This window comes from Aythya fuligula, chromosome 2 (assembly GCF_009819795.1).
Source record: "Aythya fuligula isolate bAytFul2 chromosome 2, bAytFul2.pri, whole genome shotgun sequence".
In the NCBI taxonomy this organism is placed as follows: Eukaryota; Metazoa; Chordata; class Aves; order Anseriformes; family Anatidae; genus Aythya; species Aythya fuligula.
In genome coordinates, this window is record NC_045560.1 from 44,779,586 (window position 1) to 44,851,674 (window position 72,089).

General features: G+C 40.2%; 1 protein-coding gene across 2 annotated transcripts; it reads left to right on the top strand.

Annotated features, from left to right (window-relative positions):
* The first annotated feature begins 2,973 nt into the window (after positions 1-2,973).
* COL6A6 (collagen type VI alpha 6 chain) lies at positions 2,974-50,930 on the top strand. 2 transcript variants are annotated; one of them, XM_032181619.1, is made up of 40 exons: positions 2,974-3,012; positions 3,555-3,616; positions 8,252-8,337; positions 9,273-9,860; positions 11,324-11,920; positions 12,401-13,024; positions 14,130-14,681; positions 15,491-16,039; positions 16,576-17,160; positions 18,709-19,284; positions 22,712-23,061; positions 24,286-24,364; positions 25,763-25,908; positions 26,011-26,103; positions 27,539-27,592; positions 28,565-28,636; positions 29,121-29,147; positions 31,812-31,856; positions 32,112-32,165; positions 32,415-32,477; positions 33,480-33,545; positions 34,403-34,456; positions 35,384-35,419; positions 36,041-36,103; positions 36,908-36,970; positions 37,857-37,919; positions 39,260-39,322; positions 39,743-39,793; positions 41,639-41,674; positions 41,788-41,850; positions 42,015-42,077; positions 42,478-42,513; positions 43,393-43,429; positions 43,969-43,980; positions 44,083-44,576; positions 46,203-46,293; positions 46,923-47,594; positions 48,209-48,302; positions 48,552-48,817; positions 50,192-50,930. In XM_032181619.1, the coding sequence occupies exons 3-40, from the start codon at positions 8,265-8,267 to the stop codon at positions 50,362-50,364; spliced, it is 7,623 nt and encodes a 2,540-aa protein (XP_032037510.1). In that variant the 5' UTR covers positions 2,974-3,012; positions 3,555-3,616; positions 8,252-8,264; the 3' UTR covers positions 50,365-50,930. The 2 variants fall into 2 exon arrangements, with proteins under 2 accessions (XP_032037510.1, XP_032037509.1); XM_032181618.1 differs by lacking the exon at positions 2,974-3,012 and having other exon boundaries at positions 3,426-3,616.
* The last annotated feature ends 21,159 nt before the right edge of the window (positions 50,931-72,089 follow it).

Sequence of the window (72,089 nt, forward strand, 5' to 3'; positions counted from 1 at the left end):
GTGTCAGTGGGCATAAGATGAGGCAGTCTTTGGTTAGTAGTTCAGGTGGGTACTGTAAAGTACTTGCAATAAAAGATTTCTCATCGGTCCTTCAATATTGTATTTTATCTTCCAACTAGGAAAATTCCTGTACAGGATTGTGTGTAATAACCTTGGCAAGCTATGCAAAAAGTATAACATGGGCTGGCTAGTGCTTGTATACATTTTAATTTATATATTTTAAGTCTAATCCATGCAGAAGAATCCTTCTGGAATGGAACAAGAACAGCAATATCTAGATGTGTGGCTCAGTGGTAGCAAAACTCTAAAGTGGTCATGCAATTGCCTTTCCAAAGGATTTGACCTTAGAGCAGGCTGTACCTGAATTACAGTGCAGGGAAGACTCTTCAGAGTTCTGGAATGAAGTTCATAACCTGCAGCTAAGGAGAATTATCAGATACACTGTTCAGGTAGTTTAGATACGATAGGTATCAGATACATTGTTTAGGTAGTTTTCCAGGCAAATAAGTGCTGTGTTATATGGAAGTCTAAATATTTGGGTGAAAATGTTTAGTACAGAGTCATTAGATTCTAAACAAAACAGCGGGGAGATGCATGTCAAGTAATCAGGCACTTTTATACTACAACAGATTAGAACAACACATTAATCGCCTTGGCAGGTTATTGGATCAGGTTTCTTATGTAAGGTTCAGAGATTAGAGTAATTTTGAGTTCTTGTATTCAAACTCTATAGTGTTATACTATATTGTTTCTGTATTTACAGTTGGAAACAAATTTTAAAACTCCTGTGGACTTTAAAATGGAGCAGGAAGACTTTCCAAGTAGCCCAAATTGTGGCGCGCTTCTTTGCTTTAAGCCACCCTCTGTGGCTCGTGCTGACTACCAGCAACTTCCTGCCTTTGAGTTACTCTACTTTCCCTAATTGTTTACAAGGCATTTGGAGTCAGATCCTATGCTACGGTCAGCCTGCCAAGTATGTATCAATGGAACAAACTTTAACAGAGCACATCTTTTCTCTTAAAGTCTGTGGCAGGGTCTGCTCTTTCTTCTGGTTTCTAGCTTAATCACCTAGCAGCTACGAGCCAGTGTGAAGTCATGCAGGTAGATGTGGAGTACGCTCTGGGCCAAGGATTTTCACTTTTAGGTAAAAGAGCTGTTCTTCCTCATTCAGATAACTTGGGAGCTTTCTCTGTTTCCCTGACTCACCGTACTGACCTTTCTCTAAAAAAGGGAGACCTAAGATTGTGTTGCTTCGTTATTTTACTCTTGGAGACAATATCAGTTAGACTAGATTGGAAGAAGCATGGCAGGACTATATGCTGTCAGAATGCCATCTTCCATTTAAATAAAAATGCTTCAAGTAATTAGTTTTTTTTTTTTTCTTTTTTCTTTTCCTTTTTTTTTTTTTTAAGAGAATGAGAATGTTGATATGTTTTTTAGAGAACACTGATATATATTTTTATCTCTTTGAAGTAATGTTTTTGTTTGTTTTTAGCTTATTTCAGTGTTTAAAAGCTTGGCTTTGCAGTATAACAAATGTTTAAAAAAAAGAAAAAAAAAAAAAGTGGACACTGCATTTGTAATATCCTTGGGCTAAAATCTCTGTTGCTATCAGAAAGACATTTCATTTGGCAAGACATGATGAGTTTTGAACTAATTACAGATGATGTGGTAGCTTTGGTGGTTTGCACTAAGGAAAAATAGGACTGTTGCTTTCTCAGCTTTCCAGAGTTGTTACAATGAGAAAAACACTGTAAAGTTGCAGAGGAGCTATTAAAATTAACAGCATTCTACTTTGTTTCCTATTTCAGTGTATGCATTTTTTGCATCTTGGTGAAAGTTTTACTTACATTTTATTTACTTTAAAATCAGTGCCTAGAACTGTCGAGAAAGATGAGATACGTTTCACATCTTTAGCTACAAAACAACAGTTTTTCAGTTGTTTTCAGGGCAAATCTTGTGAAGATACAAGTCTTGATTATCTCTAGCTTTGTGTTTTCCTCCTATCAAAAGTGGTAGATTCTGGTAAAAACAACATGATTTCCATAATTAGAAATGAAAGGACTTCTGGCCTTTTTTTTTTTAAAGCCGTGTGATATATACGTAAGTTTTACATCTATGCCTGTTGCAAGGTCACAGTTCTCTTGCTTAAAGCTTTTTAAAAGTAAGAATCTGCATCCTGCTATTGTAGGGTCCTACTTCAAAGGTACGTATGTTAGTAGGTAATGTATTGGTGGCTCAAAGACTTCTGTAGCATTCATTGTGAACTGAGCTAGTGTTCTAGCATTCTGAACTGAAATCAAATGTTGCCTTTTATTTTGAGGTGATTTATGTTATTGCTATTCCAAAGCAAGACTTTTTGTAAAAATAATTTTTTCCAGCTGAGACTGGGTTTGAGTATTTAGTCTCGTGTATAAGATACTTTCCCACTCAGTATTCTTGGGAGCAAGAGTCACATCTGCTAGGTCTCCTAAGCACTTTTGGCTTTGCAGAGCTGCTTTTATGAATGAAAAGTTTGTGTTTAGATCACTTAATATCCTTTACTAAATGAGTTAGTGAAGCATGTGCAGGTAAAGAGTTGATATTTTTAGTCCTTACGCTGTTCACCTTTGTCTACCTTCCAGTCAAAGGAACTTACAAAGATATTACAAATTATTTGTATCATTCCTGGAGTTTAGCTGGCATGTTTTACAAGACCTGACAAATGGTTTTAGTTTCCTGCTTTAATGCTTTTTTATTGGTCAATTTAATGCTTTTTTATTGTGACCTCCTTTACTCTCTCTTAATAAATCCTGGAGTAGGAGACAAATCCACCTTGCTGTGAAATACATGTAAATATATATATAGATGTTATTGATTACAACCATAAATTAGCGCCCTGTGTGTGTGTACATGGGAGGTATTCAATTCTTATAGCCACATATTTTACAGCTATGGCTTCTAAGCCCTGAATGAAAGCACCTTTTGGAACATCTGGAACTTTGTGCTGATCACACTGACCTCCAAAGTCAGGTAAGTCACCCTGGGACTCCGTGCTTGAATCAGTGTCTGGCCATGGGACTGTAGCTGGAATCATTAGAAAACCCAGCTTTCCTGTGAAAAATCTAGAATAGGTGAAGCTGCATCTTTCCTGAGACATTTCAATGCTAACAAAAAGATATAGGAGAAAAAAAAAAAAAAAAAAGAAAAAAAAAAAAAAGATGTGTAGAGAGGAAATAACTGATAAACTGATAAGATTTCTTTGTTTTCCAAATGCCAGCTCACTGTAAATATTTTACATAACTCCTACAACTACATTTATCTTTCTTCTGGTATTACTGTGTCTTAGTGGTTAAAGTTCAGTATGTGGACATATGAGGAGAGTAGTCAGGTGTGGGGGCGGGATGAATTTCCCTTGGCTTTGCTGTTTGGTGATACTGGGAACTCATACAAATCAGTAGGCTTTAAATTCTCTTCAGTGAGAGAAAAGGGTTAGGAAGAAAGGAGTAACCAAGGGGCGTGTGAGGCAAAGCTGTCTGTCTGCTCTACTCCAGGACTCTTTTTTTTCCCCAAAGACTTCAGAAGAAATGAAACCAGAGTGAAAATCTGGAGAAATCTATCAGGGGTGCTTCAGTAGGTAAGAAAAAGCTACATGATCATATTCATTTGCACTGATAGAGGTGGAATTTGAAGTTATCACAAGGAAATTGTGTTCTTTCTCTTAATATATGCAAACAGAAGAGGGAAAATACCCCTACACCAGGGTGTTTCAGAGATCATGCATGCAGCATGGTTATTATAAATCATAGGTGAAAAACAGATGTTGCCTCAAAATATCTATGATAAATGCACTTCAGGTGTATATTTACATCTAATTGTGCATTTCTCTCTGGCAGCAATAATCTAGAGAATCGTTTCCTTTAAGTGCATAAAACATTAAAACATTGAAGCAACTGAAGATTAAACTGGGACAGTAGCTGATTATATTATATTTTGTTGTTGTTGTTGTTGTTTTTGTTTTTGTTTTTAATCCTCATGAAGACTTTAAAGAATTTAGAAGCACTGTTGATCTGTTTCTTCCTCTGAGATTTATTGTATATGTATGGGTGGGTCTCTGAAAACAAACAAGAAGGAAAAATGCTGACATTAAAGTATGCTGTAAAATACGTAACTTTTTATGCTGGTTTCTAAGGGATTTTAATAATTGTCACCCTGCCTTTTCACAAAATAAGATTAAAGTGGTAATTGCTGTCTTAACATCTTACATAGATTATACCTATATGTATTTATATAATTAACTACTGATATATGTGTTTAGGTAGCCAAAGATATGCAGTGTTACGTTCAAATACGTTTTCATCTTAATATTTTGCTAGCTTAATATGTAGAATTGGTAATGCTCTGTGACACTGCATGTCTCTGAGTAATTTAAGGTTTGAACTGTAGTATCTGAGCTGTATGACTTGGTTTCCATTACGTTAGTTTCATTTTTGTTTAGCTAATATTGAAGAATGCACATAAGAGGCAAAAAGTACTTCTGTTTATGCAGCATGTAGCCTATGACTGGAAGTTCATGTGGTTTTATGAAGATAAAGACAAATAAACAGTGCAAGTAGGGAAATCAGTCTGCATGTATTTTAAAATTGCAGTTTCTCTGTGTATTTAAAGAAGTTGCCTATAGTGGACTGATCTCAGTATGGGTTACTGAAGGGAAAAATAAAGATCAAGTGGGTAACAGGTTCTCTTCTGCTCCCGCTGTTTAATGAGAGTAGGAGTTTTTCAGGCACAGGGTATCTGACCGTAAGAGCAGGGAAGATTGTGAGTCATAAAGTTGGAAGAAGCTGGAGGATTTCAACAGAGACTAAAGCTGCTAGGAAGTGTAGAAATAGTTGCATAGCTCAATAACCACCAATTATTGTGTATCTTACTGTGTAACAGCAAGGGCTAGACTTTGGTACAAAATTTGAATGGTTAAATAGTTACATTACTGTGGAAAGTCAAGCCCCTTGCTAAAACATCAACTCTGTTTTGCATATATGACTGCAGGCAGTCATACACACCCGAAACACAGTGATATTAGTGCCCTTGAGTTTTTCACAAACTCAGTATTTTGCTCTAAAAATTTCCACCACTGTTGTTACAGGAAAGTAAAACTTTGGAATTAGTGGCAGCATTTTAATTTTCTGCCCTTGAATAGGTATTTTCTGGCTGTGTTGAGAGACACGTTTATGCTTTGTTAAAATCGTATATTTCTAGATGCTTACTGCTTTGGTGCATTTACTTTGCTATAAAAGGAGGTATACACAATACACTAATGAATACCGATTCTTTTTATTTTGGAAGTCATTAAAATATTTATCTACCTCCATTTAAGTTTTTTGCTGATTAACATGTAAAAAAGGCTGATGTAATGATGCAAAGTAGTGAACATAGATAACCAGTAATAAAGTCTGTCAAAGTGATCAGGGAGAACTCAAGAGGGTCTGTAACTATCAGGGATATATAGAGAAAATTTAAGTAAAATTTAAATATGAAGATGGCTTTTTGATGGCAAAACATTTTTATTTGGTATGGTTTTGTATATGACAGTATATATCACAGTTTTTCCTTTTCTTAGAAGTGCTTATTAAAGAAAACTGCAATGTGCAGAGACATTGATGAAGTTTTCCACAAAGTGCAAAATCAAGTTTTGCTTTCCCCTTGTCCTTTTTAAGGACCGTATGGTACCTGGACCACCTGCTGGTGTAGTACTGCAGTACTAGTAAGAGGTAAAGTGTCCCTATGTGATATCTTCCTTGAAATACAGCAGATGTGGCTTTTTCCTCCTCCAAGACATTCCAAAGAACCCTCCAAGAACTAGAACGTGGCTTAATGTCATGATACTTGGAAATGATGTTCTGTCCTTGCCTAAGGGTAGAACACAAACTCAAGCAGATTATTTTTATTCATTGTTTTTTGTTATTTACAAGACCTACAATAGTACTGCATGCCATTAATTTAGGAACTTGGAACTTAATCTCATGCTATGATGTAAGACCGGCTACGGTTTTTCCAACGAACTGTGTTTGCTGATCCAAGATATAATTTAAAAGCCAGTGTAATGAAGTGTTAACAGCAGAATTTGGTCATTAACTTTATCTTCACAAATACTTGACTTGCTTTCCAGTAGAACATAACTGATGTTGATGTTGAGAATATGATAAACAATCAAATTGGCTCAGTAATACAAAACTGCAGCTGGTTTCAAAAGAAATTAGAACTTGTGGAAAGTGTGTTCTTCACCCAAATGTAACCTGAAAACCTTTGAAACAGTCCGTGGAGAAGGGAGAATATCCCTGCATTGCTTAACTTTGTTTTTATACTCTTTCCTTAATCTAGTAGCCATTGTCAAAGATAAGGGATTGGGCAAGATGGATCTTTGTTCTGATACGACTTTTTTGGACACTAGTGGCAAGCAGATGTTCATCAAACAAAAGTGACAGAAATAAAGAGAAATAATATGCGTGGGAATGTACATATCCTGCACCCAGCATATACCCTGAAGATATTGAGAAATCTAATGTGTGGATTAAGCTGTTATGCTGTAGCCATATCTTGTATACCCATAACAGCTTATGCTGTAGCAGTATCTTGGATATCCTCTTCCTCTTTATAGATTCAGTTCCTCATCATTTCACCACAGGAATTTACCCATGACTGAGAGGGGTTGCTTCTGAGAAAGATGCTTTTCGATTCCAACGAGTGTGCCTAGGAATCCCTCCAGCTGCTGGGAGAATGATCTGGCTTGTTTTTTGCCTGCTGTTTGATTGCTTTTGTGTAATTTCTCATACATTTTTGTCTCTGCTACTAATAAGTCTAGGCAGTATCCAATCCAGCATAGATATTAGGCCTTAAAGCAATGTCAGAGAGACAGATGCTGGAGAAATTTGTGTTCAAGTCAGCTCTGAAATTAGATTATAGAAGAATTGTTCTCATCAGGGTTCCAGAAGTCCTGATTTTATTTTTTTAAAGAAAAAAAAAAAAAGAAAAAAGAAAAAAAAAGGCAGGATCCAGAGTCTACTGAAGTTATGCTCTGTGTCAAACTTGAGCCTCAAATATAAGTAGCTCAAGCTATCTCTTTGTTCTGAGTGTCTGCCAGGATGAGCCAAGGTGTTCAAACAATAGCCTGAGACAAAGCAGAGTTTGGATCATTCTATACTTCTAGTAGTTCAGCAGTGCTTCGTATAAAATTTGTTCTATACAGATGGTAGAACAGTAGAACATAAAGATAAGTAGCCATGCATTTTTCAAATATGCCTCTAGTGCAAGCTGTATATTAAGTATGAGATTCTTAGTGAAACCCCAATGCCTGGAATGCCTTTTTCAGTCAATTCAGTTATTTAATGGAATGTCTTTTTCAAACACATGCTTGATCATGATATCTGAATTATGTCAGCTGACAGATAGGATGTAAGACCTCTTCCCAGAAGAAAAATCTGAGGATTAGGGTGGGTATTCCCATTAACATGTCAGCTAAGTAACATTTAAAAAATACAAGCAAGTGCTAGCTATTATTAAGAAAGACATAAGAAATGAAACAGAAACCATCATTATGCCCTGGCTTATTTTATTTTATTCTTTAAACTATTTAGTATACATGTGTTCTACAATTGAAAGCCTTTCAAAACTGTGTTCTTCATTGTTTAGTATTCTTAAGCTTAGTGTGGCTTAATTTTGTACTTTTTTTGCTGAGATTTTTCATTCCCATTTCCATTAGCATTGAGTTTTGGCTCTATTATACGCCGTGTGTCTTCATTACTGGTCAACTGGCATGTTTAATTTGTAAATGAATGCTTGTTCTTATTTATGTCTATCTTATACAGAGGAAGCCACCAAAATTTTCTTTTAAATAATATGTGGGTGGGGATTTCCAAGGCTAGCAGGGAATCTTGGAAGCTTAATTCCCATTAATCTTGCCTTGTGAATAACTTACTTTCAGCTGAATTTGGGATTGCGGTAAATATAGCTGTATAAATCAGAACACGGTATGTCTGTGAACTGTTCATTTCAGTTATATCCTGTACATCAGTGTCCAAACTAACAGCTCTGTGTTCAAAACACGTTTGTTACAACCTGAGGGAAGAAAACATGAATTTGAAGTGTTGCTTTGAATGTATACAGCTAGAAAGCCTCCATGATGTTAATAAAATGTGCTTTTACGTTTTCCCCACAATTAATAAACTTCTTCTGAGGAAATAATGCTCTGTATTTCTTACTGTGTTTGTTTTTCTAGGGAGACATTCAAAATGGATAACTGGAAACTTCTTCTTGTTCTTCTCTTTGTATCCACCTTCTGCTCTATGGATGCACAGCAGACTGGTAATACATGAAAGAAAAGTCTCTTCAAACTCATAGCAATTCTTTTTCCCAGGTGCATCCAGTTCTGAAGAGAAAGATGAAGAATTGGTGATAGTTTATCCTTTGTTTAACTAGGGATGATATTATATATTTTTATGAAGCACATATTTATACTAGGTTAGGAGAATTGTCTGAAAAACAGAAAAATAATGTGCAATAGCTCATTAAAATTTGTTTTTAGCCTCAGACACTCTATATGAAGAACAGGGGAAAAGAAGGAGTTAATGAATGCTGAAAATTTACTAGGATAGATGGAAGATTTTTCTGCAAAAGACCAAAAGGTGTCAGATTCTGAAAAGCAAACAGGAAGCAATATTGCAATTTTATTCGATCACACATTCTGTAGGAAAACAGGGAAATTAAACAATGTTTCTTCAGTCTGTAGGAAAGCTTCTATAGCAGACGTTATCTTTCTGGCAGGTGGATCTTGGAGTATAGGGACAAAGAGCTCCAAGATTTTGCAAGGCTTTTTGTGCACAATGGTCAATGGGTTTGATATTAGGGAAGATATTAGGGAAAATGTTAGATAAATCTTAGATAAATCTTAAAATATCGTAGGGAAGATATTAGATAAAGCATATAGAATTGCATTATGTTGCCAAAATATAGATTTTAACTTCCTGTGTCTTCCATATGTTGTTAACTAGTTGTCAATAATACCAACTCTTAACTGATGAATTTTGAACAAGTCTACCTGTAAAATATTTAAAATAATGGGGGTGGGGGGTGGGGAGTGGAGAGAAGGGAAGAGGTGAGGGGAAGAATGGAAAGGCAGAAACACAAAACACAGAATTTATTTCATGAACTATAAAATGTACATTTGGCTCTTCCTTGCTCATGAACAAAGCTAAAGAAACTATAATAATTCATTCTTTTTTGTCATCTTCCTTGAGCAGCTTGCAGAAAAGCCACGTTGGCAGATGTTGTCTTTTTAGTGGATACTTCAACAAATGTTGCCCAGGAAAACATTCAGAAGGTGATTGAATTCCTCTCCTCATTGGTCTCAAATCTCGACATCGGCCATGATGCAATCCAAGTTGGGCTGGCACAATACAGTGATGAAACTTACCAAGTGTTCTTGCTGAATCAGTATTTATCAAAAACTGATGTTTTGGAGCAGATTGGGGATTTACCATATAAAGGTGGAGAACCGTACACAGGGAAAGCTCTGGATTTTGTCAGCACAACATATTTCAATGAATCTGCTGGTAGCAGAGCTAAGGTTTATGTCCCACAGTTAATGATTCTTATCACCAGTGGAGAATCCAGTGATGAAGTAGAATTGCCTGCCAAGAAACTGAGACACAGAGGCATTTCCATTTATGTTGTCGGAGTTGGCGTCCAGAATACATCTGAGCTTCAGCAAATAGCCAGCAAACCTTTCGATAAATATCTGTATAGCATCAAAAGTTTCGATGACCTTCCTGATCTCTCCACAAAGCTTTTGAAAAACTTCTGCTTTGCAATTGAAAGCCAGGTTGAAGGTAAGCATTTGTCCTTATAGTGGTACCATTTCAGTTGTTCATACTGTGTAATTGTGAGCAAAGGTGTAGAAAAGTGGATGTGGTTTTGATGTTATTTTACACCAGCGTTACTGTCATATAAAACACTTGAAAATAATGGGGATAATTTTAATTAGGTCACTGTTCAGGATGGACATCCCTGTTCTTTTTAACATGTTTCAGTGCCTGTGTTGAAGTCATTGAGGTTTAATTATTAACAAAGGAAATTGATCTTATACTTGGTGCTCTCTGTAAGCAGAGCCTTAATGTATTGCAAAGAAAATCAGGGTCAGATTCACAGATTCTTTGAAATACATTCAATTTGATGTTTTTAGAGCTGGTAGAGACTTTTATAGAAAATGTTTTGTTTTGATGTCATCGAACAGTTTAACTGAATTATTTCTCAATCAAGCTATGCTTTTGGTAACTATCTTAATTCTTCCAAAAACCTAGTTAAGAGATTGTCACTCCTAGAATGTTCAAAAATGAAGGGGAACCATATTTTCCCATCCTTTCAGTATAGTTGCTGAACAGCAGAATTCACAGAACATGTATTTTGAAGGAATTTATATATATATATATAAGGAGGCATGGTAGCAAAACTAAAATCAAAACAAAAAATGATGTTTATATCACTTATAAATATTTAAAATATAAAATTTAATTTGTAAATACATTATGTTGTTTCTTAGTTTTGCAGAGGTCAATGTGGTTCTCTCAATGAGAAAAATTAGGGATTAGAGGCTGTGCTGGTATTTAGGCAGTTGGTTTTAATCCCCTTTTCCATCATAAACTGTTATACCAAAGGGTGCGTTTAGGCCCAGTGTCATCTGACTTGCACCTGACTTGCCCTCCTGAAATGTGCGTCTCTTTCCAATGACTGTAAGTGAAGTTAGAATAATTTTATTAATGTTCTGGTGCCTCCTCTGATATTTAAAGGGTCTGTCTGCCTTTTGGAACAATTCCTCATGGGATTGTTAGGAAGGTGAGTTTATTCTGAAGCGTTCAGTTGGGTTAAAGTCTTAAATGCAACCTAGATTCCAGCAGTGATATAGAGGACCTTGTTTAATGGAGTATCACTAGAATGGAATGATAAAACATACAATCTCACTCCCAAAGTAGTAAGTAGAAGATTTGGTTGGAGGAAGATGAAACTTCTATATGTATAAATACTGTCAGGTGTAAAGGTTTCTCAAGACATTTTAAAGCCATTTTTTAGACGGTTGCTTTCTTTAGAATTCTTTGTTTAATTTTTCAAAATATAATTCAACAGTAATTGAATAGCATGTTTCATGGTATGTTGTAGATGTAGAGCTTAAGTCCAAATTTAAAACTGTGAAGATCAATGAAAAGGTTCTTATTTAGATTGCATTCAAAGCCAGGTCTGGATATAGGTTGACAGTATTTCAGCAACTCATTTAATACATTTTTTTTCCTCTCTGCAGCTTTTGCAAAACAATATGCTGATATTATTTTCCTCATTGACTCCACTGCGACCACGAAGCATTCAGCATCTGACAGAGTAAAACGTTTCATCTCCCAAATAGTCGAACAGCTAGATGTTGGGACTGACAAGTATAGGATTGGCCTAGCCCAGTTTAATGGTGTGGGAGAGGTGGGGTTTGCGCTGAACTCTTATGAAAAGAAAGAAGAGATCCTTGACCACATTCAGCGCATCGTTCTCACTGGAGACTCATCACAGGATGGAATTGCCTTGGAGTCTTTGCTGGAAACCTTATTTACGGATACTTTTGGAAGCCGGATCAACGAAGGCACTCCACAGGTTGTAGTGATCTTCACATCCTCTGGATTCAGTAAAAATATCATGGGGGCAATCCGGATGTTAGAGGAGATGGGAGTGAAAAATTTCACAGTTGAAGTTGAACGCTTTGACAGGGTAGAAACAACGGAGAGCTACCCCTCTAATGCAACTTACCGTCTTCACGGAGTAAAGAACATTGAGTTTGTGCAACAGAAAATTGTTACTGGTGTGGAAACCTCACTCCAGGATCTTTATGAACTTGATCAAATAGTGCCAGCAGGTATGGTGCATCAAAAGAGCAAAACTTTGGTAGTCTTGAAGGGTTGGCTGCACTGGAGTTGCCTTTTCTGACTGAGGGAACAATTTTCCTTGGATTTTCCTTAGATTTTGTTTCCAAAAAATGGCCATAGGAGAGTTTGAATTTAACCACAGAATAACTTCCCTAATATCCTGAGTTTTCCTGATTTGCAGTCACTCTACAGTACAGTGAGGAAAGCCACCTGTCTTGCAAAGTTTGCTGTAGTGGGCAAAAGGGGGCAGTTAAAGAAATCACTGAAATAAACATGATCTCTTGACTGAAAATCAATACATAAATCTCTGCTCTTCAGCACTTTTAGGATTTGGATTTCATGTGTTATTGTAGCAGCATCTTGCATATTACCTTGAGTCTCATCTGTAACAGTGTTCTGACTGTCTCACCAATTATCCCACAGTGTGACCTACATTAATCTTATCTTCCTTTTGTTTATTTTACTTTTAGTGTGTTCCAGTGCAACTGTTGCAGACATTGCATTTCTTGTGGATGAATCCAGCAAAGTTGGGTCAAAAAACTTCCAGCTGATCAGGGCATTTCTCTTAAAAGTTGTTAATGCCCTGGATATTGGTCCAAGGAATGTAAGAGTTGGGCTAGTGCTGTACAGTGATGAACCAAGACTAGAGTTCACCCTGAACACATTCAAGGATAAACTGGAAATCCTGAACTACCTAAAGAATTTACCATATCGAGGTGGACGAACATACACTGGAGCAGCCATTGAATTTCTAAGGAATAAGGTTTTTACTCGAGAGGCAGGCAGCAGGAAGAGAAAAGGAGTGCAACAAATTGCTGTGGTTATCACTGATGGTCAGTCCTTGGATGATTATACTAAACCAGCATCTAAACTAAGACGTAAAGGTGTCACTGTCTATGTTGTGGGCATCCAGAATACCACAGAGAGCAGCAAGCTTGATAAAATTGCAACATATCCCCCAATGAATCATGTCACCACCCTGAAGAATTTTCTACAGTTGTCAAATATCAGATGGAAAATAAAGAAACGGCTTTGTAATGACATTGTGAAAAGTACATTTGTAGTCCCATTACAATCGCAGAATGTGAAAGAAGGTAAGAAGCATGAATAAAAATGCCATTTCAGTGGTGCCAGGCTTGTTGCTGATGTGTACACCATCTGTACTTAATTCAAGAGGAAATAAAAATTCAGACAGATTTTAGAGATGTTTATAAAATTCTGTTGCTGATGGACCTGAATGTCCTCCAGCTGAGATTTGCCCTGCTTGGAACCCTCCCCTATTTATTCCTACCTTTTGGGGGAAGCAAGTGTCAGGAAGCCTTTGCTGCTTTCACTTGAGCAAATTCCAAGGCTCCCTCACATTCAGGTGAGCATGATAGTGGTAGTGGTAGTGGTTCCTACAGCTTAACAACATTTACAGGTAGACTGAGTCATGTCTTAGTTACTTGAATCTAGGTTATTTTTTCCATGACATCTCTCTTTTAATGTTCTTTGCACTTGTCAAAACCATCTGAAGTTTATAGCAATTCTGAATTCTGACACTGATGAAATATTGTCATCTCTCACCTCTAGGAGTAGCTAGGCCATGCTGTTAATACCAGTTCAGGAGGCTAGTCTCATAATGATACAAATCCTAGTAATATTTTTATTTTCACACCTAAATTCTACCCAGTCTCTCCCAGTAAAGTCTCTTACCATTCTTTTTCAAATTAGCTTTGTTTCTAGATACACTTCCTTTTTTTTTTTTTTTTTTTGTCTTTGCAGGCTGTCACACTGTTACTGTACCTCATCTTATCTACTTTTATTCTATTTTTCTCACTTTAATAACTGTTGCAGTCCTGACTTCTATTTCATCCTGCTTGCTATCCTTTTACAAGTAACAGTACCAGTAACAATGGGTTTCATTACTCCATTTTATCTTCTCGACACATTTTATTTGTGTAGAGAAGTTTGGACATCTCTTATCCTATTTATTGAACACCCAAGATTTTACAAGATTTTTGGACTGAAAGGCTTTTCTCAAATAAAATTACTTTTGTTGTTTAGGTACCTATTTGTGAGGATTGCAAAGTTGTTAAGTGATTTTTCTTACTCTTGGAAGTGTCAAAACTTTTGTAACTCCCCCTTTCCATCCCCTACCCTCCTCCTCCCCCCCCCCCCCCCCCCCCCCCGCCCTTGTCTTTTTTTCTTACTAATTAGGTTGCGTGAACACAGAGGAAGCTGACATTTATTTCTTGATCGATGGCTCTGGCAGCATACAACCAACTGATTTTGTAGACATTAAAACATTTGTGAATGAGACTACCAGAATGTTCCAAGTTGGTGCCAACAATGTTCGTATTGGTGTGGTTCAGTATGCATCTGAGTCAAGGACAGAATTCGTGATTGGCCAGCACAACCAAATGGATGATTTAACAAAGGCAATTAGTAATATTGAACAAATAGGTGGAGGTACAAGAACTGGAGATGCATTAATATATATGAAAAGTCTGTTCCAAATGGCATCTAGGGAAAATGTTCCACAGATCCTGGTAGTGATTACAGATGGTAAATCTGAAGATGAGGTGAAGCAAGCAGCAGGTGAGCTGAGGCAACAAGGGATCACTATCTACGCCATCGGCATCAAGGAAGCTGTTCAACAACAGTTGGAGGAAATAGCAGAAACAGGAGAGAGAGTGTATTTCGTGAATGACTTTGATTCCCTGAAAAATATTAAAGAAGGAATTGTGCAAAATATCTGTTCAAAAAATGGTAAGAGCATCTCCTAAGCCTGATCCTTTCCAAGCAGCTAGTATTAGAATGTACTTACATGTTTTGTTAATACTGAAAATGATATTGCTACATATCAGAAATAAAGACTTGTGTGTTGGTAATCTCATACTTTGCCATTTCAAGACTAGGTCACCTTCTTTCAATGTACAGATTTTACTAGTCAATGAGCAATATAAAATAAAGCTAAGTAGCAGAAATTGAAATTCTTCAACTGGGAAAGTGCCCTATAGTAAAAGTCTAAGTACTTGTTCTTTGTCTTGACCCAACCACATTTTGTGAGAAGAGACAAAGAACCCAGTGATAATTGCCTGCAGTCTAACACCGGGTACTTGTGGTTCTCAACAGGTAAGCAGTCTGAGCACTGCAGAACACTTGTCTTTCACAAGGAGATAAATTCTGATTTTTCAATACCCAAGTCAGGGGATGTTTTTCCGACATGTGCAAGCTACTCTTATCCAGGGATTGTGTATGTCTCTTTCTGCACCACATAATAGCTTGGAGGAAAGCGGCTGTATCAAGTAGCAGAATTCTTTCTCTTGAAGTTGGGGGATGAACAAAGGCATCTCGAGCACTCTCCAGCCTTTGTTTACATGTTAGCTGTTAAGCCTCACGTTCATCTTCTGCAGTCAGTTATTTTTTGACAGATCTACTGACGACATCTACCCGCCCATTCTATCATTTACTGTCTTTTGGGTTTTGATCCAGCTGAAATGTTAAAAGAGCAGGTGAGAAGAGATTTGTGGTTTTAGCCTATTCTTTTTTTTTTTTCTTTTTTCCTTTTTTCTTAGTCTGTAAAAACGTGAAAGTTGATGTTGTTTTCCTCGTGGATGGCTCAGAGAGTGTCCGTTCAGATGACTTTCAGAAGGTAAAGGATTTCATGCAGTCATTTGTGAACAACATAGATGTTGGGCTTGATAATGTTCGAATTGGCTTGCTTCAGTTCAGCTCTAAAATGAGAGAAGAGTTCCAGCTTGACAGATATAACACTGCAGATGATATGGGGAAAGCCATTCAGAAAATGAAGCAGATTAGAACAGGAACACAGACTGGGAAAGCACTGAACCTTGCTGCCCCTTACTTTGATCGACCTAAAGGAGGACGTCCTGAATTGAAACAATACCTAATAGTGATCACTGATGGGGAATCCCACGATTCTGTAACAAAACCAGCCAGGGCCATACGGAAGAAAGGCGTAACTATATTTGCTATCGACATGCTCCGTGCCAACAATTCGCAGCTTTTGGAGATTACCGGCAGTCAAGACAGAGTGTTCTTTGAGAATGACTTTCACTTCATACAAAAGCAGATTCTCTTTGAAATTTGTAATCTACAGGATTGTAAGTAGTGATGATATCCATCTCTGTATTTTTCTTTTGTTTTTGTTTTTGTTTTTTTTTTTTTTTTTATTTTATTTTTTTCTTTCCCGTTAATTCTTTGTAAGGCAACATTTTTTTTTTCTGTTCATGGTATGATATAAAGCTCTGTTCTCCATAATGATACACAGTGGCAGTGGAATGAAAAGCAGTATAAAAACATAGACTTGTTCTTTTTATAGGGTGTGATCTCATTCTTTTTCTTACGAGAAGGTAGGTAAATATTTCCCCTTCTTTCAGGAAGACACCCAAGCTTTTGCTTTCAGGCTTCTGCGGTGTCTTTGCATTTTAAGGTTACAGCTGGAATATGGAAACAAAAATCCCTACACAAAGGGTTGAAAGAGAGAAAGGGGTGAAGGAGAGAGACAGAATTATAACCTTGTTTCTTTGTTTCTTCTGTTTTCCATAATAGTATGCAAGAAAAGGGCTGAGGAAGAGAGACAGAATTATAACTTTTTTTTTTTTTTTTTTTTTGTTTGTTTTTTTGTTTCCACTAACAGTGTGCAAGAGAGCAGAAGTTGCTGATATCATCTTTCTAGTGCATGGATCATCTGGTGTTACAGACCTGCAGTTTAAAAATGTGCATCATCTTATAGAAGCAGTAGTTAATACCTCAGTGGTTGGGTTGGACAAAGTTCGGTTTGGTGTTGTGGTCTATAGCTCTACGCCGGAGGTGTATTTCCCATTGAATTCATATACCTCCAAATCTCAGATTAGAAAAAAAATATTCAACTTGAAGCCTCTGCCAGGCAAGCCCTTTACTGCAAGAGCTTTGAACTTTGCCCGGCAAAGATTTGATGTGAATCATGGTGGACGTCCATCGTATCTCGCTGTCACTAGGATCCTTGTTCTTATTACTGATGAACCAACTGTACCATCAGATAAAGCCAACCTTCCCATGGCCATAAGAGCTTTGAAGGAGAATGAAATCAACTTAATTGCTGTTGGAATAAGCAAAGCAGACAGAGCAGAACTTAAAGAGATTACTGAAGATCAAGAAAGATTATACTTTGCACAGAACTATGATGCACTGGAAAGCATACATAAAAACCTTGCTCAAAATGTGTGTGAGAAATCTAAGCCAGGTAAAGATACTTTTGAATAGATCTACTAGGTCTTTTTCTACCACTTATGCAGACTGTTAAAAGCAAAGATTGGTGTTAAACATATTTTGTGGACGTAATAGGAGGATAAGTGGAAAAGTCTGGTGACAGTTCTCTGCTTAAAATGCAGTACATATTAAATGCAATCTCAAAAGTTACCTTCTACTGATGGGCTTCCATCAGCTATTTTCAAGAGGCTTCTTACACTGATAAATGGAGGCAGATTTTTTCTAAGTCCTAGCAACTAATTTTCTTTAACACAAAGCAATTCTCTACACTTGAGCAGTGCCCTGGCTCCCCCATATATTGAGGCCATTCTCTCTTGAGGATCCTGTTTCTCTGTGATCCCTTCTACTCTTCTTTCTCTCATTTTCTGTCTAGAAGATAGGTAGTTTACAGTCAGGGTCTTTAGTTTATTGTTAAAGCTTCGTTAAAAGTGAGATGGTGTTTATCCCTGCATCTATTCTGTTATGGGGCACAGTTAAGTATTCTTGATTTATGCATGGAAAAGTAGTTGGTGATAGATTTACTTCGTAAAGGCAAAGAGTTTCCACTTCCCTCCACTCATTTCCCTTTTCTGATTTCTTTCTTGTATTCACCCAAATCAGTAAGATTCTGTGCAGTAATGTCTTCTGCATTCCCTCAAGTGTTAGGATGGATATGATACAGCATTCAGATGGTACACTGTTAGGTCCCAGCAAGGGACAGCTATTGTAATAAAACTTTTGCTTTATTCTGTGTGGAAAAAAATGTAAAGGACACAAATTGTAGTGCTTCCAGGGTAAAGACAGGCACCGTGGCTATGCTGGAAGGGTAAACTTCCCGCTAATCAGGCAGACCAGCTCAATAATTGTCCACGATGGCTGGAAAGATGGCTTCTTGTCCATCCTTTTTTCTTGCTGCACAACAAACAGTATCAGGTTCTCTCTACCAAGCAATTAGATCCAGTGAAATACACCTTCGACACCTTGAATAGAAGCTGCCAATAAATCTTGCATATTTGCAACTCTGCTTATAACATATTTGGAACTCTGCTTAGGCAATGAAAATGACAGGCAAGAAATTTCTCCACTTCAGGGAGAAACTTTCTCCACAGAAGTCATGCAGTTCAAGTGCTTTTTCCCCAAAGTGGCCTTTCAGGTACCAAGAGAGGATGAATATTTTGAGTGAGGTAGTCATACTGATTTAACTTTATTGGTAGGTAAATTCTGACATTTCTCAGCTGAGGGGTTGACAGTGGTTACAAGTTCTGTTTTGTTATGACTCCCCCAGGCAGTCGTTTAGCTGTTATGTAAAGAACTGTGTTTCTTTCTGCAAGTTAATGCTGGGAAAAAATTACTTTTATCTCATGGAAGGTCACAGGGTTGAAGTTAGATGATGGATAGATGATGTCTTTGCATGACCTCTCTGTGAACAGCTTTTGTGAGTAAAAGCTTACACTGAAGAGAAAAAGGAAAGGTTAAACAGTGCCAAAATTATGTTCCTCAATAATTTTGTTGTTTTGTGTTCCTTCCCTGCTTTTTCCCTAAGTTTGCAACAAACAAGTGGCAGACCTGATGTTCTTGATGGATGGATCAGGAAGCATATCAAACAGTAACTTTTCTGTCATGAAGACCTTCGTGAAAGATGTTTTGGGCAGTTTTGTTATTTCTAAGAACGGAGTGCATGTTGGGGTAGTCCAGTACAGTGCTGAACCCCAGAAAGAATTTTCTCTTAATGAGTTCTATAATGACATCATCATAAAGGAACGCATCGACAGAATCGAACAAATGCAATCCACTACATACACTGGGAAAGCACTGAGGTTTGTTCATAGTCTTTTTGAGCCTGCCCATGGAGGCCGCAAGAAGAGAGGAGTTTCACAGAACCTCGTTGTGATTACAGACGGGAACTCTCATGACGATGTGGAGGATGCAGCCGTGGCTTTGAGAGGTGATGGGGTGCATGTCTTTGCAGTTGGCATAGGGCTTATAAATTCCTTTGATCTGCTTCGAACAGCTGGTGATTCAAGGAGAGTGTTCACAGTGGAGAACTTTGATGCCCTGAAAAACATCGAGAGGACTGTTGTCAATGAGCTCTGTGAATCCGAAGACCGTCCTATCGAGGGTAAGCAATGTAAATGTTTTGTTGGGTATATAACGGTAAATATCTACATGGCTGCATGCACACCCTGTCAGAAGTAACAAAACTATCTAAGAAGCAATGCAGCTGTTTTACCAAAGAACTCTGCTCAGGTTACTCAGTTTTGTGTCTTTCTAAATGTGCACTTTCTTCAGTCAAGAACTATTATGCTTTTAGCTATATAGCTTCTGAGGTGAGACAATGCTTCACATCTAGCATTCACATTCATATCTCCTCAGTGTCTAAAAGGAGACAGAGAAGACATGCCCTCAATATTCTAATCACAAAAGAAAAGAAAAAAAAAATGCAATTTGGTGATATTTATAAAAGAGCCTTTCAAAAAAACTAACTTTTCCATCTACAGCTGACCATGACCATCCTGCTCCAAAGGGTCTGTCAGTAGCAGCTGTTGACAAAAGTCCTACACCGGCACTGTTGAGAAGGGAGTGTGGGAAAATGCAGCCTTGGTTATGCGGGAAGTATTGGCATGGTGTGAGCAGCAAATTCACAGTAATGCTGAGATGCTACCCAAAAGCTTTCCCTACATAAGAAACAGGAGGCAGTATTTCCTACTACATCTGATTGGTGGCAACAGTAGATTGGATGCCCTTCCAGGGATGCTGCACAGCCTGAGAAGCTCTCAACCCCAAATCGAGGAAAAGGTTCAGTTGTGCCTTTGATAAATGTAGCAACTTTTATCAGGTGTTGGATCCTGTTTTTGTATCTGAGCTTATTCTAACATGGTGCTGCAGTATCAGTCACCTAGTTGTGGGAAGATGGAGGCAGAAAACCCATAAAATTGTTCTTTAAAATTAGGTACTCATGCCAGTTACACAGAAGGATAATACTGTAGGTGTTTCTTAAATTGCAATAGAAAAGGTGGCAAATGACAAATCAAAAAGATGATTTTTTTTCCACTGAATGTAAAGAAGGGACCTGCTGGGGTGTAAATGGGTGGGATTGATTAGGGACAGCGGGAAGAAAATGTGCTGGAGCAGTTCTCTTTCTGTGATCCCATTTTTACAGGGACTGTGACTGTCCTTAAAGCTCCTTCTCTTCCCTGAGTATTTACCATAAAGATAACATCTTAAAAGAGTCAGATACACACTGTTTATTGTCTTTGTTATACCATAAAACTGATCATACCTAGCCCTCCATGTTTAATTCCCCTAGTGATCAGAAACTCACTGTGAGGAAGGCACACTGTGATGACCACACTCCTTGTCTAAGGCTTTTTGTAACAATGGTTAAACAAATAGAAATAACTTCACAAAATCATTGAACAAATAAAGTTAACTCTGCTGCACCCTGGGCTCGAGAGATCTTAAACACAGCAAAACTGGCTGATGTTTGCTGGAATGGTGGGGTCCAAAAAAAAAGTGTTGAATCTTCCCTCCCAAAGCCAGAAGCTGCTGTCTATGTTAATGCTGTCTGCTCAGGTGGTTTTCAGAGAGGATAGCCTGGCCCTAGCCCTTTTTTCCCCATCAAAAACAGAGCAAACCTCCACCTGAAAAGGCAACCCCTGGCTCCTGAAAACAAACAAAGGGCTGCTGGGGAAGCAGAGTACACGGATGTGAAATACCATGAGTGAGGCACTAGCATCTCCTGGTGTCTCATGGCCAGAGAACAGGGAGATTTAATGGAAGATGGAACAGTAAACTCGATGTATATATCTACAGACATGCTTTTTAAGTTTAGAGAGAACAAAATTAAGGAAAGCATGTTGGTTCTGATCTTACTGGTTTATATGCTTTTAAGATTTAGATCAACTTGTCTCATAAACCAATGATGAATTTCCTATGAAGCCTGTGTTATCTTGGCTGGGAATCTGTTTTCCTGTATTCACTAATCTTCTTTCCCATAACAATTCTTAACTCCCCTTTCTCCAGTCACCATCTTCTAAACTGCCAGACTTTTAATTTAAGAACTGTATTCCAGGTATGGAAAGTCAACAGGGGGGAAAAAGATACCTTTGCAGCACAAAGATAGGCCAGTTTAACAAAGTGGATATGTGTGGGGAGAACAGGTGATTAGGAAAACAGGTTAGCTACACAGAATTATTTAGCCCTGCAAATAAACGGACTATTGGCAGAGTATGGAAAATGTTTTATGCATTCTCATATGCAACACAACAAAACAGAAGTGGATGCTTTACTGCTGTTTTGGTACTGTTGTCGCTGGTACATGAGGAGTTTGCAGGTAACGCTTCTAAGAGCTAAGCAGTGTGGATGATCGGGGCTAAACTGGTGAGTCCATGGCTGCCCTTTGCGTTTCCTCCAAAGGATGTGGTTAAAAAAAATAAAAAATAAATAAATATATCTCGTTTTGAAAACATATCTTCTGTGTGCTGGATGTGAACACTTACTGGAAAAAATATCTTGTAAGTTTAACGCCCATGGAAATGTCTCATCAGAAAATCCAAACACAATTAGAAAAAATGCTGTTCCTGAGCTGATGGTGGCATCACAGGTGTTCTGTGAATCTTGAAATCAGATGGGCAACCTCATAAACTCTGGCTAAGGGGCATGACCGTGTTGTGTTTTTATATGTATGTGTGTGTGTAGATATATTTAACTGTTTAAGAAAAATATTTACTTGCTGTGAACTACGCAGAAAAGCTGTGTAGATTTCTTATGCTGTTCCAAGGTCTGAATGTCATTTGGAAAAATTGCATGTCACAGACTACCTTGCAGAACTACAGTGATGGATGGTGATGCATCTAGGGACACAATAAAATCCGGCATAACACATGAAGAATCAAGGTACAGAAGAAATAAGCCAAGTAGTTGGGCTGTTTGACTAGGGCAAGAGGAGTAAGAGGCCACATCACAACATTTGCTGTTATTATCAGGAACTATGCAAGCAATTCTGTAACTGAGGTAGCCCTCACCTTACAGCAGCTGTTATTCACGGTGGCTATCAGATATTGCCTGTAGAGGATGCTGCCACTATCTCTTTTGTTTCTTTGGCCTGTTGTTCTACGTTTGCATGTAGTATCTGATCTTGTGGCAAAATGATAAAGCACAGTCAGCCATCATTGCAATTGGAATATGTACTGTGTATTTTCTGTTGGTAGTAAAGCATATGGAAATACTTGCAAAATTAAGACCTTTGAGGTCATTTGGCAGCTGAAGAAGAACAGTAAGCTCTTCTTCACTGTTTTGCAGTTTTTGTGTGTGCATGTGTCTGGTAATATAGGATCAGGCCTTAGTAGCTGCAAGTTTATGTAGCCCCACTGAAACTGGTGGTCTGACAGGTTTTCAGGAAATATAAAACACCATCTCACTGACTCCGACTTCTGGTTTTAAATCTACCATGTTGATTTTTGTTCCACTCCCATGATCCTGATGAGAGACAAAGTTCATAAACGTTGTATGTTTATAATTTCCTGCTTCCTCTGCTTTCTTCACAGATTGTGATATGGACCTTTTTATAGCAATTGATATTTCAAGGCATACACGGCCAGCATCTTCACTGCTTCTGAAACAGAAATTGCAAACATCCCTCCCCGAACTTTTACAACATATGAAATCACGGCTAGGTGTCTGTTGTAAACCTGACACTCCAGTCAACATTAGGTTCAAATTTCAAGTATTGACACAGGCCAAAAAAATAATCTTTGAGTCTGATTTTGAGGGCTATAATGAAGGGATCATCCAGAAGTTCTTAGATGCACAGGCCACAGTGGACACGTACCTGAATGTGGACTTCTTACAGACATTTCAAGAGAAGTTCTTTAGTGCAGCCTCTGCTAAAGTAAAGGTAATTTAATGGTGTAAATATACAAGTTGGAAAAAATATGTAGTGTAAAATTTGTTGACTCTGATGCTGACTACTGCAGGGAAGCAAAAAGGTAGCTCAGGAATTGGTGGTCTCAAAGGCTTGGCCTAATCTCTTCTGAAGGGAAAGGAATCATTCCATTTAAGTGAAAAATAAAAAATAAAAAAAATCTCATTGGAATGTTTCAGGATCATTGCCTTGACAGTTTACCTTTAATAAAGTGCTGACTCAGTAAGGCACTGGGCATGTTGTATAGTAGCTGTTTGAATATTTTCACTTGCTAAGGTCTCTGTTGAGGAACACCTTACTGAGGAAGGACGTGTTTGCCCTTGTAAGGGTAAATACATCAGAAGAAGAGACCAAGGGGTGACCTTATTAACGTTTATAAATATGTAAATGGTAAGTGTCAGGAGGATGGGGGCAGGCTCTTCTCAGTGACATCCAATGATAGCACAAGGGACAAGGGGTGAAAGCTGGAACATAGGAGGTTCTGCTTAAATATGAGACAAAACTTCTTTACGGTGAGGGTGACAGAGCACTGGAACAGGCTGCCCAGGGGAGTTGTGCAGTCTCCTTCTCTGGAGACTTTCAAAACCCACCTGGACACATTCCTGTATGACTTGATTTAGGCATTCCTGCTCTGGCAGGGGGATTGGACTAGATGGTCTTTTAAGATCCCTTCCAATCCCTAGCATTCTGTGATTCTTTGGTATGGGACATCCCTCTGGCCAGTTGAGGCTCAGCTGTCCCAGCTGTTACCCAGAGATGATGCAGTAGATGCAGCTCATATGGCATTCAACTGAAGGTGATCTTACAGAAAATAAAATCTTTGCTTCTTCAAACTTTTTTTCCACATTCACATATAGGAGAACTCCTCTGACACCAGCGAAAACTCTTCATTGTTTAAGTCACAGCAGAGCTGGTCTTCAGGCTAGTATACTAAGAAAATGACACATATAATACAATAATAGCAATGTTAGGAAATGGGTGGCAAGACAGATCCCTCACACTGGAGTGCTGTCAGAGAGAAGAGAGTTTTGTGTTCTATTCTTCTTGCTCTTTTTCCACTGTGCATGTTTTAGGTCTACCACAAGTAGTGGAATTTGAACTACCTCGTAGTCAGTTTTCAATGCAAACTGTACTTTTCACACTGGCACAGCTTTTAATATCTCTTAAGTGATTCAGTGTTATTCCCTTTCCTGACAGGTTGTGTTAGTGTTTTCAGATGGACTGGACGATTCACCTGAAGATCTCAGAAAAGCAGCAAATTCCTTTTACCTCAAAGGTATGAGAGCACTACATCAATGCTCCTACTGACACATGAACCAATGTATTGTTCTGCCACTACAACTTTCCTAAATAACATGACTCTCCACGTTGAGGGTATTCCTTGGAAGTCACTGGGAGAGTGTTTGCTTCTCCATGTGCATCAATGTTTGTGAAGTTCAGAATTATTATCCATTCTAGGGTATTTGCATGGGGTTTTTCATCTTCAGTTATACTCTTGAGCTAATATTTTAATGTAGTAAATGAAGACTGTTTTTAATTATTATTATTTTTATTATTTATTATTTTAAGCTACAGATATTTTCTTTTCTGGGTTTGATCTATGTCAAAAATTTTTTTCACTACTGATCTAAAGCAGAAATAATGCAGAGGCTGGTTCTAAGCATAGGATAGACACTTAGCTTCTGGAAGTATTTCAGGATGAATTCCACTGCAGAAAATTACTCTTTCGGTACAAAATACCTTCCTTTTACTGTGTTCCTTTTCTGTAGCTTTGCCATCAAACAGAGCCTGTTGGTCAGAACATTTTCTATCACACCACTGCATGTTCCAAGATACCCACTACTTTAAATGCAAGTGGTAGAAAGAGTGGAAAGTGAGGAAAAAATATTTCCACCTAAGAGGAAGACAGGAGGATAGAGATTTCCTCAAAAAAGTAGCATTTGAGGAAGGGAAGAACTGAACTTCATTCTACTGTAAGATAGGCCAAAGATGTATCTACAATAAGAAGGAAATTTTAATGACTGATTAAAATGTGTGATGTAAAATAGAATATAATTCTCTTGTGACCTAAAGAGGAATCCTGACTTTATTTGTCAGCAGGAAAGATCAAATAAATGGAAGCTGAGGAACCCTGAAATCAATCTATATGAATATATAATTTAGTAGGTAAAGTTAGACAGATTATCTGAGACTGGCCTCCAGCTGAAGAAATGGCTTGAGCAAGCTTTAGTTCCCTCTTCCCACTGTTACCCCCATGAACCATTCCATTCATGGGTTGATAGATGTTTGAAGAAACACTTCCAAGGGTGCAGAGGGCCTGAGATTATCCTGCTTTCTGGAGGGCAGCTTCAGCAGCTAGAGCAGTCCCTCTTACTGACAAATGTAGTGCCAGATGTTAGACCCAAATCTGTCTTCTACAGAAGAGAACAGTTTTACACTTCTCTTTGCACACCTCTTGAGCAGAAGTAGCAGTTTAGTCTGTCATCTGGGAGAGAACTTAACTGGAAGACAACTAATCTTAGTTTTTGTCTCATATGTTGTTCTCAATGGCTTGATTTCTTTCAACATGCTATAAAATTTAAGTTTTAGAGAATTACTATTATTCACAATCATGTTGTTGGTTAAATAATATAATCCAGGCATTCACAAACTTCAATCTATGCTTATGTTGAAGGCCTTGATGCACTTCTACTAGTTGGGCTGGACAATACACAGAACTTGAATGAACTTCGAGAAATAGAGTTTGGCAGAGGTTTTGAAAACAACGAACCTCTTAGTATTGAACTTCAGGATATTCCACGCATCTTGCAGAAAAACCTTGTAAGTCCTTTTTTGATATAAACAAAATGGGGGAAACAGTCTTTTTTGTTTTTTTTTATAATCAGCTTTACACAAATGCTACATTACTTGCCATTTTTTCAGGATAATATAGCAGAAAGAAAATGCTGTGATGTTTTTTGTAAATGCGTTGGAGAAACAGGTGAACGTGGTGCCCGGGGAATTCCTGGAAATAAGGTAGGAGAGCTGCAGTAGATGCTACATAAGAATTTCTTTATTATTTCAAGGTTTATTTGTGTTTTTTGTGGTAATCTGAAGCATGCATGCAGGTGCCCACAGCCCTTGCTGTTAGGGTAGATGAAGAAGAAACATGCAATGTGGTCATTTCTCTGCTGCATGTTCCTATTGCAAAAGTATTTTTGTAATGAAAATCATTCAGACACATAAAAGTCTTTAAGCACTCTTCTTTGCAGAATTCAGCAGAAGGCAGAGAGAGATTTCAAAATGGTTTCTGATTAACCAAGCTTTTTTAGATAACTGTGAATAATAAACTTTTAAATAATAAACAGTTGCCAAGCTAGGAGTAGAAAATTCTTCTTCATTAGATGTGAACTTTGTCCTTTTGTGTGTTCTGGTTATTCTGAATATTCTCTATTGTGAGTTTCTACTGATCAATACAGCACTAATATACAGTATTTCCTTTAAGCTTTTATATTGTCTCCTTTATTGTTAGTTTTAAATATTGCATTTTTCACCACTTCTACAGCATAATAGTAGACCTCATTATTAAAGCTCTTGGTGTATGTAGTTACCATTTCTCTTGTGTTCTTTTCATTCCTTTACTTCAGCTTATTCCAGTAACACACTACATAACTTGTATTTGTAGTTTACACTCTTCAATTATCTGGTTTCAGTTAAATCCATTTTTGGTTATCTCTTAGCAAGGCTATAGTCTTGCAATAGGTATTCATAAAACAGTTTTTCGATCTCTTCTATTAGTCTTGTTGACATTCTTACACCTGCTTTATTGAAATGTCTGGATTATAGTGCTCAGACAAAGCAGTATTCAGAATGCACATGTAATTGTACTGCAGGTAGACAGGCATGATGCCTTGGGTTGCACAATTTACAATTTTAAAAGCATGTTCTTGCAGCACAAATTTGTCTCATTCTTGTTCATTTTCATTCCTAGAAATTCTGTCTGTTCTAATTTCCCTGAGAGATTTTTTTTTTTTTTTAACCTGAGGATATGAGGCTTGCATCACTTCAAATACAAAGTTGCAATATATATATACTTCCTTATATTTTTCATTTCACCTTAGAATTTCATTACTGTATAATATTTCCATGTCAAAATGACAAAGAAAGATACTTAGTTTGATCAAAAACCCACTGGGTTTGTTAATTCATTAAGCAGTTTCATGAAATGGTATACTGAACTCTTATATTGGACATTGTTACACTGTGGGTTTTTTTCCCACAACCACGTGAAGTATTCTGGAATTGTGCAGAGTGGCTGTATAACTGCAAGTGGAGAAGCCTGCCCTCTCCAGCATAACCAGATCTAGTTTCCAATAAATGTTTTCTATCTGCATGTGCAGATTAATCCAATACTAATGAACCCATGTTCTTGGAGAATAGTTTATTATCTTGTATGTTCCCATTTTTTCAGGGAAGTACGGGTTACAGAGGAATTCCTGGTCATCCTGGCGAGGAAGGTGGGATTGTAAGTAAACACTCTTTCCTGCTGCAATCATGTTTGTTGGTGCCTAAATCTGTCTGCATTTACTCATTCACACAGCATCATCAATAATAACCTAAAATGTATTTAAGCAAAATGCATCTTAAGGTAAATGTATGGACTTAATTCTCTATGTATCTGTACTTCACCATAATAACTAATAGCTTTTTATGTAAGAACGGAACCAGTTAGAAAGAAACATACAACAGCATCTTATGTGGTATATTTTTGAGTAATTTATATGATCATTTTCTGTGACAGACTCTACCCAGATTGTGTGATAATCTCAGAGCCATCTCTTCCCTTCTTAGCATGACTGAGTATCTTATAACTGGGTAACAAAATTAATTTTTTTAGTGTTTTGGTGACGCTCTAAATCATTTGCAGTGTGTTGTGTGCAGTGTGTTGCAGTGTGCATGTTCCTTTCATAGAATTCAGCATAATGTGCATATGCCAAAGTCCAGTCCCCTAGGAGTATTTCTTCTTTCGCTGTCAAAAAGTAAATCCCATGAAGAATAAGTAACTTCCTTAGCACTAAAAGCACAGAACTAGGTTTACAGCACTGCACCCATTACATAAATATCACTCCTAACTACGGGTCAGAAGCCTGCAAGCCAAGAACAAGCCAAGGATTTCTATCTGCACCTAATTGTAAAGTCTGCATTGGAGTAGTTCCAATTCTCACAGTAGATTAGTCAGCCTGAATTTGCCTTTGGTGAAACTACCTAAGCCAACCCTCTGTTAAGAGGAGGACAGTAATGGAGAAAAGCAGCTGTCATCTAAGTTTATCCAGAAACTTCATTGGGATGGTGGTTTAACAATTTCTTTGGAAATCACTGGTTGTAACTAATTTCTAGAGAAAATTTCCACAGAAATATTTAAGATACACAATTTTATGTTATCACTGGTAACAATCTTCGTATGGATGAATTTTAACATTCCCTTTTGCTTCTTAAGGGGGGCAGAGGTCCAATTGGTATCAATGGAACTCGAGGAGACAGGGGATGTACAGGTGCCAGAGGCCTTAAGGCAAGTATGTTACTTGGAAGCATTTCCTAATCTTGTTTTCCACTGAACTGTTTTTTGTACTGTGCTGTCTTCCTGAGGTACAGATGGAGAGCAAGACCTCCAGCTGTAAGAACAGGCAATTTTTGCTGTCTCAAAAGAACTTTTTGAGAGGTTCTTTGCGTATTCAAAGTCTGGTCAAATGGAATGGGATTTTGCTGACTCAATAATTGCCAATGTCTTTACTATCACAAGCTCCAGATTGGCTGCAGGTAAAACTCCTAAGCTTTACAGAAAGAGAATGAAAATGAAGTCTTTACCATCTTCATAAAGGAAGGGGGTCAATCCCCTGTGTGGTAGGAGGGGGATGGTTTTCAATAGGGGTTACAAATACTGAGCCCATCAGGCCTCTGCATAGCAAAATTGTGTCCTGCTTCTGAAGCTTGATTTAAAAGATAAAAATAAAATATTGTCACTAAATTTCATTCATGTTTATTTTCAATTTCAGGGCTACAGAGGTTATCGGGGAAGTCAGGTATGTGTTTTCATGTGTAATCAATTTTATTTCAGGACAACTGTGCTCTGCTTAATTTTAATTCATTATTACTTTGTAAGATAAACACGAAAGCAAGGAAGGAATAGCATAAAAACCTTAGAATATTTAATATACTATTGACATGATTGTATAAGAGTGGATTTAAGTATGAGATGTTAAGTCTTATTTGTATTGAGAGTTTAGGACGGTTGCAGTCATAATTGATTTACTCTAATTGACAAGAAAGGAATTTACTTCTTATTTTAGTCATCTGTCAAGGGAGTAATTCAGATTGGCTGAATTTCATATTCTAAATGCTGAGGAAGCAGAGAAGAAAGGGGAGGGGAGAAGACTGCCCGATACTTATTGCGGATTTAAGCAGTATTTTTCAGTCATTATTGACACTTTTTCAATATCCAAACTTCTTTTCAGCTATTTTTGTCACTCACTGATATTGCAAGTCTACTTATTTAACCTTTCAAATATACCTGTTCATCAAAGAGAGATTGTTACCAATTTGTTAATAAAAAGTGAATTCTGGAAGACAGTGATCAGAATGGCAGTATTAGTTTCCAAGCTAGAGCAGTTTAAATGGAATTTAAATTTTATGACATGCTTTCATGACAAAAACACTCCTAGAAAAGATTTAGGAGCCTCAGAGACTTGGAAAACATTTACTTCCATCCTGAGAATCTGCATGCGTGAGGAAGTTCTGAGTGTGTTTTTTGATACCTTAGCTCTGTTTAAAGTACTGCTCTCAACTGACTTTTTAAATCCTCCTACGTATTTTTCTTTCCTATTCCATTTATATTCAAAATAATTTGTCCTCCTTTAAGTATCTGAAACATCTCATTATAGAGAAGGGAGAGTACTTACTGATGATTTTGATTTGTTCAACTTGAATTGTACAGTCGGAATTGGTTTACCAGGAGCAAAAACCCTACTGAAATCTAATAAAAATGTGAATATTTCAGTATGTTGTGTCATCAAATCCACTTTTTATTTCAAATAAAAATATTAAACTTTCAGCATATAAAAAAATGAATTCAATACTGTTAGCTCAGTAAGGCTGAAGATGTTTATTGAAGTCTGCAAGACATTTTAGTACAACTATTTGAAAAAAAAAAAGGCAATACAGAATATTTAACACAATGAAGTTTAGATCAGGCTGTCTGAGGTAGGAAATGGGTGAGGGAGAAAATAAGACTTGAGCAAGAGTCTTGGATTCAAGAGTCAAGGCTTGCTGAATACTTATTCAAGAAATTTTTGTTTATGATGTTAATTTTGCCAGAAGGTACAGCCACTTGATTTTTCTTGTAGTACATTTAAAACTGTTAAAAATGAGTAACACTTTTTCTCAGGAACTTTACCTTGGTGGTTTTGAAAATTCAATTTAACAACAAAACGTACAAAACTATTGCATCTGTAGACTCTGTCAGACTGAGGCTCCAGTTGGTTTAGCTGACATTTAGAGCATGCTGTTGTGTCACATTCAGTGATTTGTTGAATACTTTTTCAGCTCTCAGGTAGTAAAATGACTGTGGCCTCAGCAAATTTCATTTATTAGTAAAAATAAGAACATCACAGTTAATTCTTTTCTTATATCCAGCAATGAAAGAGGGAAACACTTCAAAATATCTTTAAAAATGAATATATTGCATGGCCAGATCTGAAAAATTGTGGAGGATGCATAAATGAAGGGAGGTTCTGACAGCTGTAACTCTACTCAGCAGCTTCATTCTTTATTTCCAGAGCAAGTTAACATCACTAACTCCCTCAGGTTTGAGTAGGTATTTTTATGAGAAAATGACTTCCATAAATGGCTGCAATGTGGTGATTGATTTCTGCAAAGGGAAAAGAAGAGCAGGGCTTGTTTGCATGGGAACAGGGTTGCTCTTTATGTGGCACAAAAGGCAAGAGAGACCAACTTTTTCTTTAATCTCTTTTCTTAGCTCAGCCAGAAGCAGCCCTCTTACTTGTATTTATAGTGTTGTCCTCTCAAGCTTGCTATGCAAGACTACAATTAGTCTTGTGCTAATTGTACAGCTGCTTCATTGATTCCATGAACACCTTGGCAAATAGTGCCTTCAGTAGTTTTGGAGGTGTTAACGTTTTGAATAATACTATTTTATACCACAGATGTCAGGACTGATCCTGATGGAAACAAGCATTACATTGCCAAAACAATGATTTTTTTTTTAAAATGTCCCAAAGCCTAAGATATATTTTCTATAATTGTTCTTATCATGATTATTCCTTTTAGCTTTTCATTACACCATTCACAGTAATAAAATGAGTTTTAAAAACAAACCAACAATTCAGACATCTAAGGTAGTTGTATTTCAGAATATACCTAGTTTTTGAAGGTGCTGCAGTTGTGAAAAACTAGCATACAGCAAAGCACAATTTAAATCCTGGATAAGATCTGTAGTTTTAACAATTGTTCTTATTAACTGTTCTTAACTATGAACTCTTTTAGAAGTTAATAATTCTTTTAAAATTCTTAATTATTAGTTCCTAGTTATTATTCTTAATTATTCCTGCTAGCCATTAAAAAAAACTATTCTTTTTCAAGTATCCAAAAGCAGGGTCAACACCTCTTTCCTCAATCAAGGACACAAGTGAACTGATGCTAATATGATGGCTTTTTGCTTATTGCTATAGGGTGAACACGGCGACAGTGGACTAGATGGCATTGATGGAGAGCAGGTAAGCTATGCTTCAAACATGTAGTTCAATTAAAAACCTAATTTTGAACCTAGTTTGAATCCATTTCAAGATTCAAAAGCACAGATTTCTGCCTCTTTGAATGGGCTTTAAATCTGAACAGAAAATCAGCTTAGTGTTTGGAGTTGCATGTCTGATAGAAGTTGGATCCTGTCAAACAGAATTTGTGAACCGCATTTATTGGAAAGAACATTCATTATTTTTTATAATTTCTTTCTTCCCTCTTTCTGAGTCTAGGGAGACAAAGGACCTCCTGGGCTTTCTGGAGAGAAAGGCAGCCCTGGAATACGGGTGAAGTATCATTTATAGCAACAAGATTTTACAAAAATGTCTTTCTGAAGTGTAATGCCTGTGATTTTTTCTCTAATATAATATCTAATATATATAGCTGCCTGTTCTCATACATGATGAGGCCTCTGCTGCAAATCAGTGTAGCTCCACTGATTTAAACAGATATGTGTTATCTTGTCTGGCTTCTCTCTACCACAGATACTGTCTCTACCCACACCAGAATTGTTTGTACTCTTTTTATAACTTTAGGGCAGAAAAGGCCCCAGAGGAGAACCAGGTGAACGAGGACAACCTGGTCTAAGAGGGGATCATGTAAGTGTATTTCTTCATTTTTGTTAGGTTGCACTGATTTGTGCCTGTATTTTCTGAAGGAGCTGCCTGAGATATAAGTTATTTGAAGAGTTTTTCATGATCCTAGATGGTGCAATACTTTCCAAAGAGTATGGCGTACTCCATCTGCTCTTCAGATGCAGATGGACTTGTGTGTTTTGATGCGTTGCTTGGAAGTAGATGTTTAAGCTTCAGGTCTCCAACTTGTTCCTTGCATTTTTGTTTTATTTATTTCTTTTTACCATGGACAAATAACTCCTTTTGGAGCTGTTTAGTCCTACCTTGTGGTTCTCACCTAATAGAGGGATTTCTCTATCACTTAAAACCCAAGTGAACTGATCCTTTGTTATAAATTTATAATGATGCAAAGGCAAATTACTTTTTCATGCTGACATTTCTTCTATGCATGCTTTAGAGCTCCCTATATATATGCAGACTCTGAGGGCTAAAATTTCAGTGGAGATGTTATCTTCTTGTATCACAACTGTCGTATACGTATTCCAAAGATCTTCGTTCTAAAGAGTCAAGGATTATGTGATGACTCCTGTCTTCTAAAGCTTTTAAAAGAAATCAGGTGCCATGGTAACTTGGCCTCTTTGAGGGATTGGGATTTCATATGTGTCTAGCATTAAGTGGCTAAATGAAACTCCATTCTAGCATGATCCCATATGAGAATTGGTGACTAGGTGTGATCTTAATTCAGTTAACAATACCCAAACAACCAGAACAGCTTCACATTTTCAAGGTTTGCTTTGTTGCCCATTGGAAATATTTATTTTTACCTCTTTGCAGAAGAAATCTGTGGACTTTGCAGAAGTGCTTATATACTGTTCTTGCAAGTGTGTTCATTCAGAATAACATCTATATTCCTTTTTGGCTGCAAAGATAAATGTCATTAATCTTATTTCCATATCTTGTGCCTGTAGTTAGAGTAACAAAGGTATAGTCACTGAATATGCTGAACTTTCTGCTTTGCTTTTCCAGGGAGATCCTGGGATTAACAATAATGTTCGTGGTCCTAAGGGTGAAAAGGGAAACTCAGCATGGCAGGTAAGCAAGTAATTCTGCATTAAGAGCAACAGTTTGGATAATTGCCAAGCTGTATTGGCTGTCCATTGACAAAGCAGCTCTTTTTTTTTTTTTCATGTTGCAGTTTGCCTTCAGTGTATGTATGCAACACAGAAAGCTTTAAAATGCACATGATGTTGGGTTTTGTTTTATTTTTTTATTTAAAAAAAAAAAAAAGCTTTAAAAAACAGTTAATGAAGACTGTGGTAATATTCTCATGGAATACACCATCAAACTGGGCTTGAGCTAAGGGAAGATATGAATTTAGTATAAATGTATCATTCTAGCTCAATCTTATATCATCAGATAGATTCCTGGTTATGAGTTGCAGGAATTTAAAAAAAAAATCTTACTGGGAAAAATGTGTTGGATATCACCATGCTGTACCCACTTTACTATGTAACTGCTGTTTTCTTGTGGTGATGGATAAATTCCATTTTGACCTGTAGAACATAAGAACTTGGTTATGTGCAGATAAAGTGATGTCTGAATTTTTACTAGGTTTTTGAGCCATAGTGCAAGAAAGTAAGTCTAACACAAGAGCACAGACTATTGACTGTCACACTTAACTTAGAACAATAAGCAAAAATAAGTAGTAGGGAAGTATCTGTAGTTGATGGTGGATGATGGTTTGAAATTCAAAACAAGCATAGTCTGTCTCATTTATAATTGATGATCAGGAATTGTTTGCAGAAAACAAGTCAGCGTTTAGCGTTTTCACTGATTGAAGTGAAATTACTTAGGAGAAGAATAAAACAAGGATCAGAAAAATAAAAATATGTAATTACAAGAAAAAAGAAACAGTATTTAAAATGCTTGTTCTTTACTTTGTTTTGTAGGGAGAACCGGGACCACGTGGACTCCAAGGAGAGCAGGGTCATAAAGGCCTTCCTGTAAGAACAGTAATCAATACATGTTGAAAATAACTGATCTAAGATGCAGTGGGGTTCCCATTCAGACAACCAATTTTTCTCTTCTTCCTTTTATCCCACACGTCAAACTCCTGCAATGAGAGGGAACATAAATCTTCTACAATTTTCATAGTTCAATATACTTGGCTTCAAATTTACTATCTTATGTGCATTGTACTGGTTTTTGTTGTTGTTTTGTTTGTTTTTGTTGTTTGTTTTTTAATCAGGAATTTGCTATAAAATTAATTTCAGGTCTGATTCATGTGAAATTGCAAGCCTTAAATTCAGTGCAGACTTTTCTGTGAGGCTTAATAGCCTGGTAATTTTGCCATAGATATTTTTATCCCTCCTTCCACCCTGTGACAGTAAGTTCCATATGCCTGCTGCTCTTTTTCATCCACTGGGGACTGGAACCTGTGAAATCACCTCTTCTAGTCTGTTAGAAAGGTTCCTAATGCTAATGTATAAGATTGTGATCGCTTTTCATCCAAGCTGCAGAAGCATTCTGAAGGTTGCTAGTGGTGTTAAGTTTAACAATCATGTTCACTAGTGCTTATGAACAGTGTGCAGAAGGAAGTAGTGCAAACCTTTTAGCTCAGAGGTAGAGGAGATGGCTCTTTTTATTTTAGCCAAGGAGCCACTGACTGGGAAGATGTTTTCCAGAATTCTGTTGAGATGTCTTCCCTCTTCACTCACTAAGGGCCTTTTCTTTGATGAGGGTAATACTTGTGTAAGGATTTCTGTCCCAAATCCATTCTTTTTTTTTCATTTTTACCTTAAACAAACGGGATTTTTATTTCTTTGGAAATAGTCTCTGGTCTCTGTAAGTTGAATGTATTTACTTAATTATAAGTTGTTGTTTCACATTGCTTGGTGTTCTGGATGTAATCTCATGCCATTCCTTCTTAGGGAGCAAAAGGTTGGATAGGCCCTCCAGGTCCAGAGGTGAGTGGCTAACCCTGCTGCTGCCTGTTTACATGTCCAGCCTGAGCATTTGTTCCTCTTTACAGGAAAAATTTCAGTGTGATCCAAGACACAAGTATTCAGCAACAAAAAGTCTATTTCAAGCCAAGACAGCCTCGGGTGAATGTATTAGGGGCACTCCTGGCTTGAAAGATTTAGAACTGGGAAAGAGAAAGACAGCTTTTGTTGAAATAAAAGGACAGTCTCTTTTATTTTAAGGCGAATTTGGGAACACAAGTAGAGGAAAGACTTGCTAAAGATGAGGAATGAATGGAAAGGCTACAGAAATGCAGGAATATTTCTGAGACTGTGGTGTAAAATGTGAAGCAAATGGAACTGACATTTTGCTCTGTACCTCAAGAGTTCATCACACACCGTATACCAAAAAAAAAAAAATAAATTCTTTTGCTTTTCAACTGAGTTTTCTTAACTGGAAGTTGAAGCAGATTGAAAACTGCTTGGAAACTCTGGAAAACATTCTGTCAGCTAATACTCTGTGCAGACATGAAATGATTACCTGTTGATATGCATATGGCAGGTGTTAATTTCTTTTCTTACCCCCTCCCCCCTTTCTGTTTTTAATGTTTGCTTTTGTTCTGGCAGGGTGGAGAAGGAGATCTGGGGGAAGCAGGTTACCCAGGAAATCCTGGTTTTAAAGGCCCACAGGTAGCTAAAAGAACTTTAGAGATGGTCTACGTGTTCGCTGTGGAGAAAATGAGTTGTCAGTCTTAATCTTTTGTTTTTCTTTTGGAACTCCTTGTTTTCTTCAACTAGTGAATATTATGAGGAAAAATCCTTGGCAGATCTCTGTGGCCCTGAGGAATTAAATGGGCCAAGTTTCTCTTTCTGTTTATGCAAATGAGTCTTCTAGTGAAATCAAGAGGAAAATGAGTAGCCAGAATAAATAATTTAGTCAAGATGTCTCCAGCTTCCAGGATAATGTCAAGCAGATCTTCAAAATGAAGATTTTCATTAGAAATTGCTAGTAATAAGTACATAATTTCATTGCATTTTTGAATGTACTCTATTTCCAAAATGTGTTGGAATTGTGAAAATGATATACTTACTGACAAAAACAATGAGAAAATCCTTCTGTTAAAAAAAAAAAAAATAGTGTTTGTGGAGTTATTTTAAAGAGAACCATAGTGGTAGAATGCTTATTGTAGATTCCAGCTTTAATATTCTCCATCCACTGATAATATCAGCATCTGGAGAAAGCAGACCTAGTAGTGTGTTGTGTAATGCATTATTGGTTTCATAGACACCATAGAGGCTCTCTGAGTATAGCCCTCAGGCAGTGACCTTCTCAGCTGCTTCACCTAATTCCTACAAACAAACAGCCAGAAGTTTCACCTGTGCATTGAGGCTTGCAAAACAGGCCCTTGAATTCTGCTCATTGCAGTGAACTAATCTTCGTTGAAAGGCTGTGAACACTGAACTGACTTTTCTTTCAATGCCTGTTTATGTCAGGGCCCAAAAGGACTACAAGGGATCAAAGGACTTCCAGGACCACAGGGCATGCCAGGCCTTCAGGTTAGCCTTAAATAAATAATATATCCTTGCTGCACACCTTAGGGCTTTTCATTTTTCAATGTTTGTGTTATTTTTCTAAAGAGTTTTTAACAAATGTAAAAGAGCAAAGAAACTGAAGATTTTTCAGTATATTTCTTGAGCAAACTGATGGTCATATGAGGCTACAAATCTCGAGAAATAAGTTTAGGTGGGTGAATAGGAAGAGAACTTCAGAGTTAGCTTTAGATTCCTTTCTCAGTTCCATAGTATCAGGAATAACACCATGGCTTGCAGCACCTACAGGTCCAGATGTACACTGGATGAGTTGAGGGCATAGTTAGATACTCAGCTTGTCAGTGGTTTCATTAAAATATGACCTGTAAGATTTAATGCTAAGGTATGATGAGGTTTTAACTATTGAGCACTGACTGCTGATCTTTCTTGCATTTGTGTGACGCTGTTGATTTTGGGGCTCTTATTCTGGAATTAAACCAGTATAACTCAGCATTAGAACATCTGACTATGTCAGTTTTGGATATCTACTTTAGTCATGTTCAAGTTTATGTACCCATTTATACGTGTGTGTGTGTGTATATATATATATATATTCATATTGCTTGTGCTTTCACTGTCATACTTGTAATAGCTATGTAGATGGAAAATATTTATATCATACTTAATAACATTTTGGAAATTTTAGAGTAGTCACACAGACACCAGGAAATAACTTGAATGATAGCTTGATCCATAACTTACTGTGGTCCTCAAAAGCTTTGGCAAAGTCTGTTTATGTTCTAGTGTGTATATTGATTCTACAATAATTTAAAGTGGCAGTGAATGAACCTTGAGTGTAATGAAGCCTTGAATTCTTCATCGTATACCATTTTACTGATATTTCTGATTACAGGGTAGTCCAGGTCCCGCAGGTCTGCCTGGCTCTGCTGGAAAGCTAGGTGCAAAAGGAGCAAAGGTAAACATTTTTAAAGCATGTGATCGCAGCAATATGAGTGCGTCATTTAAGAATCTGACTGAAAAAGCATTAACTAACACTTGTGTTGTTGATGTGGAATATGTAAAAATTGTTAAGTTTTGTAAGAATTTTTAGATTGCATGGGAAGGCAAGCAATATGTTCAAGGTCACTTACCAGTGTCAGAGCTACACTACGAAGCTATTAGTCAGCATAACAGCTGTTCTAATTGCTGTTGTGATCATGGTTCTTGATGGGACCTGGCTTCTCACAAGCTGTAGTAGGGGTATGGCAGTGGCGACCCTTGAGCTTGTTTTAAGATTCTTAAACTCCTTCCAACCTATTGAAAATAAGTACCAGTTAATGAAGCATAGCTGTTCATTTTAACCTTTTTGTTCCGAAGATTCCTAGCCAGTTCAAAGACCCCTGACTGTTAGGATGGCTATTATAAAGGAATTAATTAATTTAGTTCTTCTCAACATAAAGGCTTATCCTGAATGCATGGTCCACATATATTATGGCTCAATTACTTGTAATAAATGTTATCCCTTGCTTTCCTGTAATTAATGTGCATTGATACAGGAGACTATTAAATAAAAATACGTGATGTTAGGTGTTGTTGTATTTCTGCATCTAGAAGGCATAACGAATACCAGTTAACAAAGCCTTTTTAGTCTTTTTGAAGAATTATTACGTTCAGTACAGAGAGGTGTCAGAATGTCAGAGTGCTGCTGTGAAAAGAGTTGCTGTGTGAAAAGACGCAGTGACAAAGTTAGGAAGAAACACTGAAACACTGGATGTAATCACCCTGTCTTTTGCTGTAGCTACCATATTAACTGTTTTTTACTGGAATCACTCAGAGTCAGAGTCTGGTTCTGTGCTCTTTACATCTGGGGTTCTTGTTCAATAAGAAAGTGAAAACCAAAAAAAAAAAAAAAAAAAAAAAAGGAATGAAAGAAAAGAAAATAGCCTTCCTGAGAAATATCCTCTGCTACCATCAGATGCTTTCATGCTGGTAAAATTCCAAGATATGTCCCGCCTACGTTAATATAAATTTTCCTAGAAAACACTCTTGCCAATAGGAAGTTCTGTGTAACAATGGGAGGTTTTTTGAGGAAAGCCCATGAGGTTTTCTCATTGTCTTCTGATTTGCCCAGTACTTTCCAGTTACATACCCAAGAAACCTTCTCTCAAATATCATCTGTAACACAGTGTTTTAATCTGCATCACGTAGCCTGTAAAAAGTATAAGCACATTTCAATCTAGCAGACATGTTTACATTTCAGAAACAAGTTCTCCTGAATGAGCCAAAATAATGTTTGTTACATTTCAATTATGACAGGGTGAACCTGGTGATCCTGGAAAGAAAGGTCCTCTGGGACCAACTGGACAGAGAGGTGTACGAGTGAGTATTTCTGCCCTAGTTCTGGACCCCTGTAATTTAATATTCATTCAGCTGGATCAGTTCAGTTTATTCTATTTTCACTGTTTGACACAGTTAAAATAATTTCACATTTGGTTCTCAGTTTCCTTATGGAAACCAGATTCCTTGTTGTCTAGAGATAATATCTTTTCACTCAAGTCCTCTATATGCACTAAAGAGAATATGCTAGAGGTATGTCACACAGGGGAGAATGGCCTTAATCCCTTTTTTCTCTGTATGGATTTTGCCATCATTTAGAAGGTGTCATGATAGCTTGTCCTACTTTGTCAGTATCAGCAACCTGGACACAGCACTGTAATGGGAGGTCTCTTTTCCAAAATGGGCATGGATATAAATCCAATCCTTTATTAAAAGCTTACTGATTATATTCAACCTTTGCAGGGCATGGATGGCAGACACGTGGATGGTCCTGTAGGGAGCAAAGGAGCAAAGGTAAGTGTTGGGAGTCAGAATGTCTCTCAGTCTCCATTGCACAAGGTCACTTTTAATGGGACCATCAAAGTTGATTCAAGGGGGATGTAAGATGTGGCCACAATGTGCTCCTGAGGTTCAGGAAAAGGTTTAGCTTTCCCATATCCATCCTTGTGAGAAATTCTGAAAAGGGTTATCTGAAACTGAAACAAATGTGGCTGTGACCTCCAACTCTGTTTCATGGGAGTTTAGGAATGTGGTTTGATACAAACACAGGTTGACTCTGGTGATCACTGAAGACTGGAGAGAGAATTATGCTCCCATTCTGAACAAGTGGTGACTTATGATGGTAACACATGAAAAAGAATGGGAAGGAGCTGCTCTTTTGAGATCCACTCACCCTTTCCTTGGTGTGTATGAATATGGGGGTGTAAGTTGAACTTTTTTGGAGTACCCAGTGCTTTCTCCCTGCTCCAGTCTGCTTGACTAGCCACTCTTGTTTTCAACTGAGTTGTTTCCTCTTGTTTGGGAAACAGAAGCAAACCAGTGGATTCACTGGAGGTCCATCTGTTTCACTCTCTGATCTTTTTGTGGGAGAAAAATAATGCTGCAGAAGCTGCAGAAAAGGTATGAAAGGCTTTCCAGGAGGCTCTCCAACTGATGATCTCTTGTTTTTCTCAAATGGCTTATTATAAAAACAACTCTCGATACTTCTTGCTATGCAAAAAATAAATAAATAAATAAATAAAATAAATCTGTTTTCTTGCCTTCTTAGGCCCAACAATTTCCTTTAATGGGAGATTCTCACAGGTTACACATATGTTATATAAAAGACTGGTTCTTTTAATCTCTTCAAATAAAATAAGGAGGAGTACTTGTTTATTTCAGGGAAGATCCTCCCTGTTACAAGCAAGGAGAAAAGGTTTCTGCTAAATCTCCTTGTTGTTATTCATTGTTTTTAAGGATTGACTTAAAGCCCTTCTTAAACACTGATATTTTTGCCCAAGGTTTGGCAGGGCTTAGATTAAAAAACTAAAAATAAAATAAAAATAATTCAGCCCAGTATGATGATCCAGAAAGAATGGGTTTTCCCCTAATAGCTAAGTGCATAGGCTTAATGTTGCTATAAATCACAGAGGTACACAAGTTAAATTACACTCTTATTTATAATGGGGGATCTATGTGCATGTAACTTTCCAGAAATAATAAGATAAAGTCATGTGATAAAAATCTGCTGGGCAAACCTTGATTGCTTTGTGATGTTTGGCAACCAAGTCTAGTTTCATAGGAAAGAACTCTTAAAACAAGGACATACATAAGTAGTGTGAATTCTGCTAGTTACTCTAATGTCAAGGAAAGATATGCTTCCCTTCTGATCAGTCTTCCTGACAGTTCTCATTTTTGATGCACAGTTAAAGAGTATGCCAAGAACTGAAGTAACCCAAAACAATTAATGAAGTGGCTTCTAATATGCCAATAATATGTTATCACTGCTCAGTATGGAATGTACAACATTCCGAAACTGCTTTTAAACACTGCTTTGAATATTTTGTTTTAGTGATGATCACTGAATAAGATTTCTGCTGTATTTTACTAGGAGTCATAAATAATTTTTGTTAAAACACTTTTTTTGAGAAATGGGATTGTTGAAAATTCGGAAACTGTTGGAATGATTTACAATGCTCTTGCTTCATGTGAAAAAGTTGTTAATCTAAAAAGAAGTCATCTGAGAGTCGCCGCTGCTACTTGAATGGGCTGGAACACCAAGAATAATTTTGAAATTCTTTTTGGTTTAAAGAAATCAAATGCTAAGCAGATCACAAAGTTCTAGATTCTTATGAAGTCTTATTTTCTTTCTTCTGGCAGGGAGAACCTGGATTCATAGGGTATCCTGGTCCAGAGGTATGATTAAATGGACATGCTTGCTCTCATTATTTCTTGTTTTACTCTGTTCTCATTTGAAATCTGTCTGTTTTCTCCCTTCATATAAAGTTCTAGATTTCATTAATTTTTAGGGAGAAGATGGAAACCCGGGTATTCCAGGAGCTAAAGGACCCAAAGGAGTTAGGGGTAGAAGGGTAAGAATGATAAATCTGTTAAATTTTATGAAGAGTTCTGTAAGTAAAGCCCATATGTCCTGAGTGTTTCCAGCTCACAGTGCAGTTTTAGAGGTTTTTCTGTGCTGAAATTCTACACTTGAATGTGGGATTATAAAGAATAAAACTTTTGTTTCTATTTACAGGGTAATGCTGGAAGACCAGGTTCCGTGGGAGATCCAGGGGACAGAGGGCCACCAGGACCTATGGTAATGTACTTTTATTAAAAAATAATAGTAATAAATTGCTCTTAGATTGATCTTAAATTTGTGATTAGATTAATGGAATATTTGATAGTGTTTCATATGATAAACAATACTTAATTAACCTGGGGGCACAAGAACGGAGATCCTCAAGAGCAACAGGTAGTGAATATTTAAAAGAACTGGAAGGAAAATGTGCTGAGAAAAGTCAGACTAGTGGTCTGCAACTCTTTCAGAAACAGGTCAGAGAAATCCATGCTGTGCAATTTTGTCTCCTCATATTTCAAATCAGCAAATGATTATTGGGGAAACACTGTATGCCTGCATTTTCTTTGGCCTACAGAGTCACAGATGGAAATATGTTATCAGAGTCTGATTTTCTGGATCTGTATTTAATTTATTTCAGGGTGCGAAGGGACCAAGAGGCTCCATTTTTATGGAAGTAAGTAATTACCTCACAGATAACTGCATTGTACATGGAACTAAGTTTTAGTCATCATCTATTTGTATGCACTGAATGCAATGAGCACATTTAATTGTTAGAAAACAGTATCCTTCTCAAATACTGGTCAGAGTACAGTGAGTATGGCCAGTCCTTCTGTTTGGCAAATAAAGAAAAAAATACGCAGATGGATTTACACTATTTACAAACTTTTGGGCCATTAATACTCCTTTATTTGTTACCCTATTCACATCAGTTTAAACACCAGCTCAGGTTTAGGGTTATTTCTCACCCTGTTGTAAAGAAAGACATTTCCTCAGCAATAGCTATTTTAACTGGGAATAGCAGGGCAGGATTTCTTCAGAATCCTAACCCATATAGGATGAACATTCCTAAGCAAAGGCTTCATCTAACCCTTGCATGGACAACTAGGTGCAGGCAATACTACTGCAGGTATATTCTGCCTTCCAAGGAGGGGAGGACAAGTCCACTCCTTCTTCACAGACCTCCCTCTTCCTCTGCAAGTTGCTGCTCATTTTCCTTTGGAAGTGTCATTGCTCAGTGACCTCCTAGGTATGATTATTACACAAAATAAAGAATGGCTAAATAGTTGTTTCATACTCCAAATTGTGGCTAAATGCCAACAGAGCATGTCTGGAAAAAAAAAAAAAAAAAAAAAAAAATTAATTTCTGCATCAGGCACCAGGGACAAAGTCCCTGTACAATTTGAAATAGAGAGGAACTGGAATGTATGAATCTGGACTCCAAGTCCAAGTTCAGCAGCTTAGATCTGACCTTCAACTCAAACTAGAAGTAAGATTCCCGGTCTGGGATGGTCTAGGATTTGCTGTTAATTGCTTTTTCTTTTTGCTCCTGCAGCCTTGTGATCTTGTGAATTTTTCACGAAAAAACTGCCGTAAGTAGGGAGCATATTCTTTTACTCTGACTCCACCTAGTCACCCTTAAAAGAAAAAGCCTCCACTGGAAGCCCTGTAAACTGTTTGTATCAGGGCTTGGGTTAATGTTGACTAGTAGCTTTTAATTGTCAGAATTTTTCAGCAGGTATGTAAAGCAGATTTATACTTTCTGCTTGTTTTTCCTACCTTGTAATTACAAAAATCGTAACAAATTTCTCTTCTCTTCATTTACAATTAAATTATTTGGCATTGTGCCAATCCCCCTTTGGTGACTTCTCAGAGAAGAGAATATTTTTATATCATCTGTCCTCCTGTTTGGAAGTATTCATTCTCTCTCAACCTAGAACAACCTCTTTAAATCTAACCCAGTCAAATTGCACTGTTTTGAGTATTTGTTGAAGAGAAGTGTTGTCCCTTGTGATGGTTTCTGATACTTGTCTGAGTTTTAGATCAGGCTCCTTAAAGTGAGTGAATATGTCTCTATTTTCATGAATGTGATTCCAAAATAATTGATCTCCTCTCCATCTCTTCATTCCAGCTTGCTCATCAGGTAAGCCCATCAGGCATCTGCATGCCCATTCTTCATAGACTTGAAAAATACTAACAAAATTTGAGTTGTGGAAATACTTTGACACAAATGTTTTGTTTCAAGATACAGGCACATGTCCAGCTTATCCAACTGAAGTGGTGTTTGCCTTTGATATGTCTGAAGATGTTACTCCAGCTGCATTTGAAAGAATGAGAAACATTGCTATGTCATTGCTGAAGAGCATTAAGATCAGTGAAAGCAATTGCCCAACAGGCGCTCGTGTCTCCATTGTTTCTTACAATACCAACACGCGTTATCTCATCCGTTTCTCAGAATTCAAAAGAAACGACTTGCTGGTCCAAGCAGTCCAGAAAATACCACTGGAGAGATCCACTGGCAAACGTAATATTGGGGCAGCCATGAGATTTGTTGCAAGAAATGTCTTCAAACGGGTTCGTCAGGGTATCCTCACAAGAAAAATTGCTATATTTTTTGCCAATGGTCCATCTCAGAATGATATGGTTATCAACACAGCTGTACTGGAGTTGAGTGCCTTGGATATCACTCCAGTGGTTATTGCCTTCAGTGAAGTGCCAAATGTGAAACGTGCCTTTTCAGTAAGTAGATTGACTATAAAAAATTGGATCATCCTTATAGAAGGAAATTGTGTTACATGTAATGAAAAATGTAAGAGTTGGAGGCTAAATTGTGATTTAGTAGCATCTAAGTCAGTCCTTTAATATTTTGTATTGCAATTTTTCTCATGTAGCCTTTTATCTATTAGACAATTCACATATTTGTTTGACTGTTAATTAATCTGAATGAAAGAATTCAGTTGGCATATGAGAAGGAAAATTATTCCCTGGGCTGCTTCACTGGTTAAATAAGAGCAAACATCATTATTTTGTTTTATTAGTACAAGCAGATTATGAATCTGAATGCATATAACGTGTTACTTACAAAGGTGCCAATTTTCTGTAAGTCAGTTTTAAGAGTAGAAAAGATTAGAAAAAGAACACCCACGTTTTCCAGTTAATCCATATTTCCCATTGGCTGGAAGAACAGTTAGACTCAGCATTTTAAACTTCCCCCAGAAATAAATAGAAGGTTATACTTCCTGCAATGAGATGCTATCATACAGCCATTTTTATTTAGCTTAATCGACAAGGAAGTATATTTTCTCTTGAATCATATCTAGATGGGGTTGGATGGTCAGTGAAATGGTAAGATGCTGGTGAAGCATCTTCAGGATTCCTCAAGCCTTTGTGTGATGAACTTTTTTTCTGCTGGAGAATATATATTTCTTCAGTTGGTCACAGGCAAAACATTTGTTGTTCTAATGCTAGAAGTTTATCTCCCAAGAAAGCATTTTCACTAAGGAGGATTTTTCTTTCTCAAAAAGAGCTGAGACAGAAAATCATGTCTTTTTTCTCTGTAGCAACCTACTAAGAAAAGAACAAAGGTTATGGGCTTTCACTGGCAAAAAGTGATAGTATGTTTTGCCTGTGCTGAGATTTCCACTGACATCTATAAAGATGCCTCCTCCCACATTATTTTTTGAAAGACTGTGTTACTCAGGCCAGAATATACGCTCTTCATTGTCAAGGGGAGGCTATGGTGACCTGCACAGAAAAGATTTTATGACAGGAATTGAAATTTTTCTTTCATTCATTTTCTTCCATTAACTTGCAATCACATGATGTCTCATTTTTCCCCTCATTTGTAGTATAGTAGCACACAGCCACCCTAATCAAGATATGGGTCACCTTATGCGTACAGAGAATAAAAGTTGAATCCCTACCTAATCTAGATTCTATGAAGAGTAGAAAGGCAAAGTATAAAATTAATGTGTACATAGGAGTTAAGTTCAACACCATTCAGAAATATTTGAGCTAGCTTTGAATGATCTATTATGACTGTCTTAAACTGGCTAATAAAAGCATTGATACCAGTTGATTGTCCTTAGGAGTTGCAAAGGTTTAGCAATCTATGTACTGCATGGTACTAAATCTTTAGGAGCATGGAGATCTTCTTGTAATGCTCCAGGGCAGATAGTAATGCTCCAGGTGGCAACTGAAGCCTTCTGTGTACCTGTTCAGTATTACAATAGCAGTGAAACCACCCAGTTAGGGACAAAATCTATTGTAGTAATGATACTAAGAATTAAGAACAAAGAGAAAACGTGATCTGTGTTTGCTGTATATACATTTTAACATTACTTTTATGTCTGCTTTAAAACCTAGACTGATAATACTGGAAGATTTCAATTATTTGTTTGGGAAAGACAACAGAATGAGAATTTGGACAGCATCATATATTGTGTACTTTGCTTTGGTAAGACGTTTTACATATTCCAGCTGTTGTATTGGTCTTTTTACACTTTCAATGACATATCCTATGTTTTTGAATAAAATAATTCTTCTGGGCAATATGAATAGTAAGAATTAGAGTCTCAATACCACAAAAGCTATTTAATTGCTATCCAATTGCTATTTAATTATAACAGAAATGCGCTTGAAATAATGTCATAGTTCTAGGAAAACATGTTCGTATACTATAAATTCTGTATTTTGAGGTGGAGAGAGATTGCGAAATGATGATAACATTTCGGAATGTTGAACAGTGGTCTGATGTAAAACATAGAATTTTGCTCCAGTGTCCTTTGCCATGTTTAGTTTTTGATAGAAAAATTCTCAGGGGAACTCTGACCTGTTTTTACCTCATGAACACTTTTTGATGTCATACTTGAGTAATTTCCCGTAGTATCTCAAAACCTTATTTAACAAAATTCATCCGTTTTTATTAATAAGAACAACAAGATTTCTGATTGCTAAACTGATTTTTTTTAATTAAAAAAAAAATAAGAAAAAGTAGATAAATAGGATTCAAAAATGTCTTTTTCTAAACTATTGTTTTTGCTATGTTGCCAAATAGTTTGCTGGATATTGGCTCTTCTTCTCTAGATAAATGCAAGCCCAGTACGCCATGTGAAGCGCCCGTTTCTCTACCTCTTCAGATGGATATGGATATTGCTTACGTTGTGGACAGCTCTCACAGCATCACCAGTGAAGACTTTCAGAGAGCCAAAGACTTTGTGAGCGACATGCTAGATCAGTTTGATATTGCCTCACAGCCAAGTGAATCACGTGGAGGCATCAGAGTGGCATTGGTACAACAGGCTCCCAGGGGCTTCCTGCCTAACAGAAGAAAAACCCCTGTGGCCTTGGAGTTCAATCTAGGAACATACAGTAATAAAAATTTGATGAAGAACCATATCCAGGAGTCTGTTCGCCAACTGGAAGGGCCATCAGCCATTGCCTCTGCCCTACAGTGGACAGTTGAAAATGTATTTTTTAAAAATCCCAGACAAAGAAGACACAGAGTTATATTTGTAATAATTGGAAGCAAAACAAGCACATGGGACAGAGAGAAGCTGAAAGATATTTCACTCGGAGTCAAGTGCAAAGGATTTACAGTGTTCACTCTTGCACTTGGCAGTAATGTAAATGACAATGAGCTGATAGAACTGTCAAGCTTCCCCACAGATCAGCACTTACTGACATTGGGCAGGGTTTCTACATCTGAGATGGCATATGCGCAGAGGTTTAGCCGGGCATTTCTAAACCTGCTACAACGTAAGTAGTATGCAATGGTGTTTGCATAAGTTACAGAAAGAATGCGGAAATGCTGTGTAGAAAAAAGTAGTCAGTGTATGCACTATCATTCTTTCTAGTCATAACCTAGCTAGTCTGTCTTTCATCTATAGTTTGCAGCAGATGCTGGACACTAGAATCACAAAATTATTAAGGCTGGAAAAGACCTCCAAGATCACCTGGTCCAACCATCCCCCTAGCACCAATGTCACCACTAAACCATGTCCCTAAGCACCACGTCCAACCTTTCCTTGAACACCCCCAGGGACAGTGACACCACCACCCCCCCGGGCAACCCATCCCAATGCCTGACTGCTCTTTCTGAGAAGAAATGTCTCCTCATTTCCAACCTGAACCTCCCCTGGCACAACTTGAGGCCATTCTCTCTAGTCCTGTCACTGGTTATCTGTGAGAAGAGGCCGCCACTCAGCTCCCCACACCTTCCTTTCAGGCAGTTGCAGAGATCAATAAGGTCTCCCCTGAGCCTCCTCTTCTTCAGACTAAACATTTCCTTTCCTTTCCATTCCATTCCATTAAACCTACTAGGGTTTAGAGGAATTTAAAATTTACCTGTGGCACATATTCTTTCCCCACAGAACAAATTAACGCTTATCCTCCTCCTGAACTTCAAGAAGAGTGTGAAAGATTAGATCGAGGTGATGCTGGAGAGCGAGTGCCTGTCATTGAAAGGTTTGGAACTGCCTATTAAACCTGTTGTATGGGTATGGGATTAAATGATATATTTACAATTATCTCCAAACATAAAATCTCCCTTTGGATTACTAGATATAGTCAAATCATCTTTGACAGAAAAAAAAAAATCTTGCAATATTCAGAAGGAATGAGCCATGTGTAGTTTTAATAGCTGTACTGGTGCTTAAACATTTTTTTAATTTTTGTTTTCTTTGTTGTTTTTTTTCCCCCCTCCCTCCTTCACAGGATGCCTTTTCCCAAAACTGATGAAACTGATTACAGTGGCTATTTAAAAGACGTTGAAACAACGGAAAGTAGAGTCCTGGAAACAGTTAGAGAGATTAGCACAGAACCTGTATACATGGTTCCAGAAACGGAATATCATTCTGAGATGGAGTATTTCACAGAGGAAGATGCTAAAGGAGAAAAACCACAAGAGTATAGAGGAGCTCAGGAGAAAAAGGAAAACCTAGAGGCAACACTGGAAACTGGAGCTGACTATAGTGTTTATGGTATGATTTTAGAGTACAAAACTCTCTTTGAATTCTGTAGAAAGACCCTAAATTGTGAAGGACTTGGTTGAATATTTACTCAGTATGAAGCATTTCCATTAATTACATTTTCCAAACTTTTTTGTTGCCATGTCTGTATTTGGTCCAGATCTGTACAGTAAGAGATTGTAATTAAAGGCTGAAAGGTGAATCTGATTGTGAGATCAGTTTTCTTACCAACATCCTTTTAACAACATCCAACAACATCCTTTAAGTGTTTCTATTGTGTAGACTGTACTTGGAAATAATTACTGTGGAAAAATCCAATGGTGTCTGCATAACTTTGGGAGTTGTTGCTCATTAATACAGCTCCCATCCCTCTGTTTTACATCTTTCTGGTCAAAAAGGATTCTGCAGAACGTCTGGTAGCCCCATCCCGAATGAGATGGCTAGTGCTTTTGCAAAACTTTTTAAACAATGGATCTTTTAATGAAGAGCTAACATACCTCTGAAATCCCAGACATCCACAGTGCATGACTGGCTTGCTCTGCACAGACAGAATTGGTCCCATGGCCTAACTACCTGTCTACATTATTGGATCACTGCTCTCCATTAATAATGAAGATACATTACTGTTTTCACTTTGCAAATGAAGTGTTTCCTGTGACGAAGCAGTCAGGCTCATTGCACTCATGGGAGCAGTGACATAAGGCACTTACAGGAGAGGTGTGAACTGCAGTTCTCAATCCTGATTTGTAATTAGTGACCCAACAATTTACTTCTAAAAATATGTAGCACAGTGTGAGAATTTGCTTTTCGAGAAATGTGCTTTGTAGTGATCTGTACTCACCTAATACCAGATTGCTACAAAGTGTGCAACTTTCACCTACTTTTTGGCTCATTTATACAGTTCAACTCTGTATTGCTCTGTGATTTGGCTAAGGGACTCTTATGGATAATTTAACCATCTGCGTATGTTCAACTGTGAAATTTTACTGAAGGCTACTGGTGTAAAGCAGAGGGACATTCAGAAAAGTTTCAAGAGTGGTTTGTGCTAACTTTGTTTGCCCGTGCTTTATAGAATGGGTATAATTATTTTACAACAATGTTGGTAATTGTCCATGTGAGAAGACTAAACACCTTCTAGCAGTTCTTCTGTTTTTGCCTCTGAAAATCTAGTTTCAGACATTCCTTCTTATCAAATTGATCATAAGTGGCACCTCTGGCCACACTGACACTGTAGGTTTGTGTGTGGATACTTAGCGACTCCTTTTAAGACTTTGAACACTGACTACCTCTCTCAACTGCTAATTTGTGCTGAACATTATTTTCCCTGAAATTGCAATGACAGTGTGGAACCTTTCATTAAAACTCTCTCTTATTTGCCTTTTCCAGATGCATGTGACCTGCCTCAAGATAGCGGAGAATGTCAGAATTATGATCTGAAGTGGTACTACAACAAAGAGCAGAAAACGTGTACTTGGTTCTGGTATGGGGGCTGTGGAGGCAACAGAAACAGATTTGAAACTCAAAAGGAATGTGAATTATTGTGTATAAAGTCTTTTTAGTGCAGAGAAACTTAAATTCCTTTGTATCTTTGGTTACACTATCAAGATGATGAGCAAAAGACATTGAAGGGAAAGGTTTACACAGCATTTCAGCCCCCAGATTTCAGCTGAAATACTTGTTAGAGAAGTTCTTATCTAGTAATTTAATAGTGAAAAGAAAATTAAAATTATTGCTCTGTTTATCTGAGATGTTGAGAACTGAGAAACTTCTGTTAGCAAACACCCTACTGTTTAAAATATTGTAAATGTTCTTCTAAAACACAAAAATGTGCACTTTTAAAATGGAATGAATAAAATGAAATAACTCTTCAGATATTTTGATGAAATTATGTTAGATGCGAGACACTAAAGTCAAAATGTTTTAGTTAATTTGTTTGTATTTGCCTTATATACAGAATAATACTGAAAAGCAAGGGTCTGCTGGGTCTGGTTGGGATGGAGTTAATTTTCTCTGCAGTCACTGAATTACCAGAATGTACTTCACTTTGGTGTGGAGGATTTTCTACCATAGAATCGTTTTCAGCTTTTTCTTTTTCTTTTTTTTTCCTGAATAATACAATATATAAATAAAGTCATTCTTTCTCAAATATTTCACTTCTGCCATTGGTTCTTTGAAAAGTTTGGAAAAGAACTCTAAGATCATCAAGTCCAACCATTAATCTAGCAGTGACAAGTCTACTACAAAACCACGTCCCTATACAACACATCTTTTGAATACCTCCAGGGATGAAGACTCAGTTACTTCCCTGGGCAGCCTACTCCAATGCCTCACAATCCCTTCAGTGAAGAATTTTTACTAATATACAACCCAAACCTCCCCTGCACAACTTTGAGGCTATTTCCTCTTGTTCTCTCGCTGTTGCTTGGGAGAAGAGACCAATCCCCATTCTCCTATAACCTCCTTAGAGATAGTTGTAGTGCATGCTAAGGTCTCCCCTAAGCCTCCTCTTCTCCAGAGTAAACAACCCCAGTTCCCTCAGCTGCTCCTCACAGGACTTGTGCTCCAGACCCTTCACCAGCTTTGTAGCCCGACTCTGAACATGCTCCAGGGCCTTGATGTCCTTGTAGTGAGGGGCCTAAAACTGAACACAGTTCTCGAGGTGCAGCCTAATCACAGCAGAGTACAGGAGCACGATCATCTCCCTGGTCCTGCTAGCAACACTACTCCTGATACAAGCCAGGATGCCATTGCCCTTCTGCGCAAACTGCTGGGTCATGTTCAAGTGATCATCAACCAGCACCCACAGATCTTTTCCTCTGCACAGCTTTCCAGCCACCCTGCCCCAAGCCTGTAGCACTGCATGGCGTTGTTGTGGCCAAAGTGCAGGACCCAGCCCTTAGCCATGTTGAATCTCATCCCATTGGCCTCTGCCCATTGACCCAACCTGTCCAGGTCCCTCTGCAGGGCCTTCCTACCCTCCAGCAGATCAACACTTCTCCCCAGCTTGGTGTCATCTGCAGACCTACTGAGTTCCCTCACCCAAATCATCAATAAAGATATTAAAGAGGATGGGCCCCAACGCTGACCTGGTCTAGCAATTTTGGAGTAATAGATCAAACCGGGGTTTGTTTTTTGCCACAATATGAACAGTGTTATAATTTTGAAGTGATTAGTAATTGACATCCAAATTGCCTCTCTCTGTGTAATGGGTATTTCTTTACATATGCTGCCAGCTGGCGATGGTTTCGTTCCTCTTCCAAAATGAATGGTTTCCTCTCCTTAAGTCAGGTGTACGTGGGGAAGGTAATTCGCCTTGTTTGGAAAGCTGGTTCAGTTTTTTTATGAGAGACTGACAGAAATTCTGCCTCTAATACAGGGCAGTTTGGCAATCTGAACTCCTAATATATTTAGAAGTAATGTTTTTGTTCAGGCAAGTAAATAATTACTTTTCTTGGAAGACACAAGTCGAAAGTCAAACATCTACTCTTTGTAGCAGAGGCTGTTTCTGTTACCTCATGTTCTCTTTGGCCCAGGAGATGTGGAGTCCCCTGGGGGATCTCAGCTGCTTGCAATCCATCTCTTCCTTTCAGCTGGCTCTTGCTTGCTGTCTGGGGCTAGTTAGTCTCGATGCTGGCTCAAACTTCTTGTTTTTTTTTCAGCAATGGGAGAGTCTTAGTGTGTAGGATCCTTGCTCCTTGATAAGGAAATGTGTATGCCTGTGTGGACTGAACTGTTCATTCTTCACACAGAAGCACAAGCTGTCTTCCATCAGACAGGCTGGTTGATGAACCTCCTTCCAGAGCAATGCAGGATAAGACCAACTAGCTGGCCCTCCTCAAAGAATGATTCTCAAAGCCTCCTATTTTTTTTTTTTCTTTCATCCCTAGCATAAATCCCTTGACTTTTCCCTGAAAGGAGGAATATTCTAGCTACCACAGGATGTTTAGATGTCTAACAGCTGTCTCATCCTTCTGGTTGTGTCAGATGATCAGCAAGTAGCATTTGCTGACTATTTTTTTCCCCTTTTCAAGCACATGGAATACTCTAGAAATTTGAAGCAGTTACACAAAGTAAACCATAAAAAGGATTATTCTGTAGGCAACCGACCATAATTCTCGGGCTGCTGCATTTCACTGAGGAATGAGTTTCAGTGTTCAGCAGATGGTGAAATGTTTCGGTAAAGCACTGAGTTCTAGTTCTAGTTCTGTTGCTATTTCTAGGCACTTAACAAGCTTTTGTGAGCAATCTAGATTCTGAATGTCACACATTGTCTGAATTTATACTTTTTTTTTTTTTTTCGGTGTTCTTGGTGCTTAAACTTCAAAACATTGTTCTAGGTAATGGAGCACCTACATTTTTAAACCCTTGGCATTTTTTTGAATGGCCATGGTGTAAGCAAATGGTGGATCTGTACAAGGATCTCTGGTGGTCTGTGTTGCTTGTGGTGATCTTGGGTCAGGGATCAGCCTTCCTGCCACTCCCTTTCCCCAGCTGCCTTTCTGCAGCTATGCTTGCATATGTAAGCCATATGTTTGCACCTACAGCTGGCTTCAATCTGAAAGCAGTTTAGACACTGCAGATTAAAGCCTTTCTGTGCATGCTAATAAGCTCAGCATTTTAAAGAAGAATAACTGATATAGGAATAGCTGCCCATTAACAGAATAAAAACTGAGGTGTGACTGTTTGTACTGGGATATGGCTGTTCGTCCTGAGATAACATCCTGTCCTCTAAGGATTAAAGTCTTCTGAAGATGTACCTACTGCTCAATTGTGTGAATATAATACAACCTCTACCTGCTCAATCCCACTTTCCTCCCAAAGTATAAAAGAAAACACACGAATCTCTCAGAAGTAACAAAGAAGTGGCTTCTTTATGGATGATGCCAGAGGTCATGGTTAGAGAGTCAAGCCACACACTTACAAATCTACATAGGGAGCAATTTAGTTTTGCTACAGTAAACCTTTGTGTGTGACTGCTGCCTGCAGTCAGATTGCATGAGTGAATCCAGCTGGAAAACAAGCTTCCAGCAGCAACTCTATGTGGACAACTCTAAGCGGGCACTCACCCGCTGCCATAAAAGAAATGTATAAATTTCTTGTTAAATAAGAAGTTTTAATGATAGCCAGCAAAGAATTCAAATTACTTGGTTCCTCTTCACTCAAGAAATGTTCTGCACACATTGCCAAATCAATTGGTTGTAGCAGGACTTTCTGTAACTGAACAGGCAGAAGCTGGACACATCACAAAATCCACGAGGCTGCAAGATTTCAGTGCAGTGTGACAGTCCAAACTCAGAGATGACAGTGGAGGGACGTGACTGACCCCATGCACAGAACTCCTGGGTGAAGGCAGCTTAGCTGCAGATGGAAGCTTAGCTGGCAGATGCGTGGAGCTACACCCTTCCCTGAATCTCTTCCCCTGGATCTCTTATACTTTGTTGGCAGACAAAACAAAGTCTTCAACTGTGACTTTAGCAGTGTGGCCCTCTCAGTGTGTGCTTGTTGAGGGAATGCCACTAGCACCGTGACAAACCTTAGCTTTCCCTTAAGTCAGCAGGAATCTGCAGGGGGTATGCTGTGTTATTGGCTGCATGGAGTCAGTGGCAGAAGTGAAGGGTTGTCAGCCTCCTCTGAGATTGGATCCATTGACATAACAATGTGTTGTTAAGCCTGGTAAACCTGCACAGCAGAGTAGTGCCACACCCAGTGCTATGCTACCCAGGAGAAGAGGAGAAGAAATAAGAACTAATCATGGACATCTACAAAAGGGCGTGTAAGAACACAGCTGCTTTGAGTTTGCTTCATTTTCAGGAATGAGAGCACTGATTCTCTTTGGGAAAACTCACTTTCAAAGAGTAATGCTGAAAAGATTAATAGAAGGCTTGACCTCATTTAACTAGAAATGACAGGAATACTTCTAGCAGCAGCTTTTTTGTGCTTCTTTGGGAAAAAAAAAAAAAAAAAAAAAAAAAAAAAAGAATAATACTAAAAAAAAAAAACACCCTGCAACAATACACTGGAAAAAAACAGCAGTAAAAATCGTGTACAAAATGTGTCCTACTGAAGAAATAAAATGAAATAATAACATATACTCTATATACAAAAATGACCAACACGGAATACAGAAAAATGTTAGCTTCTCCTAAAATTTTAGATTACCACTTAAAATTGTACGTTTTGCTTTGATTCAAAGGAATCATTTGCACAATAACAAGGACTTTCTAGCAAGTTCTAATTCAAATATTTTGCAACCAAATAATTTTTAATTTTAATTTTTATTTTTCATCATTTCTTGACCAAAGATCATCTCTGCCCTTTCTCATTTCTGGAGAGGAATTATATTATGCCGGTCAACAGCCATTTTTTTTCCTGTTTTTCCCATTCCCCTCACTCTACTCCCTGAACAAGAGTCCCTCCCCAGCTTTCCTGTAGCCCCTTTAGCTACTGGAAGACCATTATAAGATCTCCCTTGAGCCTTCTCATCTCCAGGCTCAATAACCCCAACTCCCCCAGCTGCTCCTCACAGGAGAGGAGCTCCAGCCCTCTGATCATCCTTGTGGCCTCCTCTGGACTCTCTCCAGTACATCTGTGTCCTTCATGTGCTGGGGCCCCCAGAGCTGAATACAGAGCTCCAGGTGGGGTCTCATGGGAGCAGAACAGAGAGAAATAATCCCGTCCCTCGCCCTGCTGGCTACACTGCTAGTGATGCAGCCCAGGACACAGCTGGTTTTCTATAGGCTGCAAGAGCACATTGCTGGCTCATGTTGAGCTTCTTGTCAACCATCATCCCTAGGTCCTTCCCCTCAGGGCTGCTCTCAATCCATTCTTTGCCCAGCCTGTATCTTGAGATGCTTGGGATTGCTTCGACCCAGATGCAGGACCTCGCACTTGGCCTTGTTGAACCAAATGAGGTTTGCACGGGGCCACCTCTCAGCCCTGCCCAGGTCCCTCTGGATGGCAGCCCTTCCCTCTTGTGTGTCGACCGCACCACACAGCTTGGTGCTATCAGCAGACTTGCGAGGGTGCACTCAATCCCACTGTCCACGTCACCAACAAAGACGTTAAACAGCACTGGACTCAGTAATGACCCCTGAGGAATATCGTTCATTGCTGATCTCTACCTGGGCATTGAACTGTTGACTGCAACTCTTTGAGTGTGACCATCCAGCCAATTCCTTAGCCATTAAGTGGTCCGTACATCAAATTCAAGCCTTCCAAATTTAGAGACAAGTATGTCATGTGGGACAATATAGAAATCCTTGCACATGTTCAGGCAGATGATGACAGCACTGACAGAGGTCACCTGAACGTTGTGAGACTTGAGATGGCTGCACCACGCTGACAGGAGCCAAGCGGAGAGTGGTATCAGGCTAAATAAGAAAAGCCATCTCGGAAGAGACCGAATCCAGGACTGGCCAAGGAGTGGGTCCTGAGGTATCAAGAATAAAGTGTCACTTGAAATACCTGAGACTCCCATCAAGTAAATGCTGCCATCAGGGGCACCCCAGACCCTGCTGATGTCACCTCTGGCCTCACAGAAGGGGGCTGCCTATAAAAGCCCTGCGCAGGGCGCCTGCAGCCAGTCCGGCTGGTGGTAGGCGAGTGCTCGAGTCTTCACGGCTGGAAGGAGATAGAGAGGCGGAGCTAGTGCTATAGGCATACGCGAAGCCATTGTTGTTGCGCGCAAGCCATCAAGGGCCTTCGGTAATGCTCTCACACCTATAGACATCTGTGTACCTCATCTGTCCTAAGCGTAGTCTGTGTTTGCAATCCATACACACACTGCTGACAGCTACGGTACTCTAGACAACTTGGTAGAACCTAGAAAGCAAATGTCTGCTTGCTGATACAACATTTTCTTCCTGCTTCTCTCTGCAGTAGTCCTCCTGGTGGCACGTGAATCGTTGAGGTCCTGCCTGCAACCCGCGAGGCGATCGAGGTGCTGAAGACCCCGGGCTGCTGCTGAGCGCCCAGCACCAGGGCAGCCTCCCCCACAGGACGACCATCTGCACGTCGCGGAAGCTGCAGGAACCATGAGCCGGCGGCAGGAGCAGCCTGAGGAGGCCGCCGGGGACGAGATGTGCCCCATCTGCCTGGGCCCACTGTCCAGCGCAGCTCGTGTGGACCCCTGCAGGCACTCCTTTTGCCTGGAGTGCATCCACGTCTGGGCGGAGGCAAGAAACACCTGCCCGATGTGCCGCGGGCCCATCGTTGCAGTGGTGCGCGTGGCCCGAAGACCCCGCGGAAGATTCCAGCGGAACGCGCGGCTGGGGCGGCGGCAGCAGCAGCGGGGGCAGGGGCAGAGGAGCCCCTCCATCTACCGCTCCCGCAGCGTCTCGCCCCGGCGCAGGGCGCGCAGCCCCTCCACGGAGCGCAGACTTGAGAGAAGCTTCTCGTGGCACGCGGGGCAGGTCGGGCGCAGACTGCCACGCTCCCCGCAGGACGCCGACGTCGGGGACACATCCTGGCTGCACAGGGTGCGGCAGGAGGAGCCGGGACACGGGGACCACGCGGGCCGGCAGGCCGGGCCCCCCGCCTGAGCAGGCGGCCGGGCCTCACCTGGGGACGGGCTGGGGGTGGCAGCCACGATTCCTCCAGGAAGAATAAATTACCACTCTTCCACCCTGCAAAGCCTCTGCCTACACTTCTTCCTGCATCGGTTTTACTGAGGGGGTTAGGGGGGGGCTGAACACAGTTCTCTCCTGCTGCCCCCGCCATGAATTGGTTTGGGGATGTCTGCTCCTGATGGGGAATGGCTGCGGGTGGTGAGTCCGCAAGTGAGACTTGGGGGTGAGAAGTCAACACGGGAGTGGGAAGGTGTTGGGAACAGGAGCAGCCCCAAAGGTGACCTGGCCCGACTGGAAAAAAGGCTGATAGCAAAAGTCTCCGAAAAGCCTGGCAGCAGAGAATGCCTGCCAGCTGCGGAACTGGGCCTGGCAACCTGCAGTATCCCTGGAAGGCGCTGCTGGCCTCCTGCAAGTGCAGCCTAAGGGTACCTAGGAACCAGAGGCTGTCTCCAGGTGCAACCACCAAGGGCAAAAGCAGGGAACTACAAGAGCAATGGGATGTCTGGGAAGGAGGAACAGCTCTGGGAAGGGTGCCATTCTCAGAGTCTAGGAAGCATTGGTGTATATCGACTGTCTCAGGTGAAACACAGAAGTTAGCAGCGGCATTTGGCTGCTCTAAGGAAGTGTCCTGTATCCTCTTCTGTCTCTTTCCACAGAAATAGGACTCCTTTTCAACCCAAAATGGAACGCCTCTCTCCCTCAGAGCTTCCCGTGCTGCACAAATTGTTCTTGCCTACATGACATCTGAAACCCATTGAACCTTTGCTGGGGGTGCGCGGCTGACTTGAATCTCTATGATGGGAGCCTCACATCTTTGCAGTGACACTTTGTTCTTGATTTCTTGGGGCCCACTCCTGGGTTCGGTCTCTTCCGAGATGGCTTTTCTTAATTAGCCCGACACCTCTCTCCACACTTGCCTTGAATCACAGAATATTGCCTAGTGGGGGGTTGTGGCCATGTGTAATAACGAGAACTTTTCAGCAAAGAAAGCCTCCGTGTATTGCAGCACCCTACCAACTCCCACTTGCCATCGCTCCACACCCGCAGGCAGGGGGACATCCCTGCAGGGCTCAGCCCTTCAGAAGGTCACGGCATGAACTTCACTGTTGTCAGAAGTGACATTCCATAAAACGTGCACTCCAGGATGCTTTTGAGGAGATGGTAGAAGAACACTGGGAGGTGCACGAGGCTGTCCTGGTTTCAGCTGGGATAGAGTTCATTGCCTTCCCAGTAGCTGCTACGGAGCTGGCTTCTTGATTTCGGAAGAGAGTGATGCTGATAACACACCGCTCTTTTAGTTGTCTCAGAGCACTGCTTACACAGAGCCAAGGCCATTCCAGCTGCCCACACCGCCCTGCCAGCCAGGAGGTTGCAGGTGCACCAGGAGCTGTGCACCCAGGACAGCTGGCCCAAACTGGCCAGAGCCATGTCCCATACCCTATGGGGTCGTGCTGAAGACTGGGACTGAGCAGGTTGGCCGGAGTGTAGCTGCCACCGCGCGGGGTCTGTTTGGGCATCATCACTCAGTGGGTAGCGAGTGATTGTGCTGTGCAGCACCGTGCATTCATCCTGGAGGAGAGAAGGCTCGGCGGGATCGTAGCAGTGTCTAGACATCCCCAAAGGGAGGATGCAAAGAAAATGGAGCCAGGCTCTGGTCAGCGGTGCCCAGCGGCCGTACGGTTCTAGGTGGACCTGCCTGCGCAGGGGGTTGGAGCAGATGACCTCCAGAGGTTCCTTCCACCCCCAACCCCTCTGGGAGCTTCCTCCTGAGTTAAAAACAGGCTCTTTTTAGACCACTGACACAGAAGACGGCATAGGATGTCACCACTTCAAGTAATCAGTGAGGCGCGGCTCATTTCTATCATCCTGAGACAGCCAAGAGGTGGTGATGTTCCTGATTTTCTCTAAATGAAATCACATTTTTATGCATGTTCCCACTGTCCCTGGCCAATTTCTGCCTTCCCAAGTGACAAGTTGTTCCTCAGTTTCTTGTTGTGTCCTTGTTAACGGTGGAATGCAAAAAGCAATGTAACTTTGCCCACAGAAGGGGGCTGCCTATAAATGCCCTGCGTGGGGCGCCTGCGGCCAGTCTGGCTGGTGGTAGGTGAGAGCTCGAGTCTCCACGGCTGGAAGGAGAGAGACGGGCGGAGCTGGTGCTATAGGCATACGCGAAGCCAATCTTGTTGCACGCGAGCCATCGAGGCCCTTCGATAATGTTCACCAATCTACAGACATCCATGTACCTCATCTGTCCTCAGCGTGACCCTGCCAAGTAGAAGCTATCACAAGATTAGCCATTCTAACAGCCATGTTTTCAAACTGTACACAGAACAGTTACTGCTACAGTGCCCCCAGACAATTGGTTGAACCCAGAGAGCTAATGTCTACTTGCTGCTAGAAGATTTTCTTTCTGGTTCTTTTTGCAGTCGTCCTGCTGGTGTCTTGCGAGGCATCAAGATCCAGCCAGTGACACGTGAGGCATCGAGGTGCTGCCGGTAACCTGCGAAGCAAGGGAGGTGCTGAAGACCCCGGGCAGCTGCTGAGCGCCCAGCACCAGGGCAGCCTCCCCCACAGGACGACCATCTGCACATTGTGGCAGCCGCAGGAACCATGAGCTGGCGGCAGGAGCAGCAGGAGCAGCCCGAGGAGGCCCCCGGGGAGGAGATGTGCCCCATCTGCCTGGGCCCGCTGTCCAGCGCAGCTCGTGTGGACCCCTGCAGGCACTCCTTTTGCCTGGAGTGCATCCACGTCTGGGCGGAGGCAAGAAACACCTGCCCGATGTGCCACGGGCCCATTGTAGCAGTGGTGCGCCTGGCCCGAAGACCCCGCGGAAGGTTCCAGCGCAACGCGCGGCTGGGGCGGCGGCAGCCGGGAAACAGGGACCACACGGGCCGGCAGGCCGGGCCCCCCGCCTGAGCAGGCAGCTGGGCCTCACCTGGGGACGGGCTGGGGGTGGCAGCCACGATTCCTCCAGGAAGAATAAATTACCACTCTTCCACCCTGCAAAGCCTCTGCCTACACTTCTTCCCACAGCCGTTAACTGGGGGGGAGGGGGGCGAGGGTGAGAGGGAGGGAGGGAGCTGAACACAGCCCTCTTCTGCCACCTGCGCCACAAATTAGTTTGGGGATGTCTGCTCCTGATGAGGAATGGCTCAAATGCAAGCAGCCACAAAGGTGACCTGGCCTGACTGGAAAAAAAGGCTGACAGTAAAAGTCTCCAAAAAGCCTGGCAGCGAAGAATGCCTGCCAGATGTGGAACCTGCAGCATCCTTAAGGATGGGACTTAGTAAGGTCCATATGGAACGATCTCAAGAGGTCCCTTCCTTCCCATCCCGTCTGTGAGCCTCCTTCTGAGTAAAAAACAGGTCCTTCTTGTACCACTGACACAGAAGATGGCATAGGACGCCACCACTTCACATAACCAATGAGGCGCTGCTCATTTCCATCGTCTTTCTGAAACAGCCATGAGGTGGGAAAGTTTCTTGATTGTCTCTTAACAACCCTAGATTTCTCAGTCATGTTCCCACTGTCTCTGGCCATTTTCCACCTTTCCAGAGGATAAGTTGTTCCTCAGTTTCTTGTTGTGTCCTCATCAACAGTGAAATGCAAAAAGTGATGTAACTTTCTAATCACCCATCTCTCTCTCTCTATCTCTCTCTCTCTTTCTCTCTTATACTGTCCTTAACTCAACCCATGAGTTCTTACACTTTTTTCTTCAGTTTTCTCCCCCATCCCACTGTGAGGTTAAAGGAGTGAACAAGTGGCTGCATGGTGGTTCACTGTCTTTCAGGTTAAACGATAATGCCTCTTCTGAAATCAGAAGTTAGATTATCTATTAGTATTGTGTAAACATCTTTTCACCACAGTTTACTAAAAAGAGAACAAAAATAAAAGATTAAAACTTTTTATGGGAAATGGTAGCAGTTAAATATAATCTACCCAGTGTTCCTAATATACAGTCATGCCCTTTCATTAAAGATAAATAGCTGTTCAGAATTCAGTTCTGTTTGTTTTTGTTTTTTTCCCTTTTCTCTTGATTTTAATAATTACCATTTGATTAATGGATGACTAGTTACATGCTTTCCAGTATCCCCAATGTAAAAAACAAACAAACAAACAAACAAACAAACAAACAAACAAAAACAACCTGTGCAGAACACCTCAGTCATGCATATACTTTTCATATATTATAATATATGCATATGCTTTAATATAGATATGCATGTATACATAAATATATGTTAAGATATATAAGAATTAGTTTTCTTAACTCTTCTGTCAGTGGGAACTTCACCAGACTGCCATGACTTCTCAAATATGATAGATAGTGGCTTAGCAACTTTATCTGCCAGATCCATCAGGATCTCTGGATATATCTCATCAGGTCCCATGGACTTGTGCACCTTCAGATTCCTTAGATGGTCTTAAACATGATCTTCTCTAACAGTATTACTCCTACTGGTATTAATTGTGTTTACTGTCAAGACTTAGGCATGAGGACTATGCTGGGTGATCCTTTTCTGGAAATTCACATATTTAAAATCTAACTAAAAGCCAAGTGGATTTGATAAATGGAAAAAATTTAGTTCTGTGAGTGGGAGGAACAAGATATAATCTACATATTTGTGTTAATGCCTGAAAATCAATTTTGAGTTCCACTTTCCAAGACAGCTGAATGAAAAAAGTGTAAAAGAACTGTAACTGATCAATGAACCTTAGACTTACAAGTAGCAGTGAAATAAATACAGTATGTTGACCATGTCCTCCTGAATATGCCTCATAGAGACTTGTGCTCTCTTGTGACTGATAGGGCTTCAGAAATATTGGGTTAGGTGTTTTGTTTGTTTGTTTGTTTGAACAGCTACCTGCTTGCTGTGATCTTCAGAAGAGCAATCCCAAGCTTCTTTACCTCTCTGGATGGCTTGCTAACTCCAGTCCTGGAAGATGGATCCAGTCCCACCAGGGGCACAAAGCAGCATTGGTGTGGTGCTTCTTGTTTCTCTTCCTCTCTGTTACTGGAAGAATCATCTTGAATGCAGTCCCACAGCACTCTGAAATTCCTCATGCAAAAACTATGAGGAAGTTCATCTTGGTTGTGCAGAAATACTGTATGTGGGATCCTTTATGGTTAGCCAAGGAAGAGGACATGTGCACTCCCGAGTATAGAATTACAAAGAAACAGGACAGGACGGGACGGGACGGGACGGGACAGAATGGGACAAGACAGGATAGTTGGACGGGACTTAGAAAGATCATTGAGTCCAACTGCCTGACCAAGAGACACAGCTGTTGTTCCATGACAACTTTTTTTCCCTTTGTGTGGGCTGTTTTTCATTTGTTGTCTGCTGCCAGCTCAGAGCTGGTTTCTGTGGGTTTGTTATTGAACAAAGTTGTTGTGGTGTGCCATGTGCATGCTTCGGTGTCTTTCCCCGGAAGTTCACATAACTTTCATTAAAACCTTGTTCATCGGAATTAGCTAGGGTTTTATAAACAGCCTAGTTTTATAAGAAAACTAACTTTATACTTATTTTCATAGTCTCACAAAAACATTGTTCAGTAATACAGAATTTCTCCTTCACCAATCTTTTGAAAGAGTAATAGAATTAATGCTCTTTCTGTGTCCATTGAGAGGGGCAGACACTCCTAATTAATTACACTTTTTAGCCACTTGTGCACAATTATTTTGAAGTTTTTCAGTAACATCATTTATTGAATACTTTAATTATTAGCTTAGTTTACAGAAGAGAAAATTTAAAGTTCTTTCTAATAGTCTTGCAGTTGCTACGCTTCTGCTGTGTGTGGGAGAATTTCAATTCAGTTATTTAATAAGTAAACTAATTGCTCTAGATGAAATAAATGGAACATTTATGACTTGTCAGATAGAATGAAAGCAAAGGAAATCAAGCCCTTTTTATAGTCATGATTTCAGCTATTACTACAGGTTTCATTGATACTAAGAACACTCTTAGAGTAAGCTTGGCCTAAGCAACTTCCTCAGTTATGCTGTGAATCAAGAGCAGATCTACAGAGAAAGTTGGAGAAACACTGGAATTTTGCTGCTTGATTGGAATAGCTGTAAAAGACAAATAACAAGTTACATAAAACACAATACCCCATTTCAGCTATCTGAATTGACAAAGATCTTCTACAGAGCCACTTGCTAAAACTTTTTGTACTTGGCACTCAAAGATGCCCATTTTCTGCTGGTGCTGGGCAGTGACTACTGCCATGAATTTTAAAGAGATTGGTCAATATCAGTTTTTTCAATGTTCTGCTTTAGGAGACAGGGACTGAGAACTAGCTCTCTGAGAGCAAGAGACCACGCTGCAGTGCAGCCCCCTGGAGGAAAGGGCAGAAGATCCAGGCAAGGCTTCTCCAAGACATTTCTTACTTGGCTCTTCCTTGCAGCTGAGCTGTTTTCCCAGAAGCCTGAGTGGCTGAGATGCGGACACCAGCTCCAACTCCAAGCGAGGACAGCTGTTGGCATGGGAGAAACTGCAGAATTGCTGGAATGTAGCATTTCCATCAGATGGGACATTTACTGACATGGACAGATCATAGCATAAAAATGTGGAGGGAATATATAAAACATAGCATAACATTTCCTAAGAAAGACTGGGAAGTATTTCTGCCAACTGGCAACTAAACTTGACTTCAATTCTCTCTCACATTGTGTTCTGAGACTAATGATGAAGAGACATCAACAATTAAGGTCATTCGTATGTGGTGTTAGCATTACTGGTTCCATAGCATACAAAAACTGGTTGCAAATGTGATATAACTCATGCAGGTGTATTTTTTGGAGTGACATACAGTAAAAGGGACATCATTAGCAACTACCGTTGAATTTAGCTCAGTGAAACTGTATGCAAAATGAAATTTCACTCTGCAAGTCGCAAGACTGAAAACTGTCTTCTCTGCTGTCTGTGACATTTCACCTTCTCCAGCCCAACCCTTGGCATTGGCATGGCCCTTCCTAATTCAGTATCCTGCTCTTGAAGCCTGTGGCACATTTATGTCACCTTTGGCTCTCCAAGAACTGAGAGGGAAGGTGAAGAGCAGATTAGAGTGTATCGTTTCACAACTGCAGTGCTAATGCATGCTGGTTGAGGCACTGAAGCATTCCCAGTCTCCCAGTCATGAACATTCATGAGGTAATCTCTGCGTGAAAGAGCTGCACAACATCTTTTGGACCCCAGTCACGCTGCAAAAGGTTGCATACCTTTTTAGGACTACTACTTAATTAATAAAAATTGAAATTAATATTAAAAAAAATATGGTGAAACGTGCTGCAGTGTGCATTTTGTGAAGTCAGGCTTTAAACTTTTTTTAATTATTAGAGATCAAGAGACAGAAACTGATTATCTAACCTTCTCTAGAGTGCTCATGTATCTAGAAATTGCAGACTTTCATTGGAGCTATGTTGTATTCAGCAAGCAATGAACTTCTACAAAAATATCAAAGATACGGTTTTCTGAACAGAGAAAAATGAAAAGAGTTCAGATATGTAAAAATCTCTTTTAGTGATGTTTTCAGCTTGTGCTTTTTTGCACTCAGTTCCTAAAGGATAAAGTGAAAGCCAAATGATAATGTGGACAAAAACTTTAAAGTCCTGTGATTCTAAGCTTGCAACATTATTCACTACTCTGATGCTTATCAAACATTAACCATCAATGATGCAACCAGTTTTTCCACTAGCTTTCTGAAGTCACGGATTTGTCTTACCCACTAAATATAAATTATTAAAATAAAAGCATAGTTTTAAAGCTTTCAGAATGTTAAATGTTAACTGTGAAAGCTGAATGGTGTTTCCTGTGCAAGGGAGTAAGAGAGGCTAACAGTAAGGGATGAAGGAAGAACACAGGGTTTAATTCTTTTTCTTTCTTTTTCTTTTTCTTTTTCTTTTTCTTTTTCTTTTTCTTTTTCTTTTTCTTTTTTTTTCTTTTTCTTTTTCTTTTTCTTTTTCTTTTTCTTTTTCTTTTTCTTTTTCTTTTTCTTTTTCTTTTTCTTTTTCTTTTTCTTTTTCTTTTTCTTTCTCTTTTTCTTTCTCTTTTTCTTTCTCTTTTCCCTTTCCCTTTCCCTTTCCCTTTCCCTTTCCCTTTCCCTTTCCCTTTCCCTTTCCCTTTCCCTTTCCCTTTCCCTTTCCCTTTCCCTTTCCCTTTTCCTTTCCCTTTTCCTTTTCCTTTTCCTTTTCCTTTTCTTTTTTCCTTTTCCTTTTCCTTTTCCTTTTCCTCTTTTTCTTTTCCTTTTCCTTTTCATTTCCCTTTCCATTTCCTTTTCCCTTTTTTCCTTTTCCTTTTCATTTTTTCCTTTTCCTTTTCCTTTTCCTTTTCCTTTTTTCTTTTCCTTTTCCTTTTCTTTTCCCTTTCCATTTCCTTTTCCCTTTTTTCCTTTTCCTTTTCCTTTTCCTTTTCCTTTTCCTTTTCCTTTTCCTTTTCCTTTTCCTTTTCCTTTTCCTTTTCCTTTTTTCTTTTCCTTTTCCTTTTCTTTTCCCTTTCCATTTCCTTTTCCCTTTTTTCCTTTTCCTTTTCCCTTTCCCTTTCCCTTTCCCTTTCCCTTTCCTTTTCCTTTTCCTTTTCCTTTTCCTTTTCCTTTTCCTTTTCCTTTTCCTTTTCCTTTTCCTGCTTCATAGTATATATAGTATTTATATAATAGGCAAATCTAAACTTAATTAGTACTGGAGAAAATTTTAAATGGTGGTGGATTTTGAACTTAAATAATTAACTTACTTCTCAGGATGAGCTGGAAAGCATTTTTTGACAGTTGACCACTGTGTCAACTGTTTTCTTTCTGCCTTCTATGCCCAAGTGAGAGATGTCAGCTCTGGAAGGTACCAGCCTGCCACCACAGGACTGGCTTTTCCTCCAGATGTGTATGGAAGCTTGTCTTCCATCACAAATTTCCTACAGAAGCCCCAGGCACAGCAGCTAACAATATACTTAGTGCTCTATGATTCTTGTTGTAAAGGAACACATTTTCCTAATCTGCACATTACCACCTAAACTTCATGAATGATGAAAATTTTTAACATGGGGCAGTCATGCTGTTTAGTTTGATGATTCAAGCATACAGGCAAGACAAAGCTGGAAGTTTGTTGGACAAGGCAGGCCTGTCACTTTAGTTTTAAACTATGGTGAGAGGTTTGAGGGATCCATCTAATACATATAGACAAAGTTGTAAAGACAGACAGCACTACTTTGTCAGCCTCTTTTCCTGAGTGTCTTCCTCTCTGAGAGCAGTACTTCCCTGTATCCTTCAAGTTTCTTTTCAGTTGCCATAGACGTCAATTAAATCAATAGCTTTTGTGAACATATCAATTTTTTAGTTTGTTTACTTGCAGGGGAAAAACCTTTCATATTACTTTCAGTAAAGTCAGCATCTTTGTCCCAAGAAGGCAGTTATGGTTCTTATTTAAATAAAATAATGGGTAATACTGTTTTCTGTTATTGTGAGGGACCATGCCTACAACTGAAAATGAGTCTCTTTTGTCTCAAGCCATATATATATCCATCAATTCTTATAGAAAATATCTGGACACATAAAGCATGTATTATCTGTCACTTTTTGACATGATGTTTGTGTTTCTGAGTATTACAGAATCAGAAAATCAGAGAATGGGTTGGGTTGGAAGGGACCTTAAGGCTCACTTCGTTCCAACCCCCTACCATGGGCAGGGACACCTCCCATCAGATCAGGTTGCCCAAAGCCTCATCCAGCCTGGCCTTGAACACCCCCAGGGATGGGGCATCCACAATCTCTCTGGGCAGCCTGCTCCAGTTCCTCACCACCTTCTGAGTGAAGAATTTCTTTCTAATCTCTAATCTAAACCTACCTTCTTTTAGTTTAAAGCCATTACCCCTTGTCCTATCACTCTATGTCCTTGTAAAAACTCTCACCTCACACCCCCTCATTACGGAGAAAAAGGCCGAAGGTTTCCTAAACCACATTGCATTGTGACACTATGACCTGTGAGTTCCTGAGAACATCCAGACCTCTACCCAGTCCTGATTCTTTAACTATCTGTATTTTCCACTGGTATGTGGAGGACTTCACTTCGTAGACAGGGCCAGCAGTGAATCATCACTCGCAGAGACATTTTAAGAGCCATTTCCCGTAGACGGCTGGAAGCACAACACAGCCCACGTGGAAATAGCCTTTGTTTGGCATAGTAGCCTGGCAACTCTTCAAATTCAGTGTAGTACAAATAGAAAACTTCTCTCTTAAGTGGGATATTTCCTTCTCCTTTTATACTGGCTATCAAAAGCAGCTCCAACATTCAGGACAGCACTGGTTCCTTTGGTTGTTAGTTTATTAACATAAGCACTCATCGTTTGAATGTTCGACAATGAATATCAGCTAAAAATGCTCACACAAACCAAGCCTCAGAGTGCATATCACTCATGCAGATGGAGCTGGTACCCCCAGGACACTGATCCTGAGGATCCACTTGCTACTAGACATTTGCACTGGCCATATGGGACTGTCAAAGGGCGAGCGAGTCCTGCTGATCACTCCTTGGCTCTCCAGTTAGTGAATCTGCTTGTGGAGGGGAACTGGGGAATCTCACTTGGTATGATATTGCCACCGATGCACCGTCATGGTAGCAATTGGTACCTGCTGTTCTTAGACCCCCAGCAACCCCATAAGAGAAGGGGAGACTTCACTGAGAGACTGGGCAAGGCAGACAACTGTTTAATGCCCTCCATCTCCAAGGCAGCTATGCCAAAAGCCCACTTGTTCCTTTTTGGGGTCTTTGAAATATCCTTTCCTGAGGCAATCTATGCCAAGGATGCACGGAAGCTCTGGGCTGGTCACTGTGAGGTGTTTTTGACACTCCTTCCCAGCTGGGCTCACTTCGGCCTCCAATACCATCAGCTGTTGGGATCCCCGTGTCATTCCATAAATACTGGAGGTGGGTTCTGCCCCTTGGTAGCCTCAGGGCACACTATACACCAGTGCCCACTAGAGCCTTATACTCCTGTGGGTCTGATGTGCCAGGCCATCAAATCCACGCAGTCAGATAAACCCGGTCGTCCCTTCCCTCCACCTGGCTGGAGGTGTGTACCGAATGGCTGGAGGTGTGTACCTGTCTGGTGGACACCTGGAAACTGGGTCACTTGGTGGCAGCGAGGCTTGGAAGAGACTCAGGTCTCTTCCGATCAGGAAAGGCTCTGCCTGGCCTTGCATCTTTTTGCTTTTTCTATAAACCCGGGTTCCCCATTCAGACATATTCAGGATAAGGGGCTGACATGGCCCTTGAATGGGGGAACACCCTGACTACCACAACTTTACAATTAATTACTGCTCCTTCTTCCTTCTTCTCCTCTGTTTTGGGATTTACTGATCATCTGCAGACACCTACAGCTGTTCTAACCCTCAGCAGCATTTCTCCAATGCGTGGTTCCTTCTGGCTTCCCACAAATGGCAGTTTCTCAAGAACAGCGCTGGCATGGGCTCCTCTCCATAGGCCGCACTTCCAAGAATCAGATCCTGTGGGGCCACTTCACAGGCTGCAGCTTCCTTCTGGTCACATCTTCTTGCTCTGCTGTTGGCACCTCTACAGGCTGACGGGAACCTCATGCAGTCCAACAAGGGGAAGCACAATGTCCTGCCCCTGGGAAGGATCGACCAGAGGTTGCAGGGCAAGCTGTGAGTGTCCAGCTGGAAAACAGCTCTGCACAAAAGGCCCAGGGCCAGCAATGCTCTCCAAAGTGCCCTAGGAGGTGACTTTGACAAGGAAGGTGAGGAATGGTAAGAAGGGCTTCTACAGATAAACTGGTGAGAAAAGTGAGATTAAAGGCAGTGCACACACCCAGCCCACAGGAAAAAAAATAAGGAAAAATAAGACAGGAGAACTAGTGACAACAGACATGGAGAAGTCAGAGGTACTCAACAACATTTTGGCCTCAGTTTTAACTGGCAATCACTCTTCCCCAGTCTGCATTAGGAGAAACGTTACCAGCATCTTGAGGTGATCCTTCTCCTTTCCTGAGACTACGATAGACCACACCTGAAGGACCATGTCCAGTCCTGAGCTCCCCCATCCAAAGCCATACTGAAGAGAGTCTAGTGAACAGCAGACGAGCTGGTGGAAGGCCTGGAGAACTTCTCCAAAAAGGAAGGACTAAGAGAGCTCCAACTCTTTATCAGGGAAGACATAAGGCTGGAGAGATCTTAGCAACATCTTGACATCCCCAAAGGGAGGATGCAAAGAAGACGGAGCCAGGCTCTTGTCAGCGGTGCCCAGCGGCCATACAGCTCTAGGTGGCCCTGCTTCAGCAGGGCCTTGGAGCAGATGACCTCCAGAGGTCCCTTCCATCCCCAACCCTTCTAGGAGCTTCCTTCTGGGTAAAAAACAGGGCCCTTTTATACCACTGACACCGAAGATGGCATAGGACACCACCACATAACCAATGAGGCGCTGCTCATTTCTATCATCCTCCTGAGACAGCCAAGAGGTGGCAATGCTCCTGATTTTCTCCAAACAACACTAGGTTTCTCATGCATATTCCCACTGTCCCTGGCCAATTTCCACTTTCCCAGCTGATAAGTTGTTCCTCAGTTTCTCGTTGTGTCCCCATCAATGGTGAAACACAAAACGCAATGCAACTTTCCAAGACTCCTTTGGGAGAATTAAAAAGCAGGTATTCTTTATTAACAACACTGGGTATATGGGGGATAATTCCACCAAACAAGTACACCTAAGCAAGACAAGAAGTACTTATTTATGGTACGGTGATATCCATATTGTGCAGTTCACAAGAAAGGGCAGGATTTATGGTAATGGATTATCAGACCTAATTATCATATTGTCCCTCCTGCTGTCGCTGGTGTAGTAACCTCTGGTGGTTACACTTTGGGGGCTTTCTGATGCAGGTTCATAGTCTTCTTCATATTGTACTTCTTTCTGTTTTGCATATGCTCACTCATGGTTTAACTGCTTCAACACTTTCGATCTTATACAAACTCAGATAACTTAATTAAGTTCTACTTTAGGCACCGTGTTCTTTTCTGCCTGGATTTGGTGGGTAGAGATGAATCTTCTTATCATGTGAGGCTGATACTAAGCAATTTAAATATTTGTGGCTGCTCCCATCCCCAACACTTTCCCATTCCCATGACAACTCTTCACCCCCCAAATGACTTCTCAGTCCCACGTCTCCCTTGGGGACACACCACCTGCAGCTGCTCCCCATCAGGAGCAGACATCCCCAAACCAACTCATGGCGGGGACAGCAGGAGACGGCAGTGTTCAGCCCCCTTCCCCCCCCCAACCCCCCTCCTGCTGACCAATGCAGAAAGAAGTGCAGGCAGAGGCTTTGCAGGGTGGAAGAGTGGTAATTTATTCTTCCTGGGGGAATCGTGGCTGCCACCCCCAGCCCATCCCCAGGCCCAGCCGCCTGCTCAGGCGGGGGGCCCGGCCTGCCGGCCCGCGTGGTCCCCGTGTCCCGGCTCCTCCTGCCGCACCCTGTGCAGCCAGGATGTGTCCCCGACGTCGGCGTCCTGCGGGGAGCGTGGCAGTCTGCGCCCGACCTGCCCCGCGTGCCACGAGAAGCTTCTCTCAAGTCTGCGCTCCGTGGAGGGGCTGCGCGCCCTGCGCCGGGGCGAGACGCTGCGGGAGCGGTAGATGGAGGGGCTCCTCTGCCCCTGCCCCCGCTGCTGCTGCTGCCGCCGCCCCAGCCGCGCGTTCCGCTGGAATCTTCCGCGGGGTCTTCGGGCCACGCGCACCACTGCTACAATGGGCCCGCGGCACATCGGGCAGGTGTTTCTTGCCTCCGCCCAGACGTGGATGCACTCCAGGCAAAAGGAGTGCCTGCAGGGGTCCACACGAGCTGCGCTGGACAGCGGGCCCAGGCAGATGGGGCACATCTCCTCCCCGGGGGCCTCCTCGGGCTGCTCCTGCCGCCAGCTCATGGTTCCTGCAGCTTCCACGACGTAGAACCAGTCGTCCTGTGGGGGAGGCTGCCCTGGTGTTGGGCGTTCAGCAGCAGCCCGGGGTCTTCAGCACCTCGATCGCCTCGCGGGTCGCCGGCAGGACCTCAACGCCTCACGTGCCAGCAGCGTGCCACCAGGAGGACTACTGCAGAGAGAAGCAGGAAGAAAATGTTGTATCAGCAAGCAGACATTTGCTTTCTAGGTTCTACCAAGTTGTCTAGAGTACCGTAGCTGTCAGCAGTGTGTGTATGGATTGCAAACACAGACTACGCTTAGGACAGATGAGGTACACAGATGTCTATAGGTGTGAGAGCATTACCGAAGGCCCTTGATGGCTTGCGCGCAACAACAATGGCTTCGCGTATGCTTCTAGCAATAGCTCCGCCTCTCTATCTCCTTCCAGCCGTGGAGACTCGAGCACTCGCCTACCACCAGCCGGACTGGCCGCAGGCGCCCTGCACAGGGCTTTTATAGGCAGCCCCCCTCTGTGAGGACACCCCAGACCCTGCTGATGTCACCTATGGCCTCACAGAAGGGGGCTGCCTATAAAAGCCCTGCGCGGGGCACCTGCGGCCAGTCTGGCTGGTGGTAGGCGAGAGCTTGAGTCTTCACAGCTGGAAAGAGAGAGACAGGCGGAGCTGGTGCTAGAGGCATTCGCGAAGCCAATCTTGTTGTACGCAAGCCATCATCAAGGGCCTTCGGTAATGTTCTCCAATCTACAGACATCCATGTGCCTCATCTGTCCTCAGCGTAGTCTTGCCAAGTATAACCGATCATAAGCA

Coding starts and splice junctions, on each gene's coding strand:
- COL6A6 (XM_032181619.1), top strand. CDS start 8,265: ATGGATAACTGGAAACTTCTTCTTGTTCTTCTCTTTGTATCCACCTTC. Junction 35,420..36,040: donor TAGGCCCTCCAGGTCCAGAG/GTGAGTGGCTAA, acceptor TTGTTCTGGCAG/GGTGGAGAAGGAGATCTGGG. Junction 41,675..41,787: donor TAGGGTATCCTGGTCCAGAG/GTATGATTAAAT, acceptor ATTAATTTTTAG/GGAGAAGATGGAAACCCGGG.